The sequence below is a fragment of the Cyprinus carpio genome, unplaced genomic scaffold, assembly GCF_018340385.1.
Source record: "Cyprinus carpio isolate SPL01 unplaced genomic scaffold, ASM1834038v1 S000006530, whole genome shotgun sequence".
Classification (NCBI taxonomy): Eukaryota; Metazoa; Chordata; class Actinopteri; order Cypriniformes; family Cyprinidae; genus Cyprinus; species Cyprinus carpio.
In genome coordinates this window covers 590277-658987 of record NW_024879195.1, presented here as the reverse complement: position 1 = coordinate 658987, position 68711 = coordinate 590277, and the positions used below count along the sequence as shown (strand labels likewise).

At 37.1% G+C, this 68711-nt stretch overlaps 1 pseudogene; it reads right to left on the bottom strand.

Moving 5' to 3' along the window:
* Window positions 1-30885: 30885 nt before the first annotated feature.
* On the bottom strand, window positions 30886-62111 carry LOC122143913 (annotated as a pseudogene).
* Window positions 62112-68711: the final 6600 nt, after the last annotated feature.

The following is a 68711-nucleotide window of genomic DNA, read 5'->3' as shown; positions in this document are numbered from 1 at the left end:
TAATCTGGTCCGCATGAGTTGCCTAAAGCAAAATGGAAAACAGTGGGTGGACAAGGACCCAGCCTATCAGACAACTGTATATGGTGGGTTTCCCTCCTGATCCTTTCTTTCCCTTACCATCCTATAGATTTCATCATAACAAATATCTAGACCGGATGGCAAATGCAAATGGAGTTTGCTTATCAGCTGGCAGCTGTCATGTCACTGCCTTTTCGTGGAAGGACAGCATATCATAAGCAATAACAGTGAAAGTACGTGGTTAGTCTTGGTGATGTAATCACTTCCTGACATTTGCATAAATAATAAACTGACCACTGGGGTGCAGCCCCCATGTTCACTGTAGGCCGATGGCCTGTTTTCTTGAAGTCTTAAAGTGTGATATGGCTCAAACATAGGGCTGGTGATAGCTTGATAGCAATAATTATCGTGATAAAAATTTTCCTCGATAAAACGAATCGCCAAAGAGTTCGATATAAGGTTTTATGCTCAAAAGAATTCTGAAGCGAATCAGCGCGACTCCATTTTAGCACGCCACACGGACATTTTATTTGCTTTGACTCAAATCAAAGTCAAGCGGTGGCGCCGTAGCGAGCTCACTCGAACAGATGCGTTTTACCGGCTTATGTAGTCTCGTCACATGACACTAAACAGTGCTGTGAGATCCAGTGTGAAGCGCGGCGAATTCAGCGAGGGAGCAAAAATGATTGGTGATTTACACAAGTTTCAATCCAGATGAAACAGCGGCTGACAAACAGGAGAAACAACTGTGCCAACGATACGTCAGAAGGTTTTTGAATCTCCAAATGCTCATGCATAATTTGCATATGTAATTGACTGTAATCTTTACTTGGATTTACTGTAGTAATACTAAGTGCGCCATGTTATTAGGGCAGAAATGTGGGCTATTCATACAGAAGTTTATCATATTATTAATGTAACATGTATTAAAGTTTAAGGGAAATGGGATATATAATTACAGTTATTTTTTTTGATATTCAGCTATAGAATTTGTGCACTTATACGAAATGTATTTAGAGTATTGTTTTTCCTACAAATACCTAAGACCCTAGTTGATTTTTTTACGATGGTGTGGAGGTCATACGTGTGGTTTTTAACTGTGCTTACCATGATCTAAATGTGTGTGCTACTTATTTCTTGTGTAGGATTAATAAGATGATTTTTAGTTTTTTGTTTAAGTAATGTTTGTTTGGTTGATGTTTTATTGATGTCCATGTTATGTTTTTTTTTGAATATTTTTTGTGTGCATAATGTGTATAACATATGCATGTAGAAATATTTTCTGTATTCATGCATATCATGTCATCATATAAGTTAGATTTTATACAATATATTTACATATATAAACATAACATATTTTTCCTTAACAATATACATTCATGTGTGTTATTTATATATACAATAATATTAGCACAAGTAACACCACCAATATATGTAAACACAAACTTTATTGTCGAACGTGATAATCGCGATTAATCGTTTGACAGGCACTAGTTCTACTAGGACGACCAATGGTTAATTTAGATAACCTCAACGAGTTTGTTACTATTTTTCGACCATTTACTGGTTGTTTTTGATATTTTTTAAAGATTTTGATTTGTTGTTTATATTTTTTTAAAATTTTGGTTGTTACTATTTTTTACAAATGTTACTTAGACAACAAAAGAAAAGTAATATTATAAGACGGCAGGCTCCACTGCAAACTCAAAGTCACCAAACAACCTGTTTCCATTGATTAGAAACATATCACTCATTAGAACATGTCGACACTAGATAATAACTAAAAATTTTAGAACTAGATAATAGATGTTTATCACAATAAATTAAGATATTAATTTTGTTAAAGGAAAATGCTGGAAAGTGAAGATTCACAAAACGTGAAGCATTTGTCAGGATCTGATCATAAGAGGTCATTAAAAAACCACAGTTAACAGTTTGGTTTTTAACAACTTTAACGGAGGAGCCAAAATAAATCAGTCTCTTCTTAATGTCAGTCTACATGTTTTTGCCGTTGACATTTACATGTTTTAGACAACGTGCGTGTTTCCTGTGTCTGTGTCTTTATGAAGGGGTGGGTAGCCTATGGCACAAGAGAAAATCACTGGCATGCGAACAATAGGGAAAACTGTATACCGACATACATCTTGAGAGAATTAACCTGCATCAGTCTACAGATGATCTTGGCTAACAGCGCTCGTCAATGTCAAAATATATGAGATAGCCAATCAAATCAAAGTAGGTGGAGTTTACTGTTCACAGAAAATGCCAGCACGAAGTGTCAGTTTAACAATAAAAGAGAGCGACGTAAGATGGAAATTTGCAAAATGCAAATCATTTAATATATATAAAAAAACAACAACAACAAAAAACTGTTCAGAAGTTAAAAGCCATGAACCAAGCTGGGAATCATATTATTACAAACTTTGAATCAAACATTTATTAGTTATCATATCATCAGGTTTTCCCATTAAAGGGAGAAAATGAATTTTTAGTTTAGAGGGAACCCAACTGTTGTAACTCTGTAATCAATCAAATTGTCAACGGAAGTCACGATGGAACGTAAGTAGCACAATTTTTTTTCTTCTGCATCTTGATGTGATGTATTGGTGAGTTGGAGATCGAAAAGCAAACAAGTTGGCAGGACGTGCGTCGATACTCAGTTGCTTTGAGTGGATGTTGAGGATGTAGCGTGGCCACTTCAAATTCCAACCAAATAAACTGAGCATCAGAAGTGGCTTGGCTTAAACGAAACTAAATGATGGGAGAAGTCCCTGCATGCATCACCAGAGAGAAGTCTGGCCATTTATCAGCCGAATATCCGGGTTAGGCATTTTGATTGAAACATTACGAATGAAACATGCAATTGTACACGATAAAATCGTTATAACATATAGACGAGGGCGAATTTTAATGCAGACTTTAAATTATTGAGTATATTTGTGTGTTGATCCTTGTAATAAGCTGTTAAAATAATAACTGTCTGCCATAACTCTCTCATAACATCACCTCTCTTTTTCTCACAGTGACAGACTGTCTTGACTGGATGAAAGGTGTGGCAATTGGTGTGCAATTGTGTGTGTATGCATGTAACTGAATCGTGTGTGTATGGAGTGTGACTGCGTTTTGAAAGCGTTTTTCACGATACACAATTCCACACCCCCCATAGGCGGCCTCAGAGGAAGATTTTAAACCACTCCATATCCAATACGGGGACGCAACCAATAAAACGCTCTAATGCTGGTGTAATGAGTAGGGCCCATCCCTGATGGCGTGCCAGATTCCCCAGTTACTCAAGTACACAGGGGTCTTACTGGACGCCCCCTCTTCCATCTGCATTTCCCAGCAAAAAGGGCCGCTCAGAGCTGATTACAAAAAACGACTGCATCGCCCTCCACCCCCACAAACATTAGGGAAAAACTTGACCCTTGTTGCCCAGGATGAACCGTGCGGCATAATCAGCGGACGTTTCATCACTGAGATGTGTTTATAAAAAACAATACATTCTGGATTGCTTGTATCAAAGGGGCTGGCCACTCGAGAGATCTGACGTACTTCGGATCCTGGCACATTTGGACCCATGTGCCCTCAGACTTGATGAATGTATAACACATTGCCTGACTTGGACTATTAGTTAAAGCGATGCAAGATGTATTATCAGAGCATTCACATGGTGTTCGAGGAAATAGATTGGTATTTTCGATTAATTGTGAATCCTCAACGTTGATGTCAAGGCACTGATTGCATAAGAGGAGGTGTGCAAAGAAATAACGGCATTTCATAGGAAATCCAATAATGTAACTGCGGCATGCTGATTGAATCAAACAGAAATGTCAGTGTATTTCCTTGGGAAACAAAGAGACCAGAGTATGTCCTCTAGTAGACCTTTGAGAGCTGTAATTCCTATATCTGGCACCAAAAACGGGACCTGAAACTCATTTTGAAGTTTTATTTTTTTAATCAACCTTGAATCAACCTTAGAAGGGTCAAACTAAATAATTACATTGCAATGCTCTACATTCCGGTGAATGTGCAATATACAGACAGGAAACCATGTTGTTTAAACCAGTCCAACGGCCAGTCCAACAACAGAAGCTAACTGGACTATTTTCTGATTTCTGAAGGATCATGTGACACCTGTATAGACACGGAGTACATGATGCTGACAAAAATTCAGCTTTGGGCCATCACAGAAATACATTACATTTTTAAAATATATTCCCAATGAAAAAAAAATAAACTTTTAAAATTACTTTCAAATTATAAAAAAACAATCATAATTGTAATAAAAATTTCACAATATTACAATTTTTTTTACTGTAAATTTTGATCAAAAAATGCAGCTTTGATGAGTACATAGCCTCTCATCAACAAAACATTTAGCAAACCTAGAGTCCCTTACCCACCACAAGCCTTGGTCTTCGACTTTTTTTGTGTTCCATCACTTTATAGGGAAGTTTGTTAACTTTTTCAGTCCCTGTTACCAAACTTTTGTAACTAGTTTTTATAGCTAATTAATCTTCTAAATACAGTTTTAACAGCAAACTTAGATGTTGTAGTTAAAAAAACTAAAAAATAAATAGACAAAAATTCTAGGGAAAAAACTAGGCTAATTAAAGTTTGCGGAACTCTAAATACTGGTGTTGAAGGACGTGAATACAAATAAAACACCATTTTCAAAAAACACAAACAAAAAAACATTTGATTTCATTCCTATAAAGTATTGGGTGATCTTAACTTGTGTAAAAGTCTAATGAATAGAACAAGATGATTAAATATTTAAATAGTTCTCGTTTTTTGGTGTCAAGCATTGAGGAATGGTTTAATTTTTCAAATTTGTAGAAAAATCCAATGTGTAAAAGGCTGGGAAACACACTGTTGGCACAAGTAAATTTTGAATGCTTTTTTTTTTTTTTTTTGGTGAAATGTAAATTGTTTTGCTTTGATTGTAAAAAAAAAAGAAAAAAAAAAAAAGAAAAGAAAGTATGGCATTTTTGCGTGATTTTTAACTTTCTAAGTACAGTCCAGGATAAAAGCAATAAGAATGTACTGACTTTAGCTGGCAACTAAAGCCGGCAAACATTCACAAACGGATAAATACAAGCCTAGAATAAGCTCTTTGCAGTGACAGAAGTTCTTTAAATGCAACTCTGTGCAGGTTACATTCTTCTTCCTAAAAGTCCTGCGACTCCCATACCAAAGCCTTTAAAAAAAGGAGTCAAGGGGGAAAAGTCAGTCAAAATTAACATCATTGCGATCTGAGTGTTACAGGCACCCCTCACACGTTTTTACAACATGGCAAACAGACAGTAAAACACCACCCGGTAATGCAATTTAACACATGATTAGGACAGAGCTAATTAGACTGTAATAAACTAAAACTAAGAGGTTGGAGTCCGTAACTGTCGAACGAAGGTGCCTAAAACAAATAGTCAGCTATTCCGAGCCAGCTGACCCCATCAAACCCTACAGAGGCAGACAAGGTCTCTCTCTCCCTATACACTTTACGCCTGTTTGCCCTTTCTTCTTCTTTGCTCCTATCAGAGGTCAGGGGCTTAAGGGCAGACCATGTGGTCCTTTTCTGCAGCCTCTTGAAAACATTTTCTTCTTGCCCCATGGCTTCTTATAAATCAATGCACTGTCCCTTTTCTTCCTGCAAATCTCATTTCCAAAGTCTGATCCCGTTAATACTCGCCAAGTCGTTACACGTCGGGAAGTCGCGAGGAGTTTAACAGGGACCTGCATAAATATAAGAAGGTGATCTCAAGATCGCTGAGAAGAATAATTTTACGAGGTGCCTTACACTTAATAGGAATAATCCTTGAATGGTTAATCAGAGACTATTTTATTTCAAGTTTACTCATCCTGTTCTTTCCTCCAGAAATCAGTACTTGTCGCGTATGAGAGATTGGTCTGTGGTATTGCGGCAGTATTATTAGATTGCAGTGCTACAAATGTCACATGATTTAATGTATATGATAAAAATCTGTATGCATTTCTAAATGATCAGATCACAACCCCATTGTCGATTTATTCTGTGTTCAACCCTAAAAATGAACCATGCTGATCATCGATTTATTTGCATCCATGTGTCATGGTGATTTACCAAAGCTTGCCAACTTTTTTAGGGATTGAAAAACAAAAGCTACATTTTTGAAGGATGTGCCTGGCTGCTCTTTTCCTCAAGGAATGAGGACTAGTGGGGTCGGCTGTCAAAATGAAATACAAAACATATAAAAGTTTTCATAAAGTGGGCCTCCATATAAGCCTCGCATGCCATAATATTCCAAGTCCTCTGACATCGAATTTTGTGGTAAATTTGGCAAATTTTTAAATGTAACAATACATAAATTAAAGTGTAAATCTAAAAATCTAAATGTAACAGATGTCACAAATCTGCCCTCCATTATAGCTTTTATAATATAGACAAAAGTCATACTAATATATAAAAATAATAATGTTTATGGGTTATTTTATTTCATATCTCTTTGTTGGTTTATTAATTTTTAGTTTTTTTTTTTTTAGTTTTTTTAATTAATTTTTTTATTTTTTTAATTTTGATGAAATGTATTAATTTGAATACATTTTCTACAATATTGGTAGTCCGAGTGACAAGGTTTGGCGGGTATGCAGGTACCAGCAGGCTGTCGGCTAAAAAGTATTTTGAACAGAGAAGTCTATTCCCATTAGTTTTGAATAGTTTTATAATTTTTGATTCTTTTAGTATTTTTCGTGCAATATTTGATTGCAGTACCTTTTTAAAAGTTTAAAAATTTTCAAGTCTCTTCTACGTTATAATTTTATTCCTGTGATGGCATCCTAATTATCAGCACCATTTCTCCAGTCTTCAGTGTCACATGATCCTTAAGAAATCATTCTGATATGCTTTCAATTGGGTATTTGGTGCTAAATTTTTACTCTGAAAAATAAAATGTCAAAAGGCGCACTTGCTTGCGCTTTCGGAGTTGTACCATCGAAGCGGCCCAGAAATTCACTCTTGCTGTTTTCTCTAGAGCTACACACACACCCCACATTACTTTATGAAGTAAAACCCTGTCATGACGACCACTGGTGAGGGACAATATCATGCGATCGCATTCCTGCTGTTATTGATTTGGCGGTGTTCCCTCGCCTCGCGCCCTCATTTTTCTAGCAATCTTATGCACATGAGAGTAAAGAAGACTGTGTATAGGACCACGCAGGGGAGAGTTTCCTTTTCCAATCAGAAAATGCAAAGGGTAATATAATCTGACATATAAAAGCTGTCATGCATCTCTGAACACTTCCTGCGGCACGTACATCTCCAAAATACCAGCGACAGAAAAGCTGCCCACATCTCTAATATTAACATCTCACTTACTTAAAGAGAAATACTGAAATAAAAGGAATGCCCTCTCTTTATTCACTAACGCACATTGATCCTGACAACATTAGGGCAAACTCATCAGATCCTTGTCTTAAGACAGACCACACACACCCACACACACACACACACACAAAAAGCCTGTTGTTTGCTTTAGCAGCAGGAGTGTGTGACACCTCGGTCGTAATCCGCGTTCACCCCCTGTGCACTCACGGTTGTTCACAGGCGTTTTCATGATGTCTGAAAGATGAGAGGGGGTCCCAGACAGACGAAAAACATTCTCAAATTGCTCCCTCTCATTTTCCATAAGGATAAGTCTCCCTGATTAAGGTGCTTATAACGATTGGGCGACTAGATGAACCCCTGCTTAGACATCCACAATCCTCATCCTCAGGTCTACATTGATAATTTTTTTTTTTTAAGTTTCTCAAGCAGCAAATCAGCATATTAAAATGATTTCTGAAGGATCATGTGGCACTAAAGCCTGGAGTAATGGCCACTGAAGATACATTTTTTGCATCTCCCAAGAATATAATGACATTTTAAATATTAAAATCGAAAAACTGTAACCTGTAATAATTATACTAAATTTTTATTACACCACTCTGTTTTTAATCATATAAATGAAGCCTCTGGTGAAAGGTTCCTTTCAAAAATCTACCTTTTTACAACTGAGTCTATAGATATGAAATATAAACTACTGTTCAGGCAAAATTTGGGGATCAGTAGATATTTCTCAATGTGTTTTTTAAAGGAGGGTCTTCTGTTCACCAGGCTGCGTTTGATCAAAAATACAATAAAAATCATAATATTGTGAAATATTATTACAATTTAAAATAATGGTTATATACTAAAAAATGGTCATTTAATAACTGTGGTGGCAAGCCTTAACTTTTTCAGCAGCCATTACTGGTAGCTTTTTGATATGTCCTGTGGTAATGCTGCTGTAGTTTTTAACTCCTTGCTGAAGTGCATCCGTATACTGTAGTAGGGTATAGGCAGTCAGGCCCAGTCCCCCCGAGGCGTGTGGTTTATAGGTGTTTTTTTTGGCTTCCTCCATGTGGTCCCGTTCGGTATCACAACTTAACTTGTCTAAATATGGTAAACAAGCTCTTTTTCTGTGGCACTGTACACCTACTTTACACACTATGAATTCAGATGTTATTTATGTTTTTTCCATGTGCGCTTTGGGTGTGCAATAAAATTATCATTTATATTGGCCTCCTTATATCGATGGTGTTCTTGGTGTCTTGTCCGCATCCAAGTTGTTCTTTTCTTGGAATTACATTCATAACATTTATCTTCTTGAAAAAAGCTTGCAGAAAATACAGTTTTGCATGAATCACCCTTCCATCTTTTTGATTTACTTTTGCTGGATATAGCAAAATGAATGGCAAATTAATGTTAAAAACAAGATAACACGTAATCTTAATTATTTGATTAATCTGATTAAAAATTTGACTCTATTGACAGCCCTAATTTTAAAGTATATTAAAAAGCACATGCATGTGGCTGCTTATGCAAAAACCAAATGTATCCTCTCGTGGATACGGCTGTGACTCTGAAGCTGTCACCAAAGACACTGAGCCTAAGTAACAGACTATAATTTGGGGGAATGACATCCCCTTAATTTACAGTTTGGTCAAAAAAAATCATTTTGTGAAGGAATACATCACCACATCTTGGGAGAGTGTTTCCCACTACTTGTGGTAAGTTACACAACAAATAAGTTTGCCTTGTCTTGTATAACGCTTACAATTACCCGCTGAAAGTTTTGTTCTCAAGGAGCAAGCGTTTTCGCGATGATTAATGTAAAGCAGCTCTTTAACCACAAGACGCGGGTGTCACATAGTCACGTTAAGAGAGGAGCTCAATCCCTGGTTGTGTTGCACTAAAGCATAACTAAAGAAAGCAGACAAAGGGATAGGGTTTGTTTCAGGGAAGGAATCTCAAAATGTCAACTTATTTTGCTCCTGAAATGATTCTTTTGGTGCTTGCTGTGACAGCGATTGAGAAAACTGGAGTTAAGATACTATTTTCGAATCCTTGTAACTGGGCTGTATGTGGAAATCCCAGTCATTTCCCAAGGCTTGTAAATGTATTTAATAAAGCTCCCCTTCCTTTCACCTTCAGATTACAGAAAGTGCTGACTTCTCTGCAGTTATATAAGTAGCCAATGAGAAGAAGATTCATATTAGCGAATATGAAAAATCCTTACCAAAAGACTAACTTATGTCACAATACAATTCTGGGTCATAGCTCATTTAAAAATTCAAAGACCTTTTAGATTTATCTTTATTTATTGTACTGTGGGCATTATTTAAATGGCCCTAAGCACGTTTCACACAAAAAGAATGTTTAACTATTGAGCATGGTTCACATCTCATTATTTTTCAATAGTGAATCTCACCTCTGAATCATTTTGAGAAAAATATCATTTTGAGTAAAAATCTCACGTGGGCATGACAGGTTTTGTGCGTTCTCTAATCTATCCATACCCTATCAAAGAACCAAACAGCACTTGACTTAAGACTTGAATGGATTAACTGATAATCACTGCTCACTCTTTTCAGTTTGGGCAAAAAACAGTACAAATTCCCACACCTCCCCAGATAACCACGAATCACTTGGCCATTATGCTCATCGTGGGCACCAGGTTGCTAATGAATGTAGCACTTAGCACAGATGGCAAGGTGTGGAAAAAACATCAGGATTCTGTGTCAGAAGATCTCAATGGAGGTGTTGTGTTGTCTGACATACTGAATATTACCACTAACACCCAGATACTACAATCTGCACCTTGTCAGATAAGGCAAACATTATGTTTCTCACTCTGTCTACTAAGCCATTGTTTTGTTTCCGCTCGCCTCGAATCAGAATACACAAGCTTTTTAACAAACAGATTATACATAAGCTGAAAAATGAAAACCAGTTTTGACATAGCCGACAAATCCAGACAATATTCCTCACAACGTAGGGTCTATGGGCATGACAAACTTATTTTGACACGCAAAGGCGAAAAAAAAGATAAATTATGGTCTTAATTCCATAAAAATCGGTGGAGGTCCCCCCTTTGGTCATAGAGTGCGCGAGATCGCGTTGGATTCAAGGCTGCCTAAATGTTTAAAATGAGGCCCTATTTAAATGGTAATTTACCTGTAAAACCTGACACAAAGATTGTCATATTTCATCTTGGGTGAATCACAGCCAAACACCAACCAAATTATCTCACTGCACAACTCAACACCACCACAAACATGTGTGCTTAACCTAAACTCAAAGGTGGAACACTGACATTAAAATCTTGTTGCACTGAAAAATCGAGTGGAAGCATGACTGGGCACCATTGTAGTTAACTCCAATGAGTCTGGCACTTAAGACGTCCGTCAAGGTGCTAATTGTCCCGATTATTCAAAAACCTTTGTGTTTTGGAGAGGCCTCTTTAGTATCAACAAGTTTTGCCCTTAAAGTGCAAGTGCATTTTTAGATTAATGGCCCGACAATCGTATCCTCTGGCATGGCCAATTCAAAGCTTGCTGAGCGATGGGGGCATTGAGGGGGGGTCACTGGAGGGAAGAAGACAAGAAGTTTCCCTCGCCCTTCGCCCTATCCTCTCCTTGATCCTCTTCTTTTGTTTTGAGGTCCTCCCGCATGTCGAGTGTGGCCAACCTTTTGTGAAAGGTCGTTTTCCTAAGAACAACAGATGACAGACATGCGAGTGGTGAGTGATGGTGCAATGGAAGGGCTTTGTTTTTTTTCCTCACCAAAGCCCGCGGGGCTGCTGGTGCAGATGGTCCTTCAGGGTGGTTCTTGATGGGACGGTTTGAGACAGCGACGTTCAAATACGCGGCAAGTTGGGGTCCTCGCGCAGTGTGGCACCGCTTGAACAAATGGTGCTGTGATCAACCCACTAGCTACTCACTGCCTGAACGCAGGGGCTCCAAACATGGGGAAAAAGCCGCGTTGTTGTTTCCCAAATGGTTGGCTTTGGGGGATGGATGAAGTTATGGACTGGTTATCACTAAACGGCGACCTTGTGTGTTATCATTATTCGTTGTTCTATCTGACACGTCACAACAGTGATAAGAGCTGACATTCGACCCGAGTGGCGATGATGAATGTCCAGAATCAGAAGAGATGAATGAGCAATGTTAAAAATGGACACTAAACATTCTTAAACAAGTCCAAATACGAGACACCGAATCTTCACTAAAAGAGGGATTGACCAGAATAACAAGTGGAAAAATCCATTTAAGTCCTACGTTAAAATTCAATACTATTGTCACTTCTCTCAAAAGCCGCACGCCATCCCATGTAAAAACCTCATGTGATTCCATACACGAGTCTTTCCAGTGGGACTAGTTTAAGGTCAGTGAAAATCACAGCTCTGCTTCCATTAGGCAAGAAAGTGTAGGAAACGTTCTGGTGAAACCACATGACCAAAGGCTCCGACAGAATACCAACTCCAGAGAACTTCTAGTCTGTTTTTTTTAAAAGCCTCACATATTTTGTGTGTCATATATTGGTAGTTGGCCCGCATTTATAAATTCCAATCTATAAACATCTCCGCGCCTAAAACACCAATGATAGAATAAGCAAACCGCTCTTTTATTATAGATTTAGTTATTTTCGTGTTATAATTACCCCTTACCCATTGTGGCATACTTAGTCCTTCTCTTTTTTTTTTGAATGGATTTTGGCTTTTTTTTTTTTTTTTGGGGCTTGTTGGCAAGTACAACATGTTTGTGGGTCAGTAACATTTTTTAAAAAGTGTAATTTTTAAAATTAATATATTTTAATTCAGCAAGGATGAATTCAATAGATCTATATATATATATATATTTTTTTTTTACACATTATTATTTTGCTGTAGTGTAACACACTTCTTGTGTCAAAATCACTTTCATATTAGAATGTGTTGCACAACCCAATCCATGTCTGTTATAATTTAGGATTGACTTGTGCTTAATTTGCCCTAATCCTTTTTAATATTGTTTTTTTTTTTATTTTTTAATATTGTTTGATTTTATTTTTAATGATCATAATATGCAAAATTTTTTGAAGTACTTTCTAATCCTAATATAAACTTTTCTCTCTCATCATGGCAACTATCATATTAAACAGGTCTTTGCTTAGTGGGAATTTATAAAACACAATCAGCCTTGGAAAAAATTAATCCTCTTGAAAAATAATCCTCCTCCAAAGAACATGTAGATTAGGTAAAACCCTTTTGTTGTGTTTTTATACGGTAAACAGATTTCCTACAAGGTGCCGGTTGTATGGCGACAGAGACATTATGCAATGGCTGTAATCCGTGTCAAAGAGAGAAGACAGAACAGCTGCCGAGTTGAGTAACATGCCCGAGACCCCTGACAGAGGCGGCCTGCTGTACTAACGTCTCCAGCCCTGGGCCCGAGGAGTACGTCACACGCGGCCCATCAACTCCGTCCGGGAGATCTTCTGCAGGACGGACACAGCAGCCTCATCGTCCCTGAATCATGCCTTTCCAGAGCTGCCCATCCTCTCAACAGGTGGCCGAATTGTCGCACAATCACGGCTTTCTCCCTCCTCCTCGCTTTGTCATAAGTGAAATACAGCCAGTCCTCGACAAGTGGAACGCATTTCTCACCATGAACAGGCCTTCTGTTGCAAACAAACAAGCACATATGAAACATACAAGATCCAAGGTCTACAAGTAATTAATTGCTCGAGAAACAATGTCTCAGTAGCTTGTTAGTAAGTCAAAGAAAGCGGAGATGTTGTGGGATAAACCAGAAGAAATGGTATTCAAGTCTTTACATTTATGTTTAAAATAACATTCTCGCCTTTCAGAACTTTTCAATGGCTTTTTTATGCATCCCCTAACTGAACTGAAGAAACAAGTCTGGATGAACATTTTAAAGAAATAGTTCACGGCCCCAAAAGGAAGCCACAAAAATTAATTTTCCTGTTGGGTATCTTTTAGCTATTCTGGATACGATGTTTGAAACTTTATATTTGGGTAGAACGTCTCATGGTATTTGCCTTCTTAAGACGAAGTGATGTTGCAATGTCTTCATGTTGTATGCTGCTTATGGAACAAAGCATCAACTAAATGAATAAATGGACAAGTATTTATTTCTTTGTTATTTAGTTTTTGTTATTTGTCCATATCAATTAGAGTGTCAGTGGGGTCCAACAGTGTTATAGGACCTCACCTAAAAAACGAACTCTCACTGTAATCGTGCATTGTATGGACAAAAACAGCTGAAAACTTGCTTGAAAAATCTCTTCTGAAGTTTGACTGAGCAAATTAAGGCCAGAGATTTCATTCTGGGTAAAAGATATGCCCCTCTGACAAGGCCAACGGTGTTGCTTCAGAGGAAACAGTCTGCCAAATGGCTAGTATATTTCTTTTCAATAGGACTAAAAAAACAGAAAGCAGCCCAACCAATAGTTTTTATTTCGAGAACCTCTGGCCTCTGCCGGTCAGCTTTTAGGTCTTTCATTTGAGACTTTCAGAAACTGCCAACTTGAATCATCCCCTGATTCATGAGGTTGCACTATTCCCAGCAGGCCTCAGCTTGAAGGCTAGTATGCCAAGGCTCTTGGGAAAAGTGCAGCCACCTGTAGCAGAGCGAGCACCCTCAGCAGCGAGCCAACATTCCGCCCTGTCACATTCGATTTCGGGCCCTCCATTTTGTATAAGCAACACCTACCGGTCGTTCAGGGCTCTGGTGAGCGGTCCCCCGTTGACAATGTTTTGCTGCGCTTGCTGTGCTGACACGTTATTTTACTTCAGCTCTGTCGAACATGGACAATTTAAAGGCCACTAACAAGCCAAAACATGGACAGCGGTGTTCCTGTAATACAACACTCTGGGATCAACAGGTGCTAGCACCAGTTCACACAAGCACTTTTTGAAGTATCTATTTTCCACAATCCACACTAACACTGACACAAAAATCGATTAACAGAATCAAAAACCTCATATATGGCATTCAAAAAAAGACATTAACCAAGAAAGACCTGCAGCGAAGTATGATATTTTGGCCTCCAGTGAGTTTCGTTCCTAAAGCCAAGACGAGTGAATGCAAACATATTTGGGCAGATGGCATTGCGTATCTGGCACGGGTCCCGGCGGGGGCACTGCTCCGCTGTATATCTAAGACGCCCAGTGCCCTCCAGGAATGCACATGGAGGGGCCAAGGATCAGGGCAGTAGGGGCTTCATGGGCTATGGATGGCTTGAGGCCTTCATCGGGCAGTGAGAAAGGAGCAGGGCCCTGGGCCCTGTGGAACTGACAGGCTCTGCCAGGAGCCAGGAAATTGCAGAGCAACCCTCTACACAGCTCTCTGTAACAGGACTCTGGTCAATTCTACCAATGAGTTTTAAGTGTTAAAAGTGAACCTGGGGACTGCTATGGGGAAACATCCACATGGCTTATCCAATCAACGTTTCAAAATCCGAATTCCACCTGTGAGATATACGATACCAAATGTACTGCGGCTGGTTTAGAAGAAGGTAAATCAAGTAGACGATCTATTTTGATGGATTAAAAACAATGTTTCACACTGTGGATAGCCTCTTCTCCTATGGGCTGATAGTTCTTCGTTGAGCTTGAATGACAGTATACTTGGTAATCTCCAGGAAAGAGTTATCACGGAACCCCAGCCACATTCCCCACAGGCACATAGTTAGGGAGATAAGACAGTGCATCTGACCATCCCAGGCACACGTGTCTCAGCCCACATGCATCGCAAGCCCCATCCGTATACATGTGAGGCTGATTCCTCAACCTTTATCTTAATTGACAGCGCTGCACTTTGCTTGAAACATTTTAAGGTAAACCATTACCGTCCAATTACTGCACACAAATTTGGTGTTTGTCCTCCAAAAAAAAAAAAACAACTTTCATGAACAATTAATTAAAAAATGACATATGAATTATTCATATATATTATGTTATATAATAATAATAATATCATTATGCAATGAACTTTTATTTATATTAAACATACATACATACATACATACATCACATATATATATATATATATATATATATATATAGATATATATAATATAGTAAATAAAAAAAAGTCAATAAAAAAAAATCGTCGATTCAGTTAAAATCATTATTTTTTCAACTTAATTTTGACTGATTTTATATAGATTTTCTAAATCTGACAATAGTTTGTAAGACACTTGTTCCGTTACCGGACAGATGATTTTTGGTTGCATAATTCCATTCCAGACAAAATGTGAAGTTAGGAGAGTTGTTGCCTTTGTAGGGCAGTTGCCCGTTCCATATTTTTTGCACATTACACCACTAACCCAACCGAATCAACCATGAACAAACATCCTGCTATTGGGGCAGGTGTGTCCACAAAAGGTCACAGTGTGTTTCTTATACAGAAATTTAAAAAAAATCAATCCACCTTGAGAAATATTCAGAGGGAGTAAATAAGTATGACAACCAGTGCCTGCTACCACAAACTACACAGTGACAGAGAAAGAGGCCTGCTCTCATTCTTGCTGAAGTGGATTAGAGTTAGAAGCGAGTGACTGCAAACTGTGGGGCAAGTGGGAGGCAACTTTGGGCCAAAAGTGTCACAATCCAGAACCACCCTGGGTCATTGTTCCTCCTTTTGTGGCTGGACGCCACTGCGTACTAAGGAAATCTGGAAAAGAAAGGCTCCCTAACAGTCGGATCCATGCCACCAGTGCTTTTGGCAACAACAAGTCCATGTCCTATATTGCCTTCATTTTCTCTGGCGGCTGTGTCCCCCACAACAGAAATTCCCTAATACTGGTATATAGAAACGCGCTTTAATTAGAGAGTGGAGCGTTTTGAAGGGCAAACAAAAGAGCGTCCTATGTTTAGATTTAAGATTGTAAGGTAAGCAACTGCTCTGCTTTTTCTGCATGGATGACACTACCCAATCAGCCACCTTATGAAATACTAGCCAGCCCGATCCTAGGGCTCTGTTTTTGTTTCATAATTACTGCAAACAAAATGAAAAAAAGAAAACCTAATCAAACGTGGTCTGGTGCTTTCACTAACCACGCTTATCATTACAATGGGGATAATGGCTGTGCGTGTTCCGACTGCCTGAATGTTGGCGTGGATACAAATCTTGAAGAGTGAAACTGTGCTAGTTAATTAACTGGCTCGCGGATAGTCGGGGACATATCCAAGGAAACGTTCTGCAAAACCAACAATGCAATAAACTATCTGTTCTCCCCGATGAACCTTCATAATGAACACCTCTTAATGACAGCACACTCCATGATGCTTTCAGATCTGTCAGGCACAAATGTGTCCAATCGGTTATCCCTTTTTTGCAGATTAGTTTTGTAGTCCAAAGTATCCCAAAGAATCGGCATGGATTGCATTAACTGGCTTGAAAAAAAACCATGGGTAACAGGTGATTAAATACCATCCTTTTTGAACAAAACATTGCTTTTAAATCATCTGTAGTCTGTAAATCATTTCCCATACAACAAATACAAGAAACTCCAAAAGCTTGGTGTGCTTAAGTCCCACTGACAATGCCTGAATGCCACTGTGTTAGATGTAAATATCAAACTAAGTGGCATCAGCCTCCTGGTGTTTACAGTGAGTTTTACTGTGAATACTTAGTTTTTCAAAATTGTAACCCTTTTGTTCATGATGGTTTTTTTAATACATCTCTATTTGAATAAATAGGATAAGTGATAGAAACGATAGAATGATATACGAACAGACATGACAAATATAATGATAGATACGAATGGACAGAGAAAACCACCCATATAGATAATAAGAGATAGAATGATATACAGACATGACAAATAGAATGATAGATAGATAGATAGATAGATAGATAGATAGATAGATAGATAGATAGATAGATAGATATACAGAAAGACAGACAGACAAAAAGATACAGCAATATATAGAATGATAGAATGATAAATAGATAGACACACGACCCGACATATACAGATACAATATATAAAAATGATATACAGAACACTAGTACAGACAGCAACAGACAGGACAGTACAGACAGACAGACAGACAGACCGACAGACAGATAGATAGATACGATAGATCAGATAGATAGATAGATAGATAGATAGATAGATAGATAGATGAGATAGATAGATAGATAGGATGACAATAGAATAGATAGATAGAATGATGGACAGACAGACAGACACGACAGACAGACAGACAGACAGCTATCGATAGTAGATCGAAGCTAGATAGATTAGATAGATAATAGATAGATAGATCTAGATAGATAGATAAGATATTTTAGATAGAATAGAAGATAGATAGATAGATAGATAGTAGATAGATAGATAGACGATATATAGAACGATATATAGAACGATAGACAGAATGTTGGACAGACAGACAGACCGACAGACAGCCAGACAGACAGATAGGAGATGATAGATAGATAGATCGATAGATTAAGACAGCCCGGACAGACAGACAGACAGACAGACAGACAGACAGTATATAGACAGACAGATAGATAGATAGATAGTAGATAGATATATAGATAGATTAGATAAGACAGTGACAGACAGAACAGACCTAGAGACAGACAGATAGGATAGATAGAACGATAGACAGAAGTTGAGACAGACATACAGACAGACAGACAGACAGACAGACAGACAGGCAGACAGCAGACCAGACAGATAGATAGATACGATAGATAGATATGATAGATAGATAGATAGATAGATAGATAGATCGATAGATAGACGGACAAAAATTACAGCAATATATAGAATGATAGATATAAATAGATAGACAGTACAGACTACAGATACAATATATAGAAATGATAGACAGTAACAATAGACAGACTGACAGACAGACAGACAGACAGAACACGACAGACAGACAGACAAACAGATAGATAGATAGATAGATAGATGATAGATAGAATACAACCAGCTATAGAATGATAGACATAATGTTAGACAGACAGACAGACAGACAGACCAGACAGACAGATAGACAGATATATAGATAGATAGATAGATAGACAGACCGATAGATAGATAGATAGATAGATCGATAGATAGATAGATAGATAGAGAGATGATGATGATAGATGAACAATAGATCGAACGATAGACAGACTGTTGAACAGACAGACAGACCGACAGACATAACAGACAGATAGATGATAGATAGATATATAGATAGACAGATAGATAGATACAACAATATATAGAATGAATAGTACCATAATGTTGGACAGACATACAGACCAGACGACAGACAGACATACAACAGACAGGACAGACAGATAGATAGATAGATAGATAGATAGATAGATATATATAAAGACTAGACAGAAAGATACGCAGATATATAGAAGCCAGACAGGAACAGAGCAGACAGACAGACCGATAGAATAGATAGACAGATATAGAAGACAGACAGAAAGAAAGATACAGCAATATATTGAACGATAGAACAGAACAGCAAAGATACAGACAGAGAGACAGATAGATACAGACGATAGATAGAATAGATAGATAGATTAGATAGACGAGATAGATACGTCAATATATAGATAGATACCATAGATAGATAGATAGATAGATAGATGATAGATGATCACAGATTAGCAGGACAGATTAGATATATAAAATGATAGACAGAATGTTAGACAGACAGACAGACACGACAGACAGACAGATAGAGTTTCTACATTGTGTTGTGTTTAGTGTAATTGCAAAATAAACAAGAATAACCCATATAAGACAAAAAAAAATAAAAATCATAAAAATGTAGTGGATAAAAAGAGAACGACAGACAGACAGACAGACGACGATTAGATAGCAGATATAAAGACAGATCCGAAATAAATAGACGCATCAATACTATTGAACGATACAGACAGACGACAGACAGACAGACCCAGACAGACATAATAGAACAGGGACAGAATAGATAGATAGATAGATAGATAGATAAAGATACAGATAGATAGACAGATAGATAGATAGACGCCAGCATAGACAGATAGTACAGATAGATAGATAGATAGATAGATGGTAGATTCTATTACCTGGTCATGGCAAGCTGGAATGGAGCTCCCACTGCCGTGGAAGGTCATCTGCACAGGTGAGAGGGTCAGGTAGGTCCTGAACTCTTTGTCATTTTTGCCGATCGGAGTATTGCACCTGCATGAGATGAGAGACGGAGGGAAGCGAGTAGTAAATATTATGTTTGATGCAATTTGCAGCATGTACTGCACTGCGGTTCTGACCTTGGAAAACATTTTGTGGGGAAAAGTACGAACTGGATCCCCAAACTTGGCTGGTATGTTGTGCTCACTTTTACTTGATAACAGCAGTGGTTTTAGATTCTTATCTTCATCCTCATAAATGGTTCACCAGCTACTATGCTTTCCAAGCGCTCTGATAGAGGATTTAGAGGCGAGCTCTGGCCCCGTTTGGGGTTTCTGAGACACCTCTGCACATCAAAACTCCACCTCAGCAACCCCAAAGGATTGTTGTGTGTGTGTGTGTGTGGTGTGTTTTTCGGTTTCTGGACACTATGGTGGGCCACTTTGATCATGTTATGCCTGACCTATTTAAAGAAGATATCCAGGCCATTTTTAAAGACTATTTAACTTGCAGAACATACATGATTAAAAATACAACTGCTTTTTCATTTGTATACTTTTTAGAATTTAGGTTTTGCCAGTGTTTTTTTAGCATAAATAATGACTGAAATGCATTAGAACTATTTCTAAAAAAACACTGAGAAATTCAGTGGAAACAGATCTATATGTTCTGATCATATAGAATTTTGGGAAAAGTGTTAGTTGTTCCATGGAAAACATGTCTGGACAGCTGGTTTCAATGTGTGAAAGTCTGCTTCCAGAGACTCCTTGGCACAAGAAATGTCTTGGACTAAATGCTCATATATTTAAAACAAATAATTGTTATGCATAAAACTGAGAATCCTGAAAGAAGAGAAAACAGATGAATGAGTTGCAAACAGCAAACTGAAGGAATCTCTCACTGCTAGAACGTGTTTTATGTTCCAGGTCTCAAGTGGTCTGATGGGTTGGATCCCGGGGCATTCCGCTGTGAAGTGTGTTTTAAAAAGACAATGTTAACAACACGGTTTGCAAGAAGCACATTGTGTGATTGGCGTTCCACTCCAGGAAACAGGAACTCTGACATATACAAACTCTTGTGTCTGTGAAGAGAAAAATTAAATGGCTGCACTGAGTTGGTTTAATATTTCTATTATATTCTGCACGGACAGATCATGCTTCTAGGGCTGCCATTTAAACATTAATTTATCAAGTAAAATAATATAATAAAATGTACATCACATTAAATTTATATCACTTCCATTGGCAATTAATTTTTTTCAGCAAATGTTTTAATGCAATTAAGTGCATTTAAGTAAATTAACTAATCATCATTTACTGCGTAACTGATTTGATTACCATTTTTAACCAATTAATCTTATTAATATAAAAACATATAACATCTTCATATAATTCAAAATAAAAATCCATTAATTAAACATTATAAAAAATATATAAAAAGTATAATATAAAAACTTACTTAAAAAATATCAGTAACACTTTACATTTATGTGATATCATACTATTACAGTATTTATTAATCTTTGTTATGTTATTAATGAATATACAATCATCCATTGTTAGTTCATGTTAATTCACAGTGCATTATTAACTAATGTTAACAAGCACAACTTTTGATTTCAATAATTCAATTAGTAAAGGTTGAAATTGAACATTAGCTAAGATTAAAAAAGTAATTGTTCATCAATTCTTAGTTCTTGTTAACTAAAGTAGTGTTTTAACTAATGTTAACTTATTGCAAAGTGTTTCACCAAAATACTTTATAATTGAAGAGCATAAAAGCTTGTATATCTATAACTGACTCTTTGAATGACATATTAATTACGACTTTATATGCATATAAAAATAATTATTAATAATACATAGATTACACAAATATTGCGAGATAAATATTTTTTTTTATAAACTTATAAAAAGTATAGACATTCTATTATGATAATTCTAATTATTTAAATAAATACTAGTTTTTTCATAGGTTGTAACTATTGTAAAAAATATTATAGTTCTATATTACTTGATCTAACATGTTGGGCACTGTATTGCAAACATACGGCTTGCCTGTGTATCCTGAGCAATGCTTGCATGGGTTTTGATTGCAACCTTTTTCCTAATGCACTTAATGTGGTGTGTAGTATCGCAAACTTAAAGAATAGCTCGCTCGCACAAATCCCCCACAGAGATACAGCTGGGCCCCATCAGAACGCGGCAAAAATCAGACATAAGGATTAGCACGTCTAGCCTCGTGTTTTGCTAATGAAATCCCAGCAATCAAACCCACTCCAGGAACAGGGAAAGGGCAGAAGGGACATAAACAAACCATCCGCCTCGTTGATGCTTGGAAAGGAGATGCGTTTTGATGTCGACTGTGTATCTAAGACGGAGATGTTCAGGAGGAAAAGTAGCCAAATCAAAGCGTAGGATGCTGCCAGTGCTATTTGAAGTGCTTTTTAACACAGACAACACAGAAGAGTAAGCGGGTGTAAAGAAAAACAAAAAAGAAATAAACCGCGTTTATGAGGCAGATCTTTTGGTGCCGATGTTCAAAACATACCTCCTCTGATAGTTATTATTTTCATGAAATGGGGATTTGCTACATGGCAAGAATTATTATTTTTTTTTTTTTTTTAACAAAATGGAGTAACATCTTGCCTTTTGACTTAAGCACATGGACCAGTGATCCTTATCAGGACCATAACGCTGGCGGATTTAACACACGAGTTGGTCTGATAACATCATATTGCAGTTACATATGCGCTAAGCCAGCAGTTCGAAGTCATAACACGTCTTCTGTTTATGATACGTCTAGCTTCGCATGGTGATATTTAATGCTCTCCTGGGACAACTGGGGGCCAAAAACATTTCTACACAGAAATGGAGGTAAAAGTCTAAAAATAAATAACTGCACTTTTAAAAAATAACGGATCTAAAAAGTTTTCGCAGCAATGCTTGAAAAAAAACAATCTAAAGAACATTGTTCCACTATAAACCACGTTTTGTGCATTTGAAATGTTTCCACGGATGTTAAAAGGATCCACAGTTGCAAATAAAGAACCTTAGATTTTAAAGTGTAGGCAAAACATTTAGCAAATATATTCAGCCTATCTAGTAGGGGGAGCGACTGAGCCAGTTAGATAAAGCTTCACTTTTGCTAACCAATATGGCTCCTTTTACACCACTAAAGCAGACACTGCACCATCAACAATTTTGACAACATGCTGGATTTTACAGCTATAACATAAATATCCTCTTTAATCACCTCATACAGGCAAAAAAAAAAAAAAAAAAGATATGATTCCACGTTGATTTTTGGGTCAGATGGCAATTCTAAGGCATACCAGTGCCAAAAACGTCTTCTAAATCATATCATTCACCAATAAATGAAGCAAGTCGCCGTTCAAAGCCCCATCATCCACTTCTGTAATTGAAATTATGAACCTGATGCTACTGCTGAATTATACAACGCCAGATGTTCTCAAAGAATCAATTAAATCACTTTCATATCATCAGTCAGTGCTTTGCCATTAAGGCACAAAACGATGGGTTACAGGTTCTATAAGATTCTGGCAGGTGGGCAGGAGCAAATTGACAAGTGTAATTAAACGTATGAATGGGTGGTCTATAAACTGGCTTGAATGGCGAGTTTTTCATGTATAAACTTCAGGTTTGGGCTTTGCGATTGTAAATTAATGAGAAAGCATTAGGGATAGTAATGGATGCAACTGGAAATTAACATTCCTGGCCATTAACACTACCATGTTATGGCAGATAAATAGATATTTATATAGATGGACAAGAAGTAGTGGGACCATGTAAAAACCAACAGAACTTTTAACAACATCTCAATCTATTCATAGACATTAGTATTAAGTTTCTTCGCCCGGGGTCATCACAGTAGAGCAATTTGTGAGGTCAGGCACTGATGTTGGGACTAGAAGGCCTGGCTGTTGAGTCAAGGCATCTACTGGGGCAAGTCAAGTTCTTCACATCACCAGCACGCATTCAAACATGTTCTTTATGAACTTGCTTGTGAGCACTTGGACAGTTATATTGGAATAGAAAATGTCCTTCTCCCGAACCCGTTTCCCACAAAGTTGAGAAGCACAGCAGTGTTCACAAAATTTCTTGGCAGGATGGTAGAAGTTGGATTAAGATTTTCCCCCTTCACTTCCAAAAACAGCCCCTATATACTATTACCGTTTCTCCACCAAACGGTCTGTTGTAACTATGCGTCAGGCAGGTAATGTTCTTCTCAGCATCCACTCAAACCGAGACTAGCCCCTCATACTGCCAAACCCCAGCTTTGTCACTGTCCAAAGAACAGGTCAATACCGAATCCGCAGTGTGGCGCTCTTTAATACAACTCCATTCTTAAATATTGTCGGCCGTACTAGGTGAAATGAAGCCCGCATGCGGTGGCACGGGTCATAGGAAACCCATCTTACCATGGAAGCTCCCGCCACCCAATTTTTGCGCTGTTTACTGGCAGTGAAGTGTGTAACTCTTTAGTTAGGAACGCCGCAGAGGTTTGGAGACTCTTTAAATCCTTCACCTCCATGACTTTAGGTGGTCTTCCGCCGCGTAGCGAAGGCTTCTTCCGTCTCTAAATGATTCCATAGTACTACCATATAGCTGACTTCCGTGAAATATCTAGAAGGCGAGGAAATGTGCTTGTTGTTTTTTATTTGTGGGAAAAGCTCGCGCATCAGAACGGCCAAAGGCGGGAAAGGTGCTTCAACCAAGTACTATGCTGGGAAGGAAATATTTTAGCAAAAATACCCTAGTTCGGTTTTTCTTTTTTAAATTAAATTAGCAAAGCTGTCATCTAACCTATTTTTTATGCTTTTGTCATTATGGGTTATGGAGTGTAGATTGATGTGAAAAGAAAGAATTTTGTGCCAGTTGAACATGAAGACAGCAAACATACAAAGGGAAAAAAAAAATATGCTGGCATTAATACTTTTGCAAGCATGGTGTATATTGAATGCTATGGATATTAATCAATAAACGGCCATATATTCAATGACATATGTTATAAATCAGCCAAATAAATGAATAATATATTTATTTTTAATGTCTACTACTGACGCAATAAAACTGCCTTCTTCCCATCATGATCCCTACACCAATCTTGCAGAGAATATTGTCGTTGGAACTGCGTGAAGTGCTGTTGGTAGCACTTTGGACTTCACAGAATCTGACTTCTGGTCAGTGCATATCGCTTCACCATAAACATGTGTGCAAACTCGTGATGAAAGGTTACATTAATCAGTGAAGTACGCCCCACTGATAAGGCGGCAATGATGAACGGATGCATTACTTAACGCTTCTACCACCTCCAACTAATGGGGCTTATACCCTCTGGCGAAGTGATGGTAATGACTGGCTGAGCATTTGGCATTATAGGAGATGCTGAACCGTCGCAGACTGTGCTCAAAGCAAGCCAGACCTCACAGAGAGATCATGTGTGCCAAGCGCCGGATTGAGATGAGAAAGCCAAGCCACGATTCGTTATCCTCAGTGACCGCTCCATATCCCCGCCAAAAATGGGGCCGCCGCGATTCACGCGAATGGCATAACACATGACGGGCGTTATTTCCGAGGAAAGTAAACTGAGAGACTTTGGATCCAGAACCCGGCATGCTGGAAGCTTCTGAAGCGTGCTGTTGTGGAAACCATGGTGAGGAGACAGACAAACAGCAGAAAGAGAACAGGACGTCGGCAGTGAGCCTAGGCTGGAAGGAAACAGAAAGAGTAAGAAGCTTCAATAAAAGGAAAGCGTAGAAAAACCGAAACGAAGGCCTGAAAAAGATGCTTTTGGATAAGGTGAAGTTACCTTCAGATAATATGGTCTGGAACTCAAATAAAAAACATTCAGATAATGTTGATTGTCCTTGAATTCCATCTAGACAAACCCCCAGCATTTGCAGAGATCTCCGGTGACGACCCTCGTTGGCCACACGCACAAAGTAATCACCGGACGCAAACAAAGTCCCTCCGCTCAATCTGACTTTGTGTTGTAGCTCTGGAATTAAGAACACACCATGCGAGGTTTTGTCTGACCAAGAGGAGAACTGCCCCCCGTTCCTCACCATTTTTTCCTCCATTTCTATCACCAATAATGGAGTTTTAAGTTCCTTGCCACTGTTTGCCTTTGGCTCGCTTGGTTAAAGGGACACAATTTCTGGCAACATTGTTGACTTGATTCTGCACGGAGAGAAGTATTGGAAGAGAACTGAACTGGAACTGAGCTGTACAATGACATCACTGAATCAGGACAACAACCTGGGCGCTCACTTTAACTGATGATAAACATGACTGTTTTCTCTTTATCCTCTTGGATTATCAGCACACACATTTTCTGTTTAACACTGTAAAGCTGCAGTAAAGCTTAAATAGAGAAAGAAAAAAAAAACAATAAGCCTGCGGTATGGTCAGCAAGTGCTATATAAATGAATAGTGCTGTCAAATGATAAGTCACGCTTAACACATCCAAATACAAGTTTTGTTTACATATATATGTGGTATACTGTGTATATTGATTATTCGATTAAATACACACACATGCATGTATATCTTTACGAAAATATTTGTATGTTATCTATTAAATATTTTATATATAATTAAAATATAAGAATATAAATATATAATTAGTATTTACGGTAAATATTTTCTAAATCTAATTTTATGTGTGTGCTATTGGATATATATACATAATACATATACCCGGTACACATACAATATTATGTAACAACACTTTTATTTTGGATGTGATTAGATCGTGATTATCATTGACAGCCCTAAAATAAGTCACTTGACTAGAAAGTGAACTTATAAGTTGAACGTCCAGTCACAACACTGTAATCAAATGTTGGTCACTGAAAAAATAGTTCTTCCTATTTAAAGTGATAATAAATGGAGCAAATCTCCAAGATTACTAAAATACATGTGTTTTAAAATATTGTTGTTCCTATAACAACTTTGGTAATGAAGTCAGCACAACAATATTTTTAAAAGTTGAAAAAAAAAAGATATTATTTACATTGAGAGAGGTCATAACCTCTGAAGTATGCAAGTAGGGTGGATCGCATCATGGTACAGTATGTCTTACTCAGCATCACATGAAGTGATGAGATGAATGGGGTTCAGAAAATGCTCAGGACTCATCCCTAACATGAGCTCTACCTGCTCTCCGCTCTCCCAGACTGCTTTGCAGCTCACAGGCTCAGCACAAAAGGCCCTTTGATGTGCACCTGACATGCGCGAAGAGCAGCTGTTCCCACAGAGATTGGCTTCACTGCTTCACCTCTTCTCTCGCTTTGGTACTCTCCTCAATCTCTGTGTCCCCAGCTTAGGGAGTGAATGTTAGCTGGCAGGGCTTCCCGGCTGTTCTGCGACCAAAGGGGGATTTGGGAATGATCCATCTCTGGGTTCATCTAAAGCTGATCTTACTTGCACCAAATAAGTCACCCAGCTGACCAAGAGAGGCTCAAGAGTTTAACCAGATCACTGAAGGTTACTAAATATTCTGTCAGATCACTCAACAGCTAATGTGGCTTTGGCTGTGCACTTCAGAAATCAGTGAAGCATCAGTTCATCCAAAAAATTCTGTCACCTGTTATCATTAAACCAATATGACTTTATTTCTTATGTGGAACATAAAAGAAGAAATTTTGAAGACTGTGCTGGTTGCTCTTTTCCATGCAATTATGAAAGAGGGCTGACAAGCATTAAAAAGCATTGGATCTTTTCAATGAATCAAATGGCTGGATGCCATAAGGACGCTTTCCTGTCACATATTAGACATACGCACTTCAATAAACTGACGGAATGCTGGTTAAGGTGTTTAAATGCCCGGCAAAATTGGTGTAAAAAATCTAGCTGTGTTCAGTTTATACTTAAGCTGTTCATTCCTTTTAGCCCCAAAAAGGAAAAACAGTTTAATGCATTTAAATGACAAAGTGGAATGATTTGTTCTCACATTGTATTCATCAGTCAGTTACTCAATGTGGCCACAACCATTAACAGCTAACTAGAGGGGAAGACTATGAGTGAATAACGACTTACATTTAGGTTTGTTCCTCAAACAAGCCATGCTTGGCAGGTTTTATGCAACATCTGGGAGTCGGGTACACAGTTTTTCACTGCTTAAACATAATGAGTGCTTTAAAATGTTGGTTAAATGGCCTTTTCCCTGTCTAAAATGAGTGATTTTTGGCTGGAATAAGCTGGACCAGAATTTATCCTGATAAATAATCAGTACAGAATAAGCAAGAAGACACATTATGTTAAAAGTAAGAAGTTTTAGATGTAGCACCAAATGGGATTCAGCAATTGTTAAAGGCCAAAGAAACCTACTCTGATGGTATTTAAGACAATTTTTCTAATGAACGTGAGCAGACTGAACTTCTCTGAACACCTCTGCATGGCTGAAGACAACAGACGACCTAAGAGCCCACTTAAAAGGTTAGTGTGGGTCCAAACTCCAGCCACATGTGAATCTCAACTTGTACCCACATTTTCACCTTGTACCACAGAGATAAAGAGAAGGCGAAAGAGAGAGCCATATGTTATAGCATTACTCCAACGTCTCATTATTTTCTCTGCCCTACTATTCCAGCCCCATGTACGGCCTGATACAACAGGGAAATTAATCAGCAAACAAACTATTTTCTTTTCTCCAACCTCTCTGCCCCAGTATGACGTCCAAAAGAGCCAATGTACTGGATGCCCGATCTACTTTTCATCCTATCTGGCAAAATTCCATCAATCAAATCTCTTTACTCTCAAAGGCCCGCATGTGTCTAGTTGTGGACCAACAAGAGCGAAAGATTATGAAATGAACCAATCTCAACTGAAAGTCAAAACGCCAAAAAAACAGCCCTTGCTAGGTCCGTATTTTTTACAAGGCACAGCCGTATTTTTCTATTAACCTCTCCATTAGAGGAGTTTTTGAGGTCAGAAACAGAAATCAAGCTTTAGAGGAAACAGACGCACCAATAACCCCACATGTCAACGGATTACCACATCTGCAGTGTCGAACAACTGCTTAAAAAACTGATTGACATGGGTTCCTCGTTGTGGCTTTCCCAAACAGTTTCAGGTGTTTCTGTTGCTCCCAATGCCAACGAAAAAAGGCCTCATGGGGCTTTCATATAACAGCTCCGTCAAAACCAAATGGAAATATCACTGAGCAGACAGACATGGTCTGATTTTAAAAACATGTCCTTTGGCACTGTGGATAGCATTGTCTGCTGCTCTGATTAGAAACAGTAAGCCGAATAAGAACACACTAGTTTTGCACAAGAGCATCCTGCCAACAAATATTTTATTTTATTAAAGTCGGAATCTGCCTTTCATCACTGAAGACGCAGCTCCGTGGTTTTGTTTTGCTTATGGTACATTCAAGGTTTTATTACAAACCCACATCGCTCAGCTATTGTCTCAATGACAATGCGGTATTTTCCTGCTTTCCCCCTCTATTACACACTCAAATCCTCCTGATAGAAGACACCCAGTGATATGGGGGGGATACGAAAGCCATTCGGGATTCTTATCAGGGTATTCGAAAGGGGTTTGAATTGGAGTGATTCACACAGGCAGGTCGGCTCATCCCTCACAGCTGCCCCCTTTAAGTGAAACCTGCTGTTTTTCCCCCCGTTGTTTACTTTTGGCTGCCTCACTCTTCTTCATCGGGTTTCAGACTACAGGAAAGCTCTGAGCAAAAACAAAGCTTTTTCAAAGGCAACCTCAGCAGGTTAAGATAAAATGTTTTTAGCTGTCCAATTATTGAAAAGCACCTGCTGCTAAATTAAGTGGGCTGGTTCAGGTGAGGTACTGCGAGGGTGCTTTCCCGTCACTGGCTGGGTTTTTTCTTTAAAGTGTAGAAGAGATGAGGGGACCACGAAAGGTCCAATTAATCAGAAAATTATTAATGTTTAACTGAGATTACGAATATTAAAAAAGTGGCAATTACAGCATTCCATTTGTTCGAACCCCTGCCTTCTATTTGCAACATGTTTTAAAAAACAGCAATTTAATGAAAAGTTACATTAAATTGTATAAATTGGGATTTTTCCAATATTATTCCATACCTAAATACCAGAATAAATGCTGTATATATAAATACAGCATATAAATACATATAAATACATATATATATACATATATATATATATACATATATATATATATATATATATATACTATATATATAATATATATGTATTTATATGTTGTATATGCTGTTATTTTTTAAAAAACACATAAATACACTGTTCAAAAATTTTAATATCTTTTATTTTTTGGGAGAGATCAATTCTTTTATTTACCAAGGATGCATAAATCGATCAAAGGGAAGGTAAAGACTTCAAAAATAGATTAAAAAAGTAAACTGTTATTTAAAAATTAAAAATAATATTTCACAATATTTTATTTGTATTATTATTATAATTATTATTATTATTTGTAGTTTTAATCAAATAAATTGCACCCTGTGGCAAAAAAACCCAAGAGACTTGATTCAAAAAGCATAGCAGAAAATCTAAAAATCTTAAACTTATACCTTTGAACAGTAATGTGTATACCAAAGTTATTTTATTTTTTATTTATTTTATTTTTTTTGCAGGGCAAAAAAAAGTGCATGTACATGATGAATTTTTTTTTAAAGATATGCGGCTCCTGCTCCATTTCAACTTTCCACAATGGGACAGCAGGCCATTCTAATTGCTTAGTAGCCTAGACAAAGAATATAAATTGCAGCTGCTCCACAAATAAAATTCAACTTTTATAACTTGTCATAATTATGCAGCCCTAGGACAAACAGAGCTGTGGAAGACGAATAAGCTAAAGACAGGTTGTTATCCCTTGCCTGGGCCCCGCAATGGTATAGAGACAGGAAAAAGGGAAAATGTAACTGTGAGAAATGTTTATCCCTGGCCTGCAGGAACATCAAGGACAGAAGCAGGCTACTTCCACATTGATCTTCCGCAGCTCGCATCCAGAATGGACGAACAACTGCAAGCCAAGCAGATCAAGTTTAGGCTTTTTCACAAGGGGAAGATGTTATGAAATTCGAGGTCCGGTTCTCTGGGTAGAGCTAGCTAATGGAGAGCGAGCGTGAGAGATAAAACAGATCTGCAAAATCACTTCAGTTATTCCATACCTGGGAAGCCTTGGATGTGGGCTGAAGTACTCCAGCTGCTGGGAAGGCTGGATGGAGCCACAGGCCAAAGCAGGTGCTTTTCCCTTCAGGATCAGCGGCCTCAGCGGTGGGCGACGTCCCCGCTTAGCGCAGGCTCCTCGTGCAATGGCTGCGGTGCTGCCCACCCGACGGGGTGTTAGAATGGCCCTGTGGACCCTTGACCAATGTTCTTTGGGTGTTCAGGTAGTTTCCACGGGGAACCTGGGGACCTCCCTTATTGCCGGCTCGGTTCCCATTTCTTGATACACATCTGGGGAGAGGTGAAGAATTCCTTTTTGGGCTATATAGGGATGGAAAAAGACACCCGCGTGTCACTGCTTAGCTGTTTATACTGAATACTGAAAGGTCATGAAATAAAATGATGAAATAGAATAGATTCATGTTAAATAGTTATTTATTAATACAATTTATCATGTCCTTGCTGAAAAAAAAAAATCTCATTGTCCCCAAAGTGTGGTGTGTGTGTGTGTGTGTGTTGTGGTATGATGGGAGTTGTGTGTGTGTGTATATGTAGTCTATATATATAAATATGTTTGTTTTTTTTTTTACTCTCTGCACAACTCTGTATATATTGGACTGATTTTAATAACTTTAATGCACTTGAAGTGTGCACCAAACATACATTCCTATATGAATATACAAGTATGTGGATGTTTTTTGTATTTTCCCCAGGAAAGACACATTAAACTGACAGTAAAGGCTGTAAAATTTATAATCATCAAAAAATCCTGAAAAAATTCCCATTTCCATGAAAATATTATGGCACAAACATTTTCAAGAGTTAAAATAATAAGAAATGTTTCTTTAGCACCAAATCAGCATATTAGAATGACTTCCGTAGGATCGTGTAAAACTGAAGGCTGGAGTAATGGCTGCTTAAAATTGTAATAATATTTCATAATATTGCAGTTTTTACTGTATTTTTAATCAGATAAATGCAGCCTTGGTGAGCATAAGAGACAATTTTCCGAAACATAATTTTTTTTTACTGTTTTTGAATGGCTAAAACTATATTAATAATAAAACAAAACGAAATCGAAAAAATAAGCTATTACTTTTCCTCATCTGACAGATGATAAAATAGTAGGGTTTTTTTGATATTTCAAACATCTGTTAAAAGTAAGTTTTGCCATTTTTTATGAGTAAATTACAGCATATAAATGACCTCAAAGCTGACAGACATGCACAAAAAGCACTTCACAGAAGCCAGTACAGAGTGACAGAGCAGCTGCAGCGAATAAATCCTCATCTGTGCACAGATTCGGCTTCCTGTTTGCTTTTTGCTGTCCTGAATGAAGATTCCAAAAGCAGCCGGATGTTCTCCACAATTTCTGACAACCCAGAACAAGCAACAACTGATTTAACTTAGTGTCCTGGGCCATAAAACTGGTAAATATTATCCCCAGAAATTGTGAGAAATGTAAATAGGCAGCTCCTCTGAGCACTGCAGTATGTCGTTGGACGAAACCCTTTAATTCACGGAGAGAGAATGTAAATGAAAACCAGCCATTGGAGTTCCCGTCGGCCATTTCAACAAGGTTGGACCGGCAAATTAATTTTTTTAAATCTCACACGACAACTCGCATTTCGCATTACACAAATCAGCATCCAGAGTCCGCATGAGAAAAAATGCATACTTAAAATGGTATAAAAACGAGAGGTGTGAGCCAAAATGACATCATTGGGAATTACGACAAAAAGAAAAAAACAATACCACCACCCCATCGGCACCCTCATTTCTCTTTCTTTTTTCCCTTTCTCTCTCACTTACCCCCATTCCAACAGGTTCCACCCAGTGATAAATGGACTGAATTTGAGAATGTGGGCTGGAGATTGGCCAGCTCATGGCCCAAGCTGTGATTTAAAAACAGATAACAACAAGGCCCAACTGTAAATCAACACGATGAAGCAATGCTCCAAGACACTAAACACTAACACACTGACATATACGTACACACACGAGTAAAGCGCTATCTTATTCATACATTCAGTTTTCATGGAATCCTGCTCTACTTCTTCCATTTTTAACAAACAAAACAGCCTCTTTTTCACGCGGACACTCACAAAAATCAGCAAGAAATTATTTATGGCCACTTTGCCGATGAAACAGCTGCTTTTCATCTGCAAATCTTGCGCTTTTTTTTGGGCTTCTCATTGAGCTGTGGATGATCTTTTCTGGGACGCAACGCAACTCGAGACCTCCCATATGCGTCTCTAATCCCATCCCTCCCGCCTCGGTTTTTCATCCGTTAATTACGCCACACACAAATTATAACACATATGCCCAAATGTAATCCTCTCTGGATTTTAACATTCAGAAGAAAGTATCGTGGGATTAAAGCTCAAACTTGTAGAATACCAGTGCAGGAAACTGATTAATAATGCCTGACACACTTGTCTTGTTGCTTTAAATACAGCATGTTACGTGAACCCTGAGACCATATGGTTGTGCCAGCTGTGACTCAGTGTGCAGTTTTGGACTAAATTTTACTTTTTATTTCAAAAGTCTTGCTCATCTTGTACCATTACACTTTCTTGAGAGGGATCCAACCCTAGGCATTTAGCTCTATGTGTCACTTTGAAGACATTTAAGCAATAAGGAATGAGGGTACCGCAGGCACTTTTAAATATTTGAGGTTGATTTTTATTCAAATTAACACAGTTCCACTTTTTTGCAAAGTAAAAGTGACACAACTTTTTTGGAAACATTTACCCATGTGCCAGAACCTATTAGAAATATGAAAATCCGTCATGAATAATACATAAAAAGTGGTGATAAACCATGTTAATATGTATTGTGTGAAATGTATTTATATCAATTTTTACAAAGTTGAGATGAGAAAGTAAATAAAACCCAGCAGTTCGAACATCTCGCCGAAGTCTGATTGGCAAAAATGCTACTGACATTGAATTTTTTTTTTTAAATTCGGCCACATGACAAGTCGCATTTCGCATTATGTAAATCAGCATCACAGGCTAACATGTGAAGAAATGTGATACTTATAATGGTAAAAATGTGTGAGACAGAATTGGGAATTGACAAAAAAAGCACAAAACAATACCACAGTACCATTTATGCGGGATAATTTCCATCAAAACACAACCAGCAAGTTTGACCCTAATTAAGTTCAAAAGTTTTGTGTACTTGTTTTACAAAAGTGAAAACAGTCCTCAGCGATCAAGAGTTTGAGATGAAATATGAAGAATATAATGAAAAATCAAGCTAAAATGTCATTAGTAACCAGAGTGATTATCATGTAACTTTGTCAAATGATACCAAAAGTGTGCAAATATTGTACAGTTTTAATTAAGACACATAAAAAGCTAGAAAGAAATTAGCCGGCCATCTTATTACAAAAATGTTCAAAATGTAATTTCCATCATTTCCACTATAAAAAGCAATTAAAGTCATCATTTGAGTTGGTGGTGGAAATGTCACTAGTGTAAATGATAAAAAAAATTAATTCTCCTGTGATGCATGTATTTACACTGCTGGACGACTAATAGTGAGAGTATTAAAAAACTGTGTTTTCAGAGAGTCCACAGGGCCAAAAAATGTGCATAGCTGAAGAAACACCCAAGAATGCAGAGCTAAGGAGCAAAATCATCCTCTTGCATAATCAAAATGCAGTTGAGATAAATCTTGCAAACTGCAGGCGATGGACAAGGTACATAAATCTGCTTTAGAGAGCCTGGTTCTGTGTTCACAGGGTGGAAAGGAAAAACTAGCTTGCAGGTCACTGACATGTACATCTGCTCCTGAATTGAGGTTACACCCCTTAGAGCCATTGATTCTCTCCCTGGCAGATCTCAGAAACCGTAAATTAACCAGCATTATTCTGACATTAAAGACTCTACGGTTGAGAAAGTCTGTGAAAGTCAATTAGGAGATAGACGGAGTCTAACAACACCAGTGCGATACAGCTGAGTTGGAGAATGGATCCTCTCCAGTACAGAGCAAAAGCCAAAAGAAAAAACAGATGAAGAGAGAGATGGATAATTGTGTTTTAACAGCAAATTTATGCATATAGCTGCATCAGTGCAGAATTGAAAAGTGAGTCCATATGGTATAAATTCCATAAATTGCGTAAAAATCAATTCAGCAGATGTCAATGACAACAGAAGCTTAAAGGAATATTCTGGATTCAAGTTAAAGAGATAGTTCACTCAACATGTATGAATTTATGTAGACCAGAAACTGCTTGGTTACTCAATTATTTGATTATGACTTTTTTAATGTTCAACAGAAGAAAGAAACGCATAATGGTTTGGAACAACTTGCGGGTAAGTACATTTTCAGCAAATTTTCATTTTTGGGTGAACTATTCTTTTAAGCAAAATCAACATTTGTGGCATAAGCACCCCCCCCCCAATATATATATATATATTGACCGCTCTCTCATTTTCTTTACAAAAAGCAAAAATCAAGGTTACATTGAAGCACTTACTATGAAGGACTCAAAAGCAAAAATGTGAAGCTTGTAATTTTACAAAAGCACAATTTTACAAAACTTTAAAGCTTATAAAGACAGACAACAGAGAGCCCATGTAAGGCATAAATTATGTATAAAAAGTCTAAATGTACAGTTTGTCAAGCGGTTCAGGCTGAATTAACTGTAGAATGTTGGGGAAGAAAATAAACTGCTTGCCACAAGCTCTATAATAAAGGTTTTTCCATCAGCCAAGGGCTTTCGTCAGCGTGTGTGCAAGTTCCAGGAATGTCACTACATAGCTGGGTCAAATATGTTCCAACATTAGACCATGAGTGACCTGATTTAGAGTTGATTTAGAAAAGCTGTTGTTTTCATAGATTCATTCAAAAACAGTTGTCAAACAGTGCTTTCAAATCAAGTAAGCAACAAAACTGCTTAATTACACAATGCATTCATTGAAAATGAACTGAAGGAAGCTGTATGCACAAAGATACTGGTCATTTCACTCTGCATTACCGTTCCTGCAACCTGCATGTCTGATTTAGCATTTGACAATGAATTTCAATTGTTTGTTATCATGCGATTACATGTAATCCTCAACTCAAGTGCCATGTAGTACCAGAGCTGCATATTTCCATGGCAGAAAAAAAGACTGGTCCGGAAAAATTGAATCAGGACCCGATAACGCCAGAGGCCAGGGGTGTAATAATGTCTGAAAGTTCACAACAATAACAACTCAGTCTGGCAAGACTGACGCAAAACAAAACTAGATCACTGCCATTATAATCACAATGCTGTTTACAGAGATGCTCAAATGACAGACGCTCTGTATGTCTTAATTCTGTTTGTTTTCTCCATCTGTTCCTAAAATGATTTTATTTATAAATCTCATATGTGTGAATTGACTGCTATGATTTTTATTCATTACACAACTTCTAACCACATCAAAGCAGCTTGTGATTGCATAAGACAGTGATATGAATTACTCTGGATGTTAAAATATATTTGCAAAGCTCATAAACAAAGACAGCGATGTGCTATGTTTGTTTGCGGGCAGGCTATGCAGGAAAATAGTCAGTTCTCAGTCATTTCTCATCTCTAAAAAATCAGAGCTGGGAATCATGGGCTGACGCTGTGAGAAATTGGGTCCTTCCTCGAAATCAGGTCTCCATCAATTTTCAGTTAATAGCTATACCAAGCACACACTAACAACATCACTTGAAAAATATGCATAGAATTGCTTACTCTGTAGTGCATAATAAAACAAATAATAATAAATGAAAATTCTTAGGCCATCCAGTACGTAGATGATTTCTTCATCTGAAATTCAGCATTGCCTGATTTACTCACCAATGGATGCTCTACAGTGAATGGGTGCCGTCAGAATGAGAGTTCAAACAGCTGATTCAAAAATTACAAGAAATCCACACAACTCCACACAATCCATCAAGACGGGTTTAACTTCAAACTGTTTCTGGCTCCATAAGTCCTCTATCCAGTAAAAACAAGTAATCTCGTCTGAATCAGGTGAGAAATATGCACAGAACAAGCAAACAAAAAAAGTCTAAAATTAGTTCTAAACAAATTAGGTTACAAGTGATGAGAGGACAACAGGGGATGGGCTTTTTTCACCGGAGGAAGTGGTATAATGAATTAGTGGATTTGATTCCTTCAAAAACCACAGCTTTTTATTTGTGGATTATTTTGATTACTCTCCATTCTGACGGCACCCATTCACTGCAGAGGACCCACTGGTGAGCAAGTGATGTAATGCTAAATTTCTCCAGATCGGTTCTGATGAACTAACTCATCCATATCTTGGATGGCCTGATGTAAATTTTTGGCAAATTTTCATTTCTGGGAGCACTATTCCTTAATTACATAAATCTAAAAAAAAAAAAAAAAAAAGTAATTTAAAGGGGGTCATATGACATACTAAAAATAACTTTATTTGGTTTAATGCAATGTGTTTTTATGCGGTTTTACGGTTAAAAAAAAACACATTATTTTCTACTTACTGTACATTATTTTTGCTCCTCTATGCCCCACCTTTCTGAAACGCGTCGATTTCTACAAAGCTCATCGTTCTGAAAAGTGAGGTGCACACTGATTGGCCAGCTATCCAGTGTGTTGTGATTGGCCGAATGCCCTCAAGTGTGTGACGGAAATGTTACGCCACTTACTGTGAAGCAACTTACAACTTAACCAATGATTTTCTAGTTTGTGTCCTCTTTTGGAAGGCCAAACAAAGCAGTTTCACTTTCACACACTTCCACCAAACAATGTGGTTCCTCAGAAATAGTTTTGGTTTCAACAAATTGGTTGCCGAGCAACACAAAAGTGTATGTTTGTAGTGTAATTTACAACAGCTTTGAACGACACACTTCTAATCAGAATCAAGGACTGGAACTATCAGTTTTTATAATAGTACATAACCTAACTAAAACAGACATTAATGGTCATTATACCATAGTTCAATGATTTGCATCAATGTTATTTTGTAGGAATTGTAAACATGCGTTTAAAAGAGGTCCCCATTAAAAGTTCTTTGACACAAAGGGATCATTTGAGGACCTTATTGAGACCTTATTTCTCAGAACTTCAGTCCTAAGAGACCCACAGAACCCTTAGCCAAGCATGGCATGAAAATGGATATGTTTGTGTGGCTGCAAACCCGTCTGGAAGACCACAGTTGAATCCTGGAAAAGTTGTCTGGGTGGTTAATGTGTGAGCGAGTGTGTAATACTGTGGTCTCACAGACCCCCTGGGAAAGCACATAAGTCTGCGTGAATAGGAGGAATTCACAGGCTCTCCATAGAAGCGAGTTTGTGATTGAGCCGACTCGGTTCCTTATTAATCAGTCAGATAGATTAAACGGCCCGGCATCACCTACACTGGGGAACACAGACGGAGAGAAAAACACTTACTGTTGGTCGTTGTTTCAGGAAAAGCAGCCCTTTGTCCATTCCAGCCTTTGTTGTCCATCTGTGGCCAATGTTAAGATAATAGAGGAGCGGGAAGAAATGGAGAGAGAGAAAAAGATGGCCGTTTTAGCAAACCCCTTTTTATGCGTGTCAGACAAGTCGCTTTTCCCTTGTTTCCATTAGAAAGGGAGAACTGCTACCAAATTGAGACATCACAACATAAGCGTCACTAACTTGCAAAGACTAAGTAGATGGGAGATTTAAAGATTAAGGTTGTGCACACTGAAACAGGAAGCAGCAAATTGATACAAACATATACATCCACATACTTGCTCATTACCACCCCCCCTCATTAATCCCAATTACTTGTAGAAGTGATACCTACAAGTAATTTCCTAAATCTAAAATAACCAGGTCAAAAACAACAAATTATTTTTTGTCATCAGTCATCCTAATAAAATTCACTTTTTTTAGTGGCATAAATAATATAAAAATCTAGATCGATTTTTCTTATTTAATTTATTTACTTTACTACAACACTTAGTTTGCTAAATGAGAGAGACATCTAATAGAAATGTTACCAAAATGTAAAAAAAATGACAATAGAAAAGAAGGTGTGAAACATTTTAGCAAAAAGTTTTTGTTTTCTTTTTGATGATCTGTTTCAAATATCCAGTTTAAAAAAAAAATACTAATAGTAATAATTATTGCTGTCATAATTGTAATTACAATAATTCTAAATCACTTTTTAGTAGTAAAAAATATAAAGTATAAATGTTTAATTAAATGATTTATTTATTTTATTTCATTATATATTTATGTACTTATATAATTGTATTATAATGTTTATTTACATTTTTGTTTTATTATCTGAATTGTGTAAAATGTGTTCTAAAATTATGAAATCTGACGAGACACTTAATATGCAACCTAAGCTTAATAGTTACTGGCAGTTGTAGTTTAAAAAGTTTCAAAGCGGCTTGATTGAAACTGACCTTTTCCAGAGTGTTCTGTAATGGTGTAGATGCCTTGTAGCCCAGTTGAAGCAGCATGGCCTCAGCTGCATTGCGCTTGGCCACTTTTCTTATTGGGACCAGTTCCTGTGGTCACCTCGGTACCTACTTTCACCTGTCAACAAACACACATACAGTTGTAGATGTTTAAAGCTTTCTAGATGGCCACCATTAATGTAAAATTGTAACTAAGTGACAATTAGTAGTACCAATGACTAAATGACATCGGAGTTAAATTAAATGGAATGTTTTTGCCTTTCCTACAGATAAAAAAACAGGATTGTTAATATAATAAACAACAATACATCTGAAGGTGAAAATGGTCTATATTGGCTATGAAACCACTTAAATAACCAAAGAAAAGTCTGAATCTGGAAAACAATCAACGCCCAATCAGTAGTACTATATTGTCAAATAGTTTTAAAAGATAAATACATTTTGTTGTCAAACCATCTCTAAACCTAGACAACCATCTTTTTCATATTTATTAGGAGCAAAGCAGCAGGTGGGGAGAGATGGTGTGGGCCAGAAAACAGACACGTATTGATGCCCACAGACCAGAGAGCGAACAATGTGGAAATTTTAGAAGCGACTGGGCAACACAAAAGAAACACACACAAGCAGAGTCTAATGCGACAGTGAAAGGAGCATGGAGAATCAGTTAGAGGATGTGTTACCACACGCTCGGAGATGCTCGGAGTGCTTTAAAGCGAGGGATTATCGGACGGGAGACAGAGAAGGGAAACTTCTCCAACTTGGATGCTGCTTGATTCTTGTTTGTGTGTGTGGTAGCGCGGGATAAGCCTCTGACGGATCATTCGGAATGAGACTCAACATGATTATTTTTTATTTACTACAGTGTTCAGTGTACTATCTCTGCTGCTGAAAAGTTTCCCTCCCTTTGTTCAGCTCTACAGTATCCATTCGACTCTACTCCAATACATCATGTCCTATGTTTACACAACTCCATTAACTCTGTACTACTTTACACCAGACTATTTTATTTAACTCTGAGTCTATTCCAATCCACCCTGATTATTCCACTCAAAACAACTTACTATTATATACCAATCTACTCTATCCAGTCTACCACACTCAAACCATCCTACCCAGTCTACATAACCCCATTCAACTAAGTACTACATTATACAATACTATGTTTTTTTATTATGGTATTTTGTTATCTATCCAATCTATCTGTTATATAAAGCTCCAAATCACTCTACTTTATACAACTCTACACTCTATTTCATCCTATCTAGTCTACAAAACTCTATTCAACTATGTACTACTCTTCATGATACTAATTCTGAACTGCTCACATTTACCCTATCTATTCTACTGTACTCTATATTCAACCTTACTCTATTCACTTCTACCCTACTCTATACACCTCTACACCACTCTATACAACTCTAAACTATACAAATGTATTTAAATTTGTATAAATCTACTGAATAAATGTACTCTATGTACTCTACTCAATCCATCCTATCTATTCTACCAAACTCTATTACTTCAACCTTACTCTACATACCTCTACACTACTCTATACAGTACATATCTACACCACTCTATACAACTCTAAACTGTACAGATTTACTAAATGGATTTTACTAAAGGGATTTACAAAAGGATGGATTGAGTAGAGTAAGTACTGTACATATATTACTCTACTAACTCTACTCAATCCATCCTTTCTATTCTAATTTTATTATTTAAACCTTACTCTATATCCCTCCACCCTACTCTATACTATACAAATTTACTCTATCCTGTTAACTATTCAATCCATCCTCTCTATTCTACCCTATTCTATAAGCCTTTACTTTATATAGCTCTACTGTACTCTGTACAGCTCTACGCCATACAACTCTACTGTGTCCTATTTACGCTACTTAATCCATCCTATCTAGTCTACTAGGGTTTGGCGATGTCTACCAAATTGGCATCGGACGATGTCTACAGCGAAACATCACAACGGACGATGACATCAGGGGAGGAGGGGGTGATTTTCATCCATGTGCAGCCCAATTTTTTGACTGCGATCACGGTGAGTCAAAGTGAGTCAAGTACATTAGTGATACTGCGCATGTGTCGAGCTCGTCCGTCCGCCGCACATTCGCGGTTGAGTTTATTCTTGAAAACTGTGTTGACACGGCTGTGAGCAAGACAGAATGGAACGCAGAAAGTAAAGTATACCCAGGTCTTATGGAGCGAGGAGTAACATATGTCAGAGTATTAAAGATTTAAATTGAATTATTATAAGGCTATTTTTATTTTATTGTAACATATTTATTATCCAACACCCATGATTTGACCCACATGTTCTAGCCAATTTAACCTAAGTTAATTTAAATAATTAAAAATTTTGTTGCTGTTTTTAGTTTGTGTAAAACATCTAGCCTATAATTCATTTGGCGTTTTTGCACAATTTTTGAATGTAATTTATATTGTGATCGGGACAAATTTACTAAGTTACTAACAAGTTACTAAGTAATCAGAAAAAAATTAATTTGAAGTAACTGAGCGGAAACTGAAAGCATGCATTGCGGGTCGCGGGGAATCACAATGCCGGCTCAACATCGTGAAGTCTGTCAGCCATCGGCGATGGATGATAGCAACGTCTATTGGCCCAACCCTATAGTCTACACATCTCCAATCAACTATGTACTACTATGCACCATTTTATTCTATTTAACTCTAATCTGTTTTCATCTACCCTACTTTATACAACTCCTTTCTACTCTCTACCATGTTTACCATGTTTACTTCATAAACTCGCTACTACTCTACACAAAATCTATTCTACCATATTTACTTTACCCTTTTATCTCTAATCCATAATAGTCAATACTACTATATTTGGTATATACTACCCTATCTTATCTACTCTATTCCATACAATTATATACAAATCTACCCTTTTAACACTATTCCATATTTCTCTACTCAATTCCAATCTATACTGTTCTATTTAACTCTAATCTATGGCACTCTATGCTTTTATACTACATTACTTTACTCTACTTGATTCTACTCTATTCTGCTCAAATTTACTATGCTTCAAACTACTATATACTACACAATGTTCAACTAACAAGTGCAAGTCAACTAAGTTGAGTTCTGATCTTTGATCCAAAACTAGAGACCAAAAGCAGATCCAAGTTGGAGGCATTTCAAAACATATGTGGAAATCCAAGGTGATTTAGAGCCAATTGTGCTGGTATTTTTTTGCGTTTTTGTTCATAGGGACAAAGCACTGCTCTTATGGCTACAGGGGGTTCATTTTTACTGTATGAGGTAAAGTTTTTTCACTGGGCAGCCAGCAGTGTAGTTATTGTTGTTTTAATGACCTGTAATAAACCAGTGGACACCAGCCAGTGTGCTAAGAGAAAATGTGTGATGCAGTGAACAATCAGAAAAAGATGGGTTTATTTTTTTTTTTGTACATTTATATCCAAGCCAATAATCAACTTTCATGCAAACCTGTGGATTTGCATACATTCATGCAAGAGGCCAAGGGCATAAATTCACATGCATGTTGAGCTAGGCAGAGGATTTTTGCAAGTTATATTTTTAAGCTTTGAAATGTGCTTGGGCCTACATAGGAAAATTACTGTTGACACCTACAGTAAATGATCTAAATTAAGACTAATTATCCATTAACTTCTGCAATGAGAGGACATTTCCAAGAGTGGACAAGCAAGTATGTGTGTGCGCATCTCAAAAGAGTCTCTGTCTGACTTTGACAGAGCTGAAGGTCAGTGGTAATCAGAGCCGGAGGAGGTGACAGTTTTTCTGATTAAGACAGATTGCACAGTGGGAGGTTATCAGTGTTTGTGCAGGACTCATCCGTCCTTCACTCCCCCTCTCGGCCTCAACATTTTTTCTTTTACTTTACACCTCCTGATTCCCTTTCTTATTAAATTTACCTGCATGATGAATTCTCTCCGGCGAGGCATTCCTCTCTCTGAAAGCAGCATATATTCAGGCTCCTTCTCTTTTTTGGCCTGTTGAATCTGAGCCAGTCTGCTGCTAATAGGGTTCATGCCCTGTCCATACTCTGGTCCTGTCTGAAAGAGAAATTGAGAACGAAAAAGCAAATGAGAACAAGGATGAGAGATACAGATAAAGCAGCAGAGGGACAGATGGATGGCTGGTTAATGTTCACGTCAGTAACCCTGTCAGGAGAATGACAAAAGAGTGAATGAGTGTGTGTGAATGAGTGACAGACTGAGTGAGCGAATAAATTTGGATTGGGTCTGTCAAACCCCAAAATTACAAAGATTTTCAAAGAATATGACATTAATCTCAATCTGTTTATCACAACAAAACCAAAACAAAAACAAAAAAAAAACTATGCTATGGCTCCAGAAGATTTTTAGAATATAATATGTGTGTGTGTATGTGTGTGTGTGTATGTGTGTGTGCATGTGTGTGTGTGTGTGTGTATAGTGGAGATCTAAATTAGAGAACAACCAACAATTTCCAAAATTTCAAGGTCCCTGAAGCACAGAATAAAAACTTTAAATTAGATATTTGAAAAAGAACTCTGATAAAAAATTAGAGAAAACTTACAGATACCCTCCAAGTTATTGGTTATAATCTGGCACCTGGGGGCTAATTTCCTTAATTATATGACAAAACCCTATTTAACAATTTTCACTGAGACTGCAAAATGGTGGCCCACTCTATGGTGAATGAAAGCCTGTGACAGGAGGTTGTCCATATGAAGGCTAAAGGGATGACCCTTTCAGCCATTGCAAGAGAAGTTGGTCATTCCATCTGTGGTTTCTAGAATATTGCAGCTTTACAATGACACTAATTCAAGTCTCCCAAAAAGGCTGGTTGTCCACGTAAGACAAATGCATGAGAAGTCAGGATAATGCGGAGACTCTCAATGGGTAATCGGTTCAACAATGCAGCTGGAATTGCTCACCAGTTCAGCGATGAACAGGGTAGGATCTGTCTCGGTACGTTTAAGAGAAGTTGGACTGAAAGCGCACTCTGCAGTGACCAAACCTCACATCAACAGAGAGAATCAAAAGTCTAGACTCATCTTTGCTGAGGATTGTTTTGCAGTTCAGTGCTGATTGCTCACCAGTGTTCACTTTAGTGATGAGAGCAAGTTTAATTTATTTGGGTCAGGTGGGAAACATTTTGTTTGGCATCAAACTGGGGAAAGACTGAAGCCCAAGTGCATAAAGAAGTCAGTGAAAGGTAAAGGAGGAAGTGTCATGGTTTTGGTGGATGTTTTCTGCAGCAGGAGGTGGGCCTCTTCTACAGCTACATGGCAGGGTGAACACAAATATTTATCAGAATCTCCTACAGCAACATGCGGTTCCTTCACTGCAAGCATCTCCCAATCAGCCTGCAATTTTCATGCAAGATAATGCCCCTGTCACACTGCAAAACCGTTAAAGCAGTTCCTTAAAGCCAAGAACATTATGATGAAAATAAAGAAATGGCCGGGCCAGAGTCCTGATCTAAATCTGATTGAAAATGTCTGGAAAATCCTTGGTGACAAAGTTATGGCTAAGAAACCCACTAGAGTTACCAAACTATGGAAGAGACTGGAAGAAGAGTGGCCCAAGATCACACCAGCGCATTATGAGAAACTAGTGATGTCCAGCGGTTGCAGATGTGCTGAAGTCATTCAAAGCAAGGGCTTCTACGCTTCCTACTAATTTCTGACAGCTGTAACCCTCCAAAATTTTAGTTGTAATCATCTCTTGTGCTACAGTTTGTTACTATTCTAATTCTGATCACTGTGATTTCCACAAAATAAAGTTTTTTTTTTTTTAAATGCCCTGGTTCAACTGCTTGCTTCTGTCTCTTTTTTTCTTGACAAGAATTGTGTTTATTTAAACGCAGAACGTCTTTATGACAACATCAAGCGGGAGAATTTTCAGATGCGCACTACAACTGCACCTCAGTGCCAGGCGTTAAGTCAAATGAGCGCAGAAAAGGTACAGGTGACGAGGGAACTTCAGTAGAATGACAGTGAACTGAAGTCAGATGTCAGCAAAAACTATTTTTTACAGTCGTGTCACTATACTGTGCTCATAGCACGTGCTCTTCAATTGCACACACAAATGTGTCGGTGCGCACATTAAAACTGTGCATGTATGCAAGTATTGGTTATATATGAGTCACATTTAAGAACATGTCTTTGAAATGCAAGAGGTTTTTTCAAAACTGTCCTGGAGCACCCCAGCACCTTCATCTAACACACCCGATTCAACTCGTCATTAGTAGGGACTCTAGGACCTGAAGCTTGCTAGAAAAAGTAAAGAGGTGTGAGAAAATACGATGTGTGTGTCAGATCTGTGTCATGTTCAAACTGTGGCAGCTATTAAAGCAGACAAAATAACCTAATAATAAGTCTGTTAATCAAAGAACAAAAAGAAAATAAAGAGGAAATCAATAACTTTTGTAGCTTAGGATTCATCTATATTTAATTTAGAATTTCTTGTTTGGTCATTTTATAAAGTTCTGTATATTCCTACTTGCTGAATGGCACAGGTAGCTAAATATGACATTTATTATAATGGATTTATGTGAAGATTGTTTTAAGTTCACTTAAATTAGATGTTGTTATTTTTTGAGGTCTAATAAATATTAAAATTAATAGCTCTCAAGCAGCACAACTGTTTCCAATATTGATAATATTGACATAAGAAATGTTTCTTAAGCACCAAATCAGCATATTAGAATGATTTCTGAAGGATCATGTGACACAAGACTCGAGTAATGGCTGCTGAAAATTTAGCTTTGTCATTTCAGGAATAAATTACATTTAAAATATATTCAAATTGAAAACTGTTGTTTTAAATTGCAAGAATATTAAATTGGAATAATCACAATATTACTTTATTTTTGAACTCATAAAAAGTATATTGACGAGAAATTGAGCGATATGCAATCACTGGTTGTTGGTACAGAAGTTTTTTTTATTTTTAAATAAGTACAAAAAGACAGCTTTTATTTTTGCAATTTCTTTTGATGCTGCTTGTAGCAAAGAAATAACACAGTTTACATTTAGACTTCCCAAAATACATCCCATAATAATGCATAGAATTCTAGTGAACTAAAACATTGATATTCACCATCTGTTGATCCAAGATGGCGCCTGTGTATTTGGCTAGCCGTCTGTCGCTCTTGTGTTTGCTTGTCTGGTTGTCTGCTCTGTATTTTAAACTGCTACATGCTTTTAATCTACGACCGTCAAGCACTCTTGGATATCCGCAACTCTGTTGCGAACACATTCACCAACTTAGATGTGGACTGCTCCTTTAACAAGTAGTCTTTCCAATGGGTTATCCCAGATTGTATCCGCTGGTGGCCCCTAAACATCCCATGGAGAAAGTGAAGGTGGAAACGAGGCGAACCGCGGAGGATACATCGTGAAGCTGAAAGCTCATCTGTGGGCTGGCTCTACTACCTGGCGCCCGCTGGATTTGGCACACCGACTTCTTCGTGTTTCTCCCCCTGTACCCCGAGTCCTGTTTCTCGTGCCGGTCTCCTCCGAATCGTCCTCGGCTCCCTATGATGGGGAGTAACTCACAGAAATCTGTACTCGCTGAAAAGACCGTCCTCATCTTCTGTTATTATTTCTTCACCATAGATGGCATTATTAAATGCCCGTTCCTTGGTGAATAAGACCTTCTTATTAAATGACTTTTACTCATCTTACAACCTAGATTTTATGTTTATCACGGAATCCTGGATAAAGGTTGGTGATCTAACTCCGTTTTCTGATCTGATCCCTGCTGATTGTACATTTTTTAAATCTCCTAATCCGATTGGACATGGGGGTGGGATAGTAACAATTTTAAAGAACTCTCTCTCTCTGCATGCTGTCGATTGGTCCCTGTAACGGCCTTTTCCAGCTTTGAAGCTCCATTTCTTCACTTAGACTGGAATGGTCCTGTATGTCTAGGGGTGATTTACCATCCTCCTCACTCTACTAAGGATTTTATACAGCATTTCACTGAACTGATCGGCAATATTGCCACAAATTACGATCACTTTCTATTGTTGGGCGACTTTAATATCCATGTCTGCTGTCCGTCTAATCCCTTATCACATGACTTTCTTAATCTTATTGATGCTTTTAATCTATCCCAGTGGATCAATGTCTCTACTCATATTCAGGGACATATATAAGTATAAGCCATGAGCTAGAAAGTTTATCTGTTTTTAGATCCTCACGGGCACGGAACCTAGGTATTTTAGTTGACCAGCATTTAAAATTTGATAAACATATTTCTTCTGTTATTGGGTCCAGTTTCTATTAGCTTCGTTTACTGTTTAAAATTAAAAACTTTCTCACTCCTAAAATTCTAGAATGGCTGTTCATGCGTTTGTTTTTGTCTCGGGTAGATTACTGCAATTCTTTATATTGCAGTATATCTAAATCTCAAATTGCGCGTCTTCAGCTTGTCCAAAACACTGCGGCCAGGCTTCTTTTAAAGTGTCATAAACATGAAAACATCACTCCAATTCTTAGATCTCTACACTGGTTGCCGGTTTGTCAGAGAATAGACTCTTTGTATATAAATCCCTACCTAACCATACTCCTGTCTATCTATCTGAACTTCTTCATTTCTATACTCCATCTAGAAGCTTACAATCCAGTGACCAGGCTTTGTTGGTGGTCCCTCGTGTTAGGCTTAAGCGTAGAGGGGAGCCTGCATTTGCGGTGACAGGGGCACTACTCTGGAATACCCTGCCTTTAGAGATTAGAATGGCCCCTTCCCTGTCTGTCTTCAAGTCCTTGCTAAAAACCTATTTGTTTTCCTTAGTGTATTGACTACTGTGATATGGTAAATTTTAAATGGGTAGTTTAAAATTTTTGTCTGGTCTGTTTTCTGTGAATGTGGTAAAATTCTTGCTTATCTGTAAAGCACTTTGGTCAGTCTGGTGGCTGTTGTAAATGTGCGATACAAATAAAATTGAACTTGAACTTGATATAATGTTCCAGGTACCAGCCACCACTCTGGAGTCTTAAGGAAGCAGCACTCCTATTGGATCTGCTTCTAAATCAACCCACCTTTAATATGGTCTTGGGCCGCTTCTTGTAATGCACTTTGGGTTTCTCCACAACAGGAAGGACTGGCAGTTTTTCAGTTCCTGTAGATGGGATGGAGAGGGCCGCTCTCTTTTTGAGAGTTGGAGAGCTATTCCCCTCACCCTCGGCTGAGAACTCTCCCACCGTCACACGTGTGAGGAAGCTCTTCATGTGCGGGGGTCCACTCTCCTTCAGCACCTGAGGGGCATGTAATGAACACGTTTACACAAGATAACACACATGCATGCAGGAGTGGGAACAGCAGTCATTCCAGTCACGCTCCCTTTCGCTCTAGCCCTTAGGCATGTCTGCTGCACGCTCTCTTCCTTCTGCCCCTTTACCACCACCTTCTTTTCTCACAATGGAAATGGGAATACTGCTAATTAGACTCACTACACTCGAACTGTCCAATTTTTTAACAACTGGATCAATAACTCATATGGGGAGAGAGACCACTGGAACTGCACCTGGTTATTAAACACACACACTGAGTATGAATATATGAATATGAATATACATGAATATGCATATAAATCACAGCACAGTTCACGCATATTAATTCAGCATTTTAAGCTTGTTCATAAGAATAGTTGCTTTTCTTCATGCAAGACAAAAGCATTTTATTTTATTTAATATTAAAATAATGTTATCAGATCTTAACTGGTAACACTTCAGTTTAGGGACCAATTCTCATCATTAACTACTTGCTTATTAGCATGCATATTACTAGCATATTGGCTGTTTATCAGTACTTATAAAGCACATATTAATGTCATAGTTAATAGTTAGTTCATAATGAGAATTGATCATATATGAGACAAACCTGCAATTAGGAAAGTTGCCTTGACTAAAACAATTAAAACTGAAATAAAAATAAATTAAAGCTAAATAGAAATATTAAAAAGCAAAGACTAATAAAAATTATGAAAGCATGTAACACAACTACTAAAACTAAAATGAAGGACTAAAATTACAAAAATAAATTAAAGTTAAATAAATATTAAAAACAAAGAGAAATGGCAAAAGAATATAACAAAATTAATAAAACAAATTAGAATTAATTTAAAGAAGTATTAATTAAAATATAGAGTATATAGAGTATAGAATGTATTGATTAGTATTTTAGTGTATTATATAAAAAATTATTATTATTATTATTATTGTTTTTGGCTGACCAATCAGAGGTGATTTTATTCACTTAAAAATTCATATCGTTGTGTGTCTGTAGTTTGCACTGACTGGTCACGCTCTATTCTGCTACTACTATCCATTTCTCACTGTCGTGAGAAACCGAAAATTTAATGTAATGCACATGTAATCATATTTACTTCCTGTGACATCATCAAGACAGCCAACAGAACAGGTGAGCTGCTCTGAGCTCTTTAAGAGCAACACTGGGGGGATCGAGTTTCACACAGACGCACACACACAGCTGAGTTGGGCCTCTGTGTGCTCAGTCAGAACTGAAAGTTATCCGTCTCCAGAGACTCCCTCCTCACATCCTCTCTTCACACACATGACAATTCTGGCATTCATTCAAACACGTGACAGTCCAGTGAAGCAGGCTCAGCTGAGAGAAGCCATATCGCCATATAAAACTAATGATTATCACGCCCGATTCAAATACAGTGGCAAACTTAAAGGCTTACATAAATAAAGCCTAAAGGTCCATGTCAATTCAAACATGCAACACCTTAAAAATGTAGATCATCCAAATAATTAACCATTGGATGTTGTTCCAAACTTGCATGCCTTTATTTGCAACTCAAAAGTGGAATATTTATGTCTTTGAACAAGTCTTTGAAAAGTCTTTTCTGAGAGAACTCTCTCTTTAAAGGGGTCATATGACGTTGCTAAAAATAACATTATTTTGTGCATTTGGTGTAATGCAATGTGTTTATGCAGTTTAAGGTTAAAAAAAAAACATTTTCCACATACTGTACATTACTGTTGCTCCTCTATGCCCCGCCTTTCTGAAACGCATCGATTTTTACAAAGCTCATCATTCTGAAAAGCGAGGTGTACACTGATTGGCTGGCCAAATTCCTCAGGCGTGTGACGGAAATGTTACACCCCTTACCATACTGTGATGCTGTGTGTCCCGGCTCGACAAGACAAAACCAATAAAACCCATTACAAACGAGGCATTTGTTGCATCCAGTGGGACATTGTTTAATTTGGTTAAATTATTTTATTTTATATAATTCAATTCAATTCAATTCAATTTAATTTCTTTTTACGTGTTGCGTTGCGTTGCGTATCGCGCCGCATAAACATAAAACCATGACTGCATTTGTGATTGAAGAAACAACAAACAACAAGCGCTACTCTATACTGCTTAAAACTTGCATTTGAATCATCAGTGGCAAATTCTTTAAATATGTAAATGCACTTACAGGCTGTGAGTCAGAAATGCCAGACTGTCCTTGCAAAGTCGGAATTGCCCCACTTTATAGAAACAGACACCGGCATTGTAGGTTACTCTTCCAGGAAACAGTCCTCGTCCTCCATAAAATGCATTGCACACATCTGAATATTTGGGTTGAACTGTTCTGGAACAGTGTTGTAAATACAACTTAATTGATTTCTAGTTGTGTCCTCTTTTGGAAGGCCAAACAAAGTAGCTTCGCTTTTACAACGAAAAACACAGCGTCTCCACAACATGGCGGCGCCAGCAACAGCATTTCATAACGAAACAGCGTCTCCACAACATGGCGGCGAGAATAAACAGAGTGCAAATCTTCCCACATTGTGATGTAGACATGTGGGGGCGTGTTAGAATGAGCCTTTTTTAGGTAGGCGTGGTTGACTCTTAACTTCTATAAAGAATATCTCTTTGGATTTGAGACTTTAGTCTTTGCAACTTTACAGATCTTCTTTATGCACCAAGAGATTGTAACGCTCCAAAGAGAAAGGAAAAATTGAAATTGCATCATATGACCCCTTTAAATCTCATGACCGTTGATATGAATGATTGGACATGTAGACAAACATCATTAATCTTCATCTGTAAGCTCCAGATCCTCAACAATCTGGGCTTTCATCTGAAGATGGCCAGGAACTGAGAAACAAAAGAGAGCTCTGTGCATTTCCCACACACTTGACAGAGCGGCATAACCCAATATTTTAACTAGGCCTTCATGTGGAATGCATTTGATCATCACACTTAGATGTTACATAAGAATTGAGAGAATTCCCCCGGGTGAGCCTCACTCTATAATGAAGTTACGAAATTCTGCTACCTCTTGGAAATATCAGCATGCCATTTTTCAGCTCTCTTGCGAGGATGAGGTGTGTGGGAAGGAAGGAAAAGGACTAAAAGCTGCGAGTCCGTCATTGAGGGAACTCCCACACGGTCTATTCCATGGGCCAAGAGTGGAGATTTAGCTTGGTTAAATCAAAACTGTACTCAGAGTCATTGATGATTATACAACTAACTCAATTCAGTTCTGAAGTCAGACGAGAAATTCCCAGAGAGAAAGAGATCAAGACTCCAATGAGATTTCAACTTCTCCTTGATGAGAAATTTCTTAGAGACTCAAATAAAAGGGAACTTTTTAATGTAGATTACCACTTCCTGAGTCCCAAAATGAGGCATAAAGATGATGTAATGCAGGGGTCTCCAAACTTTTTGTGAGTTAGGGCTCCCTGAAGGGACAAAATAGTCTCAAGGGCTACTTGTTTGATATACTCCATAATATATACACTCACCGGCCACTTTATTAGGTACACCTGTTCAATTGCTTGGTAACACAAATTGCTAATCAGCCAATCACATGGCAGCAACTCAATGCATTTTGGCATCTAGATGTGGTGAAGACGACTTGCTGAAGTTTAAACCGAGCATCAGAATGGGGTAGAAAGGGGATTTAAGTGAATCCCCACGTGGAATGGTTGTTGGTGCCAGACGGGATGGTCTGAGTATTTCAAAAACTGCTGATCTACTGGGATTTTCACGCACAACCATCTCTAGGGTTTACAGAGAATGGTCTGAAAAAGACAAAATATCCAGTGAGCAGCAGTTGTGTGGATGAAAATGCCTTGATGTCAGAAGTCAGAGGAGAAATGGGCAGATTGGTTAGAGATGATAGAAAGGCAAAAGTACCTCAAAGAACCACTCATTACAAACAAGGTATGCAGATCATCAGATACCATCTCTGAACTCACAACACGTCAAACCCTGAAGCAGATGGGATACAGCAGCAGAAGACCACACCGGGTGCCGCTCTTGTCAGCTAAGAGCAGGAAACGGAGGCTACAATTCACAGAGGCTCACCAAAATTGGACAATATAAGATTGGAGAAAAACATTGCCTGGTCTGATGAGTCTCGATTTTCTGCTGCAACATTCAGATGGTAGGGTCAGAATTTGGCATAAAGAACATGAAAGCATGGTTTTCTCATCCTGCATTTGTCTCAACGGTTCAGGCTGGTGGTGGTGGTGTAATGGTGTGTGTGATATTTTCTTGGCACACTTTGGACCTCTTAGTACCAGTTGAGCATGGTTTAAACACCACAGCCTACCTGAGTATTGTTTGCTGACAATGTCCCATCCCTTTATGACTACAGTGTACCCATCTTCTGATGGCAACTTACAGCAGGATAATGCACCATGTCACAAAGCTCAGATCATCTCAGACTGGTTTCTTGAACATGACAATGGTTTCACTTTACTCAATGGCCTCCACAGTCCACCAGAATCTCAATCCAATAGACGCAGCTTTGGGATGTGGTGGAATGGGAGATACACATTATGGATGTGCAGCTGACAAATCTGCAGCAACTGCATGATGCTATCACGTCAATATGGACCAAAATCTCTAAGGAATGTTTGCAACACCTTGTTGAATCTATGCCATGAAGAATTAAGGCAGTTCTGAAGGCAAAAGTGGGTATATATATGTATATATATATATTCACACACACACACACACATTTTTTTTTTAATACCTTAATATCTTGCGACTAATAATATTGATGATTTTAACAATCCAGGAAAATATTCCAGAAAAAAATTATAAAAATAGGCTATCACAATAAATTTTTTTTTCCCACACATCATACAATATTGATATTTATCACGATATTCATTTGCCATTAATGGGGAAGAAAATGCTTTCCACGTTTTTTTAGGACCTTGAGAATGAAGGTAAACATAACTTTGTTCACAATTAAATTCCACAGAGGAACTACGTTTTAATTTAGGGCCCTATAGAGCATTTTATTTTTCCCTATAGTCTGTGTTTTTCCATTTGATTTATTATGGATTCTGTGTTTTATAAATTAATACAAATATATCATAAAAAATGTTGTCTAGTTTAAATGAATTTATAAAACTAACAATTTAATCAATCTTTAAAAATCTATTTAAAAAACATTGTATTTTCATTTTATCAAATTAGATGCTGCACAACAGAACTGTATAAATTAATAATAATAAATAACTTGGTTGTATGATATTCCCTAAAAATACCATATATTATTATTATTACTTTGAGAATTGCATTTTAGTGTACAATAGTAATATATTCGGTCATTATTTCAAGTTAAACCAGACTTTTATTTTGACGGGTTTTGTCGTGAGTGTCTTTCAGTTTTAGTTTCAGCGTGTATTTGACAGTAATTTTTCTCAAAAGAAACCACATAAAGCTGGTGAAGTGACTCTCCGAGCATCTCTGGAGATGAAGTTCATATCTTCATATATTGAGAAACAGATGCTGAAAACACCCCGAGTCACGTGTGTTTGAGTTTGTGTATCAGATCTAACTACTCCACGCATTCACACAGACACAGAACATGCAGACTTATTAGCGACATGCACTGACCGGTTGCTGAAACATTTAATTCTGTTGTGTGATAGGATGTTAGATTAATCCATATTGAGTAAAAATGTCCAGAACTTATCATCATTAACATAAATTTGATCATAGTCTCAATGTGATATCATTTATTGACCGGTGCTAATTCAGACTATTTATAGAACGAGCTTGGCAGATGACTCAGAGACTCCATGCGGGCACCACGTTGGTGACCCCTGATGTAATGCAATCTATTTTGTTGAACAATGGAAGAATTGGAAACCCTTCTTATTGTCTGCTGCAAATCTGTTGCAAATTACACAGTTACTGTGACTTACTTTCTTCTGTGAAACACAAAAGAAGATATTTTGAAAAATATCTCAGTGCTTTTTATCCATACAGTGAAAGTCAATGGGGTCCAACATTTTGGACCCCATTGACTTTCATTATATGGACAAAAATAGTTGAAACATTCTTCAAAATATCTTCCTGCAGAAGAAAGTAAGTCAAACAATTTGGATTGACATGAAGGTGTGTAAAAGATGACAAAATATACATTTTTGGGTGGAATTATCCCGTTTATATCTTTAGATCATTCTTATTTTGTGCTAGACTAATAGAGCCGGGTTAGGGCAAGCTGTAGTTACTTTACCAACTACACCAACAACAAGTCAACAACGGGCTTGGTAACTCTCGAGCTGGCCTCCTGACACAGTTTCCATGGCAGCTAAAACACTGAGGTAGGTAGGCGGCAGTTCCAGCCGGTGAATGAGTCTCATCGGTTAAACAAGGACTGTGAGGAGGTCTTGGCACCGGGGCCTGACTCCCTCCATGGCGGCAGACGAGGTTGTGATGTCTGCAACAGATGATATGGCATCCTCAGGCAGTGACGGGGTTTTAGCAAGTGTTTGATTCTTGTGTCTGACGGTGGCCAGTTCCTCTGTCTGCTCTCTGTCTCGCATGGCTGGCAATGGAGATCAAGTTGTAGGAGGGAATCGCTGTAACATGAGGTTGATTATTCTTCATCCCATGGATGCGAGGGGAGATATGGTATTAGTGAGACCACTGTGTCCTCAGCCTGGTGAAAAGGCAAGATACCAGCCCAGGGTGGGACAATGGCAAGAACTGATATAATGAAGAATAGCTCTTTTGTATGGATTGTTGATGTGCATTCCCCGAGGGAAGGTACTTACTGTATGTACAAGATGAGTGGTTCTTTGCTCGAGTTTCCACTCTTGAACCTCTGTAAGGCATCATCCATGACAAGAAACTGTGATTAATGTATTTGTTCTTTGAAGTTGGCATCTGTTTGATATCGTTTGACACTGACAAGAAGGTGAGAGTGGTCCTTGATTTCATAAGAGAACAGGTGAGACACTGTTCTGGTTGACCTAAAAGGATAGTTCACCCAAAAATAAAGCTTCTGTCACCATTTACTCACCCTAATGTCATTCCAAACCAGACTTTGTTTCTTCATTGGAACATAAAAGAAGATATTTTCAACTGTTCCTTTAAGGGCAGCACAATTAATCATAATAAAACTGAAATCATGATATATCTTAATGCGATTACCAAACCACAAAGGCAGAAATGTAATTTAAACCTATGCACTGCATGTTTCAGAGCAAAGCACGGCACTGTGTGTTCATTTACACACAAGCAGCTCCACGCATGCTGCTTCACAAAAACGTTGTTTTTTTTTTTTTTTCTTTGTATAAAAACATTTTGCCGTTTTTTTTTACAGTGAAATAAAACAGTAATATTCCAAAAGTAATATTAATATTTAGAAAAAAAAAAAATATGATAAATATTAATATTTAATAATAATTATTATTATTATAGTCATATTGATATCGATCCTTATGTACAATCACACCATTTTTGGGCCAATTGTACAGCGAAGAAAAAAATAATGCAATTCAATTCATTTTTTTATTTTTTTTTTAAATCTTGCCGCCCCCATTTCCATCTATATATTCACTGTATGGACAAAGAACAAGATATTTTATATATATCTTCTATTGTGTTCCACAGAAAGTAAGTCGTACAGGTTTAAACTTATTTATTTATTTTTAAATATAACATTTAGATGTGTCCCACATCTTTGACCAAGAAATGGTTTCATGGTTTCTTTCTCACAGAATAACTCTGTAATATCCATGTTTGTGTGCTAATTGAATCAGGAACAAAAAACGTTTCCATTCCTACAAATAGCTGGGGAGAAAATTCCTGAAAAGATCTAACAAGGTTGAAATGAGTCCAGGCTCTCACAGATGACTTAGTCAAAACTTTAAAGAAAGAAAAAAAGAAAGAGCAACAGTGTGTCCAAATGCAGTTAGATCGGGGTCCCCAGACATAACAGATTGCATGCAAGTGGAGAACGAACGTCAGGAAGATTATGGTTGACCAAAGCCAAGTATATGATTGCAGATTGTGAAGTTGGAGACAGCCGTGGAAAATGTAAGATAAACATGGATGCAGTAGTAGTCCAGTGCTACAGAGACCCTCAGTCTTCCTCTGGTGTTTATATAGAGCGTTGAGGTTTGTGTTGATTTGAAGCATCTCTGATGCAGCTCTTTAATGAAGTGCTGATTTTGAATGGTGTTCAAATCACCCTCCTTCCCACAATAAATGCTTTTAATTTTAAAGCAATTACATTTACCAGATTTAACAGATGCTGACAGAACTTCACCAAGAACAAGCGTTTATTACTATAATCACTTGCCCACTTTATCCTCTTTATTTGAAGCTAGGAATTTTCAATTTATCGAATGAATGCATGTCTAAATATATTCTGTTTGATGTTGATTAAATTAGAATGAACACTAAAGGTTAGGGGAAAAAACATTACAGTTAAAGAGAAACACTTGCTCGATAGTTGATACTAGATAGTATTTTAAGGCATCATAGGCATGCTGGCAACACAAAACCTGCACCGAAAGTTTCATCTTTTTTTTTTTTTGGATGTCTAAGGCAGCAACACATACATAATACACTAAAAGGCAACCCCAGAATGCATTGACAAGTTCAGAGGGAAAAAATTAATCCAAGACAGAGGACGAGCCATAAGAAATATTTTATTCGTTATCAAACTGAATAGATACAACTTTCTATTCAACTGTTATTTGTGTGTGCAGTGTATTTTTATGCTTAGAGTATAGCAGTCAGCTTAGCAAAATGCAAACAGCAAAATCTATTACAATTCATTGCAAGCCTAAACTCCTGTGTGCTTCAAATCAGGAACGCTATACATTTGAAGGTCCTGGATGCAATAAGGATGCTTTCTTGTAGGCAGCTTAATTTGGAACAGTTACATTCAGCCTGATTGGTTTTGAACTAACAATAACATATGACACTTTAGGGTTTTATTGTGCTGTCTAGCTGAGAAAAAGGATACAACTATATTGGAGTACAAAGAAAATGTTTAATTAGCTGGATAGGGTCACTAGAACTGGGAATAACTGTGCAATGAAAATGATTGTTGAACTATCTTTATTAGTGTTACATACCTTTATATTCTCAATTCAAGTAGCTTAGTTTACCTCAAAGTTAACAGGCAGGTTCCTCTTAAGGGCGATCTCGTAGACCAGGCTGATCTCGGATTTGCTGACATCGCTGTTCTCCTCCGTTTCTTTCTTCTCCTCTGAACACTGAAAGAGTTAAACACAAAACAGACCTATAACAAAAAAATAACTGTTACATTTTATCCAGTATATTGGCCTAATTGGGTTATGTATACTGAGTATATTACTTTGATTTTACACACACACACAAAAAAATAATAATAATAAAAAGTGCTAGACTAACAATATCCCCCCTAACAGAAGTGTCCAAAACAATTGTTTTCTTATTAAACAATTTTGCAATTTTCGTAGCACAAATAAATTATGCATAAATTATACGGTTTCTGTTTAATGGCGTTCTTTTCTTTATTGTGGTCCAATCATAAGTTGTTTGGAGCTTTTTTTAAAAGGGTTATTGATTAAATATGTAAATGAAAAAAAACTTAAAAGTATATATACTTTTTCATATATATATATATATATAATATATATATATATATATATATAATATATATACTTTTTATACTTTATATATATATATGAAATAATTTGTTTAATAAGAAATCTGTAGTTGCTTTGACAATAATGTACTGGCTGAGTTGGGACATTTTGCATTAGTGAATAAAAATGGCTTAATGCAGTGTCGCAATTATTATTATTAATTTTTTGCAAGAACTCACAAATCACAATGCATAGCGGCGCCCGAATTAGATTACCTCTTCTCAACAATCACTTTATTATGCTACAAAGATTTCTGTTGCTGACCTCAAATCAGCCCCAAACCTACATTTTAGCCACTAACAGAATGAAAAGCTGCCAGGAAGAAGTTAAGAACAGGCTGTGTGATCTCAAACCTGATGGTGAGTCTGCTTCAACGCATGACTGCGGTTTCTCAAGTAACTCCACTGGAAAAAAAGATGCTTCTGATTTTGTTAAGTTAAGATTCTGGAGAAAATGGCTTGGTTTTGTGAGAAGAAAAAGCTCTCTGATCCAAGAGCAGCTCCCTTAGTTGTGATTCATATCTTATCAACTATAACAGGAGCTGCAATAGAACTCTCACACAACAGTGACAGTCTATGAAGGTTAGTTTGTGTGCCCTTCTTAAACTGATCTGACAGGTCACAAGCTAAGTGTTGTAATGATCAAAATGCACAAGATTTGGCTTAAATATCAGTTTACAAACTCGGTTTTGGAGTTTAAAAGGCACAAAAGAAGTAAAAGATTCACACAACTAAAGAGTTTACCAGATCTTAAGGAGGATTTCGAACAGACTGCTCTTCCTCAGACTTCAAATGCACCCAGACGTACCTCAAATACAGCAATCCCACACTTTCTAAATAATGATTTTGTTTGAGATGACAGGAAAAAAAATCAAGATCGCACTCACAATAGAGCAACTTCTGGCTGAAGTAGTACTTTTCTGACTGGAAGTAGAATTTATATTGGCTACAGAAATTTCCATGACTTTTATTTTTTATTTTATTTTTTGCCATGATTCTTCCATGCCTTCCAACATTTTCTGGGACCGTGGGAACCCAGAAAATAGCCTTTGTCCCATTATTTATACATAGTGTCAGACTAACAGCAAAATAAAAATATATGTATGCATGTATGTACAATTAAAAATAAATAAATAAATAAAAATACAAAAAATAATAAACCCTAATGCCATTTTTCAAAATCATATTATTATATTTAGTAAATTGTCATATAAAAAATAAATTGGGATCATGAATATAATAGTAAAAATATAGTACAATTTTAGTTTCCGTTGTCAGAAGTTTCAGGCTAACAAAATAATATAAGTTAATTAATAATAAAAATGAAGCTATATTACCTGTATAGTTATTAAAGGCCTATAAAAATAAATATATTAATATAATATATATTAATAACAACTAATAGCACTTTTATATTATTATATTATTGTTGTTATCAGCTTATTAATGTATAATAAATAACGTATAATAATTCTGGACCACAGATGTAGAAAAATTAAATATATTACTTACTGAGAACCTCCCACAGCTATCTGGTCCTTATAAAAGTCTAAAAGAGCTGTCTTTGCTAAACTTGCAAAATAGAAAAAAAGAGAGACAGAGAGAGAAGAAAAAAAAGCGCCCCCTAAAAAAAACTTGAATTATTTTGATATCCTTGATTTAACACAGAGATTTGTTTCTTTTTGAATCCACATGTGTTTTTATGTATCACACAACATCTAAATCTATCAGGCTCAGCCTTAGGTTTTTTAGAAATCTAAAATAAGAAGCCATTAGTGCCTGATATAAAACAAATGCCTTCACAACCAAACATCTGCTAAATAGGGCAAATTGAAACAACATTTCTGATGGATTAATCATCCACTTCTCTTTGAAAACCCCTCAAATCCTCCCTTTCTGTCAGCACATCTTCATCTGAGAGATGTCCTGCTTACAGTGTGCGGTCACTGAGCACCGTTTCCCATGACAACCAGTGGACGTAACCCGGTGTTACTCGGTCTTGAGGAGCTTTCTGAGGTCTGTTTACTAACCATTCCGAGCTGTGCTTACTGTACATACTGCGACCTTGTTTATTCCCTCGACAACTCTGGCATGTGCTCATTAGCCTGTTAGCACATGGTAAACAATTGGCTTTGTCAGTTTATGAGCATGTTGAGGGGGGGAAGCAAAACATGGTGCACTTGACAATAAAAATCAGCTGAGCCACTAACAATGGGCTCTCATTCACTAATAATGGCGCAAACGGTCTTATTTATATTCACAGAATATAAATACATTCTCATTCTGGTCATTAAATCTGTATACTTCTAAATGAGGGATCAAGTACACATAATAAGTGATTTAAAAAAGCAAAGCTAGTAAAGATGTGCACACAAATATGTGTGAATGAAACCCGTTGTGTGTGTGTGTTTGTTTGTGTGAGCAGAATACTCATCCACGAGGTTTGAGATATGGTACAGGAGTGGATTTGTTGTGTGTGTGTTTGTTTGTGTGAGCAGAATCAATTTGTAAAGCAATACAAGGAAGAAGCATCTGACAAAGCCCTCATTATGGAGACAGAAGGGGGACATGAGAAAACAGGAGAGGCGCCACTGCGGTTTTAAATATAACCTTGGTCGGTTGCCAGGCAATTTGGGGCACAATGTAATATGATTTCCGGAGGGAGAAAATTAGTATTTTGAAGGATGACCCGAAGCTACATTCAAACACAGCTCTGACAGAAACTAAAGCTCCGAGGAGATGTCGTGATCATTGACAGATGATGAGGAAACAGGACAGTTGCGTCTTCTTAAATATCGTCGGCCTGACGTCACTTTTACCTGACATCAGGTTATGAATATGCAGAGCATGATAGGCTTTCAAGTGCATAGACTGAAAACTGGAAACTGACACATAAAATGTAAAATATATATATATATATATAATTAAAACAAATGGATTTTATAATAATATCCATTACAAATGAGAAATTCTTAAACAGAATATTTATAATAAATATTTCTTCTTTGGCTTATTTTTTATTAAATTTTTTTCTGAATAATTCAAAATCTTAAAACTTTCAATTTCCAGGTGTTAAAATATACTCAGACTCTATACATAGAAAAATACCAAAAAAAAAGTTAGTTAAACAAGATAATAGATTTTTTTGGTTGCACTTTATTTTACAGTACGTGTACTCACATGTACTTATAGTGTACTTGCAGTGTATTTATCTAAGAAAGTTCTGGTAATACAAGGTAACTATATGGGTTAGGGTTAGGTTTAGTGGGTTAGGGGTAGGTTCAGGGTTAGTACATAGTTATTACATAGTTATTGTAATTACTATAATAAGTACATAGTATGTACATGAGGAACACGACTGTAAAATAAAGTGCTACCATTTTTTTTCAATTATTATAAGCATGTACACTACTGTTCAAAAGTTATTAAGATTTTTCTTTTATGTTTTTGAAAGTCTCTTATTCTCACCAAGGCTGCATTTAATTTCAAAAATACAGTAAAAACAATTATATTATTATATAGTATTACAAATTAAAATAAGAGTTTTTTTTATTTTTATTTTAATATATTTTTAATTTTAATGGCAAGTTGAATATTAAGCAGCCATTACGCCAGACTTCAGTCACATGATCCTTCAGAAATCATACAAATATGCTGATTCGATGGTTAAGAAACATATCTAATGTATTATTATAAATCTTGAAAACAGTTGTGCTGCTGAATATTTTTGTGAGAATACATTGTTTCAGGATTCAGGATGAATAGAAATTTTTTGTAACATTATAAAATGTCTTAACTATCACTTTTGATCATTTTAATGCATCCTTGCTGAATAGAAGTATTACGAAATAATGAAATGAAAAGAAGGTTTGATTGGATGGCTGTGTAGTGTGTGTTCCGTTAGGTGGGACAGTTGTGAAGGTTACCTGAGGTGGTCTCTCTGGAATGGGTTCGTTCTTCAGGGCTTGAAGGGCTTTCATGGCTGCATTGTGTCGGGCAGCTTGGCGAGTCCGCCCCTCTCCGATAAACTCGTTGTTCCCCACTGTCAGCTGCACATAAAAATACCTTCGGCACTTAGGCAATGGTACCTAGGTTTGGGAAAGGGCCAAGAGACAGAGAAGGAAAGGTTGAGTCAAAGAGAAAAAAGCAGGTAAAAGGAAAAAAAAAGCCCTTTGATTTATAAGAGGATTATCTTATCGAAACTTGGCAGTTTTAATCACTGCACAAACTCTAGAATGGAAACAACAGTCACTAGAAAAGAAACCAGGAGATGAATGGAACATGCCGGCTGCTAATTGGAAGGAATGATGGGAAAAACATGACTTGTGATGACAGAGAAGCAACAAAATAAATAGAAGCATTTGTTTTTCCGTCCATGCTATCAAGTTAAATATATGGGGCATGCAGCAATATTAAAATTCCAGCAGATACGATAAGTCAATAATTATCATAATAATTAAAATTCATGTCATTGCCAATAACCAATAAATGGCACAAAAAATTTACAAATCCATGAATATTAAATTCCGTACTATTTTGTCTAAATAAATAATATAAAAAAACTGTAAAAAGTCAAATAAATTTGTCAAAAATGTTTCAAAACGTGAAGTGAATTAAAGTGAATTTAGCCACCACAACATTATACCCCTACTAGAAAAACTTCTACTTTTAGTATTTAATAAATATCTAAAAAAAAAAACCAACAACAAAAAAAACAACTTTAAATCTGAAATCAGTTGCAAATGATTAATTTGTGTTCGAAATGTTCATATTTTATTCTTAAACAATATTTATAAGACATAATTCTTCAGCTAACTTTTGTTTTAAATAACTCAGAATCCTAAACATTTGTTAATTTCCAGGTTTAAAAAAGAACTTTAAATGTGATTTCATACTCTGTATATGGATACATATAAATCAATTAGCTAAATGAGAAAACTGATCTTTATAAGTTTGAAGAGTATGTAAAAATGGATATTCAATATGAAAAATTGACATTTATTTTGAGATTTGCTATTTAACAGTGTTGTTATTTGATTTTTTTCAGTGCTATTAAATCAGTGATTTTTATTTTTTGTTTGATTTATGTAAATGTAAATGTGTATGTAGGGTTGGTTATTATTGTCAATACTGACCAATACATACTCAAAAAGTCAAAAATAACCAAATTGAGATGTGATGAGATGTTATGAAGATGCATGACTGTAGCGACAATGCTTTAAAGGAAGTTCATCGAAACTATTAGAATTCCAAGTAAAGCACGGCTACAAACAAATCAGAACTATTTAGAAAACTGACTAGTCGGTTTACGGACAGCCAGTTGAGCATCGAGACCCGTTCTTACTATGCATGCAGCTGTATCGTACATTATTATGTACCCCCTTCACTCCGCTGTCACTGAGCTCCAATGAAGTAAGTGTCTAAAGACACAAAGGCTGATGGGAGTGGTGTACAAAGCTTTAAAACAACTAGAGAAAAGACAGATTTATTTCTGAGGCGGAACCCGAACAATATTGGTAGAGTAATAAATGGTGAAATTAAAGGGCCCTTCTTCCATGGGGTCAATGACATAACAATGAGTTGGTGAAATAATGACTCCCATTGGCTCCAAGCGAAGGAGCCCGGAACAAAAGCGGCTTCACATATATCCAGCTTTCTTTATCTTAACTTTGGCTCACCCATGCAGGGCTGTCAGGCCGCTGTTCAGTGGGCAGATTTAAGGGTCTGTTTGCACTTTAAGGCCTTTATGAAGAACGGTACTGACTGACCCAGCGTCAGCGCTCCCCCTTCCCTCGTCGGGGAGAACCCATTCACACTCCTCTGCAGCATCTGGGGACCGAACTGTGCTAAAAAGTAGCTGCTGCTTTCCAAAATCATCACGCTCTCACGGTTTTAGCTCTTATCAGCAACTGGGGAATTAAAAATACATCAGCAACATTCATGAACAAGGTCAAAATGTGTTGGACACTTAGAAATGCTTGGAATCAGATGCTGGAACTATGTGGTTCAAAATGGTACAACCCCACTTCCGAGTAAAACAGGTTATTCAATAGAAAAATGTAGGGCATGACTTGATTTAGTAATTTATAAGTAATTCAGAAATAGAAAGACTGGGGTAGTTGGGTTTTGTTTTGTTTTTTTTTCCATTAGAAATCACTTTATGGCTCAAACAAGTCCTGCATTTATGTTTTAAAATGCACAAGATCCTTCACATGATCCTTTAGAAATAATTCTAAAATACTGATTTTGTGATTAAGAAACATTTCTTATTTGATAATATTTCTTATCATCAATGCTGAAAAAAGCTGCTTGATATTTTTGTGGAAACTGAAGTTTTTCAGGATTTCTTCTTTGATGGAAGTTTAAAAAGAGAACAGCATTTATTTGAAATAGAAATCTTTTGTAACATTATAAATGCCACTCCTGTCACTTTTATTGCATCCATGCTGAATCAAAATACTAAATATATTTAAAAAAGCTAACTTTTGAACAGTTGCTACATCCCATTACAAATATAAAATGGGTTGATGAACAGCTGACTTAACACAAAATGCACTAGTTGAAAGAGGCCAAAGTTTTTTTTTTTAGCAGAATATAGTTAATTTGAGATGAAACCTTGCAGGCAGAATACAGCATAACTGGCCACTGACTATGCTACACCGCGTTCATGATTGTTTAAACTTGAACAGAGAAAAGTTTTAAAACTGAAACAGACATAGAGGTGCAGTGTACTGAATTATACTGAACTAAGGGTCATTTGATCTACATACGAACTTTTCCATAAATGTTCCAGTTACTTAGATTCAGCTAATAGAGAACTTGGTTCCATTTCATTGTAGGGCTCGTGATATTTTAGCACGCTTTGATACCAATTGAAGCCATCTGGGAGGATGTTTGAATGTCAAAGCCCATGCCAAAGCCACCAGGAAAGAAGAAAAGATAGTGTTACATGCCCTGATAATGAAATGCAGAACTATAATTTCCTGCCCAATAAAAACTGTTTCATAATAATTCCACAATGACTGAGTAACTAGTACAACCATATAAATCAGCAATGTGGGTCTCTAAAACAGTAAATACTGTATATCAGTATTTAATTCTTGCAATAATTGTTACAGCACAAACCTTATATCAAATCTTATTTTGAAAATCCAATAAACAAAATCATGTGTTAAAAGCACAATATGTAAGATTTTTTTTTATTATTATTAAAATATCCAAAAATGAATAGAACAGTGTTATATATTTTGCTGACTTGTGTACTTACATTATCCCAAATGTTTCGAAGAATGTTTAAAACCAGAAAAATAAGCGATTTTAACTAGTGACACGGACCGTGTCTTATAGTGTCCATTGTGTCGCATGCCAATGACATCATACCCCCATCGATTTCGTTTTTTTTTTTTTTTTACACATATGGAAACACCAAAGACCCTTTAATATGTTGTGCGTTTTATAATAGACTGTGCCCCGACGACTTGCGCGCACAGAATAGCATTATAACAGACCTTTCAACGACGTTATCTAGTTTGATAAAACAGCGCTGCTTTCCCCCACATATGCACAACTGTAAGGAGCAGAAGCGGTCGACTGTGGCATAATAAAGGTTCCGCTGCTTTCGAGCCGTGTGTCTCGCTCGTTCAGCCGGCCTCACTCTTTTGCTTCGACGGCTTTCAGCCTCACCCTGTTTTGGGATTTGATCGCTCTATTGACAATTAAAAGTATGAGTTAAAGGGATACCCCACCCCAAAATAAAAATTTTGTCATTAATCACTTACCCCCATGTCGTTCCAAACCCATAAAAGCTTTGTTCGCCTTCGGAACACAATTTAAGATATTTTGGATGAAAACCGAGAGGCTTGTGACTGTCCCCATAGACTGCCAAGTAAAATACACTGTCAAGGTCCAGAAAAGTATGAAAGACACTGTCATAATAGTCCATCTGCCATCACGTGTGGTTCACCGTAACGTTTATGAAGTGACGAGAATAATTTTTGTATGCGAAGAAAACAAAAATAATAACTTTTTTCAACAATTCGTCTCCTCTGTCTCTTTGCATCCCCATAGTGCCATTTTGGAGAATTTTTCATTTTTGGGGGTGGAGTAAACCCTTTAATTATGGGGTTGATTTTGATTTTTACATTTCAGTGTTATTTTATTTTTTTAGCATTTATTCAAATTTTACATTTGATTTTATTTTTATACTTTCAGTTTTCATTTTAAATTTTAGTTTTAGTAATTTTGTTTATATAGCCTTTTTTTTTATTTGTTCCTGTTTTTTTTTTTTAAATATATGTCTATTTTATGTATTAATTTTATTTGGATTTCATTTTTAGTTTTAGTAACTTTAAAACTTAAATTTAAACATTTTATTTCATTTAGCAACGGCAACATTTGAAATTTAAATTTTTTTTCTAAGCATTTTACATTTTAAGAAATAAAATAAAATGTGAATTACAAATCTGCAGTAGAAAGTGTACTTTTATATGTTATTCTTAAACAATATTTATTAGAAATATTTCTTCATCAGATAACTTTTCTTTGTTTTAAATAACTTAAAATTCAAAAATAATTGTTTATTTTCAGGTTTAAAAAAGGACTTTCAATGTGGTTCTCAGACTCTGTCTATGAATAAATATAACAAAATAAATAAAACATATGTTAAGTTTATGATTATTTAGAATGTGCTTGTGTTGTTGCTTCAGTTCACCAGCATCATAAATGTGTCTACCGGATTTTTATGGGTAATTCCTTTCTTGATTTGCACTAACTGGGTGGGAGGTTTTGTCTAATAGTTTTTTAAGGTTGTAAAATCATTCCAGCAACATGTGTGTTCGGAGCCACATCTCTGTGCCAGCATACTGCATGTCTACTGTCTGCTCCCAACAGTGATTCTGCATTTCTCTCCCAGAATTCCAAGGGGTTCTGCGCTCATGCTGACCAAGCCCCTCTGAGGGAGCTGCGGAGCCTTATTTTTTTGTCCTTGCATGTCAAGCGTGGTCCCAGAAGCTTGGAGGAAAATGCAAGTGCAACATGGGACCCGGCCAGGATGTCGGGGCGGTCCATTTTCTGGTTACAGGTGCAGGCAGAGTGTCTGTGGCCCCGACTCGAAGGAGGCCCCTTTGTGCAACGTGGGAAAGTCGTTGCTGACACACTCTGAGCCACATTAGACCCAATAATCTATCAGCACACACACCAGCCAGGCCTGTCTGGTCTGCCATTAGAAAGTAACACAAACCATAAGCGGGAACACCTAGTGAGAGGACAGGGAGAGAAACCCACTGAAGGCAAACATTAGCGTTGTCTTTTAGTTATGCGTGTGTGAATGCGGCCGCCTGAAGACGGTATGAGAGAACATAGGGAGAAGGGATGATGAAAAGAGACAGAGAATGACTCATAAAATGATAACTCACACAGCGAATGACTATCAAAAAAAGACTTTGAAGATGTGGTTTCACCAGAACAGCTAATTTACGAAATGAGTCAGCAGGCAGTGACTTAAGACTATTGAGCCACAATCAGGAAGACACTGTTGTGACATTTATACGGGACAGTTCACCCACAAATGTGAAAAATTTCAAAACTGTATGACTTTCTTTTTTTGGTGGGCAGCCATGATTATTTGTATGTAATTATACAGTTGAACTGTGAAGTAATTTTATTAGAAAAACAACCAGATTGAGATTTGTTTCCCAAATTTGAAGAGTGTTTCAAGTGTTTTCTGTCCATACAATTAATGTCATTGGGGTATGAAACAGCATTTGACTTTTTCGGACAATGACAACTAATTAAGGGGCCAGATAGGTGGCGCGTTATCAAATCAGTGTGGAGGTGGCAATAGCCCACACAAAGTTTGCTGTCACATTTCAAAGCTTTGCAGAGATACAGCCTCATATGTAGCCTGAGATCATGGCATCAAAATCAAATCGTCCAGGACGAGTTCGATAAAGTAGTTTTTTTCGAACTATTAAAAATTGTGAAATCTTATCTTGACCTATAGAATTTTAAATTTTGGTGTCTATTTGACTCAGCATGAGCCAAAAAAAAATTATTTTCTGTCTAAACTTTACGGTACAAAAGTTAATAGCATAAACATACTGTAAGTGTAACTTTGGACAGTCAAAGTAACTCAAAGTTTCTCAAAGTACCTTCTTTTGTGTTCCAAAAAAGTTTGGAATGACATGAGGATTTTAAGTAAATGAGGACATCTTTTTTTTTTTTTTTAAAGACTTTTTAAGACCTTTAAGACTTAATGAGTCATAGTACTAACTTTCCAAAGCCACTTGACAAATATATACATGAAGACAGCAAACCTGGTACTAACTCATGCATTTACATGACATTTCCAATTTTTTAATAGACCTATTTGTGAAACCAGAATACACTTCCCAGCCAGCCATCTTAAGTGATTCTAGATTTCAAAGAAAACATCAAATGGTAAACACCATCATTTAGATTTCCATTCCAAAGAACTGCTCTGTACGTTGTCAATTCAAAGGAAATAGATGTAATGTCCTCAAACCATTCAATGTCAAACTGTTTATTTAGGAAGAAAGCAATTACCAATCACCAAGTGATAGAATGTTATATGAAAACTCAACAAGTCAAAAAATGAGCATTTGATTTGTGACTAGCGATGCTAAACGATGTTTAATACTACTACTAATTACCTCCGTCAAGTTTAATTCCACATAACGAC